Source organism: Aegilops tauschii, chromosome 1 (assembly GCF_002575655.3).
Source record: "Aegilops tauschii subsp. strangulata cultivar AL8/78 chromosome 1, Aet v6.0, whole genome shotgun sequence".
Taxonomy (NCBI): domain Eukaryota; kingdom Viridiplantae; phylum Streptophyta; class Magnoliopsida; order Poales; family Poaceae; genus Aegilops; species Aegilops tauschii.
Window position 1 is genome coordinate 145684833 of NC_053035.3, and position 72089 is coordinate 145756921.

Sequence of the window (72089 nt, forward strand, 5' to 3'; positions counted from 1 at the left end):
AGCTGGGTCCTTGGCGGGATCGCGCGTCCTTGCCGTGGCTGGAAAGAAGAGAGGGCAAGAGCATGGAACCTCGGTGGCCCACTAACATTTATTGGAATGAAAAAGCAGTACAGTACCCTGGACAGGCATGCATATACGTATACACATAAACATGGAAATCGACAAGAAACTATACATACTAAGGGATTCCTTTCCCTGACTGCGCACAGGGTCTGCGCCTGGCTCTGTACATAGGGTTACATGCCTTGTCGGCAAGGCTAGTACAAAATGGGGGTTGCCGGGGCTCCCGGCAACCGTGCCTTAGGGGTAAAACTTGCGAAGATGTTCGATATTCCAGGAATTGCTCACCGGAATGCCATCTTCGGTCTCCAGGCGGACTGCGTCGGGCCTGGTGACTTGTATTACCCAATAAGGGCCCTCCCACTTTGGTGTCAACTTGTTTGATTCTTGGCGGATTGAATCCGCCGAAGAACAAGGTCGCCTTCCTTAAGGCTTCTGGCGGCTTGATAGCGACGCAAGGCCTGCTGGTAGTGAGCGGCTCGCACAGCAGCCCGAAGATGATCTTCCCCAAGGAGCGTCGCATCCTCTTGGCGCAACTGCTCTTGCTCAGGCTCATCATAAGTGAGCACTCGAGGCGGCCCGTATATGAGTTCCATGGGGGAGAACTGCTTCTGCCCAATAAACCAGGGCAAAGGGTGTCTGGCCAGTAGCTCGATTTGGTGTCGTTCTGATCGACCAAAGAATTATTGGCAACTCATCAACCCAGCGCCTTCCGCATTTGTGCATCTTGTCAAAAGTCCTAGTCTTGAGGCCTCGCAGCACTTGTGCATTCGCCCTCCCGGCCTGGCCGTTACTTCTGGGATGAGCAACAGAAGCAAAACAGACCTTGCTGCCGAGGTCTTGAATGTACTGCATGAAGGTGCGACTCGTGAACTGCGTGCCATTGTCGGTGATGACTCTATTGGGCACACCAAAACGGCAGACTAGCCCCTTGAAGAACTTGATGGCTGATTGTGCTGTCACCTTTCTCACTGGTTCCACTTCCGTACACTTTGTGAACTTGTCGATCGCGACGTACAAGTACTCAAAGCCCCCGACAGCGCGGGGAAAGGGGCCCAGTATGTCGAGCCCCCAGACCGAAAATGGCCAGGAAAGAGGGATTGTCTAAAGCGCTTGGGCTGGTTGATGAAGCTTCTTTGAATGGAACTGGCATGCTTCACACTTGGTTACTAGGGCAGTTGCATCCTGGAGAGCGGTGGGCTAGGAGAAACCTTGCCGGAATGCTTTGCCGGTAAGTACTCTCGACCCTACGTGGGAGCCACACATGCCTCCGTGTATCTCTGCCAACAGCCTCAGTATGTCTTCCCGAGGAATGCACTTCAACTTCACGCCATTCGGTCTCCTTCTGTATAGGGCATCATCCACAAACTGGTACATGCTGGACCGACGGGCTACTTTCTCTGCTTCTTCTTGTTCCTCAGGGAGCTCCCCTGTTTGGAGGAAACGGACGATGTGTTGTGCCCATGCCGAAGCCTGAGGCTCGACGGCAAGGATTAAAGGCACATCTTCGGTCGTAAGGGCATCTGCCTCTACGGTCAGAGCTTGAGGCTCTGCCGGGGGTTGCAGCTCTCCGGCAGGCTCGGGGCACCCGGCAACGTCCTTGTTGGAGGCTCCTTGGAGCTCAGCGGGAAAGTACTTGCCAGGGCCTATCTTCCTTCGCATGTTCTGTCCTGCTGATGGCTCGATGGAGGGTTGAGTTAATTGAAGCACAAAGGTACCTGGTTCCACAGGCAACTTCAGGGCAGCGCGCTTCGACGGGTTGTCAGCAATGTCGTTCTCCGCTTGGGGAACATGCTTTGCTTGCAATCCGTCAAAACGCTCTTCCAACTTCCTCACTTCATCCACATAGGCCTCCATCAACGGGCTCTGGTAATCCTTGTTGACTTGCTTAACGAAGAGCTGCGAATCACCTATGATGATGAGCTTCCTGATTCCGAGGTCTGCCGCGATCCTGAGACCGGCAAGCAATCCCTCGTACTCCACCATGTTGCAGGCGTAGTGTGACGCCGCCATGAACTTGGCCAGCGCTGGGCAGCCAAGGATCCCGTTGTACAGAAAGGGGATCTCGGCGACATCAAAAACGATCTTCTCTGTCCTATAGTTCAGCTCGTCCCCAAACATAACAGGCAGTGTGATTTTACTTTTCGGCTGACTCCTTCCCGGGTTGCCCCCTTGAAACGTGCCCGTCTCCTCGAGATCTCCATCAGGAATCTGCAGCTTCTTGATCACAGCGGGCGAGATCAAATTTAGACCGGCCCCACCGTCAACCAACACTTTTGTCACCTTAAGGTTGCGTATTGTTCGTGAAACCAACAACGGCAAACATCCGACCGCAGTTGTGCGATCAGGGTGATCCTTGGTGTAAAAAATGATGGGCGTGTGGGACCACTTCAGTGGCTTCTAGGCATCGAACGATGGCTCTGCCGTAGTGACCTCACGTGACCACTGCTTCAGTTGGTGGTGAGAGGTGTGCTGCGATGTGCCACTGTCGATGCACATGGCCTCTGTAGCTTTCTAGAATTCGTGCTTGCCGGACTCGTCGTCCTCGTCATGATCATCATCGTCCTCCTTCTTGTCGCGGCCCCGAGCGGGCCTCTCTTGTTGATTATCTTTGCCGACCTCCTTGGCCGCCATGCTTCTTGCCGGACCCCTCAGCACCATCCTGACCCTTCTCCTTGTCCCGACTTTCATATTTAGCTTTTTGCTTTTCTACAAGCAGCTCAACCTGTCGGCAGTTATGGAGGTCCTGCCCTTGGTGTGGTGGATCTTGTAGTACTGCTTGTCGGAGCCTCCTGGCTTGTCGGCGGCCGCCAAGGCCCAGCAGGCGGCGCACCCGGCAACCTCCTTGCCGGGGTCGTCAACCTTGGCCTTCTTGGCGGAGCCGGGGTCGCCAGATCCCTGAATGGCAAGCACAGTCTTGTTTACTAGGGCTGTTGCATCCTTGAGAGCGGTGGGCTAGGAGAAACCTTGCCGGAATGCTTTGCCGGTAAGTACTCTCGACCCTATGTGGGAGCCCCACATGCCTCCGCGTATCTCTGCCAACAGCCTCAGTCCGTCTTCCCGAGGAATGCACTTCAACTTCACGCCATTCGGTCTCCTTCTGTATAGGGCATCATCCACAAACTGGTACATGCTGGACCGACGGTCTAATTTCTTTGCTTCTTCTTGTTCCTCAGGGAGCTCCCCTGTTTGGAGGAAACGGACGATGTGCTGTGCCCATGCCGGAGCCTGAGGCTCGACGGCAAGTATTAAAGGCACATCTTTGGCCGTAAGGGCATCTGCCTCTACGGTCAGAGCTTGAGGCTCTGCCGGGGGTTGTAGCTCTCCGGCAGGCTCGGGGCACCCGGCAACGTCCTTGTCGGAGGCTCCTTGGAGCTCAGCGGGAAAGTACTTGCCAGGGCCTATCTTCCTTCGCATGTTCTGTCCTGCTGATGGCTCGATGGAGGGTTGAGTTAATTGAAGCACAAAGGTACCTGGTTCCACAGGCAACTTCAGGGCAGCGCGCTTCGATGGGTTGTCAGCAATGCCGTTCTCCGCTTGGGGAACATGCTTTGCTTGCAATCCGTCAAAACGCTCTTCCAACTTCCTCACTTCATCCACGTAGGCCTCCATCAACGGGCTCTGGTAATCCTTGTTGACTTGCTTAACAAAGAGCTGCGAATCACCTCTGATGATGAGCTTCCTGATTCCGAGGTCTGCCGCGATCCTGAGACCGGCAAGCAATCCCTCGTACTCCAGCATGTTGCAGGCGTAGTGTGACGCCGCCATGAACTTGGCCAGCGCTGGGCAGCCAAGGATCCCGTTGTACAGAAAGGGGATCTCGGCGACATCAAAAACGATCTTCTCTGTCCTATAGTTCAGCTCGCCCCCAAACATAACAGGCAGCGTGATTTTACTTTTCGGCTGACTCCTTCCCGGGTTGCCCCCTTGAAACGTGCCCGTCTCCTCGAGATCTCCATCAGGAATCTGCAGCTTCTTGATCATAGCGGGCGAGATCAAATTTAGACCGGCCCCACCGTCAACCAACACTTTTGTCACCTTAAGGTTGCGTATTGTTCGTGAAACCAACAACGGCAAACATCCGACCGCAGTTGTGCGATCAGGGTGATCCTTGGTGTAAAAAATGATGGGCGTGTGGGACCACTTCAGTGGCTTCTAGGCATCGAACGATGGCTCTGCCGTAGTGACCTCACGTGCCCACTGCTTCAGTTGGTGGTGAGAGGTGTGCTGCGATGTGCCACCGTCGATGCACATGGCCTCTGTAGCTTTCTAGAATTCGTGCTTGCCGGACTCGTCGTCCTCGTCATGATCATCATCGTCCTCCTTCTTGTCGCGGCCCCGAGCGGGCCTCTCTTGTTGATTATCTTTGCCGACCTCCTTGGCCGCCATGCTTCTTGCCGGACCCCTCAGCACCATCCTGACCCTTCTCCTTGTCCCGACTTTCATATTTAGCTTTTTGCTTTTCTACAAGCAGCTCAACCTGTCGGCAGTTCTGGAGGTCATGCCCTTGGTGCGGTGGATCTTGTAGTACTGCTTGTCGGAGCCTCCTGGCTTGTCGGCGGCCGCCAAGGCCCGGCAGGCGGCGCACCCGGCAACCTCCTTGCCGGGGTCGTCAACCATGGCCTTCTGTGCGGAGCCGGGGTCGCCAGATCCCTGAATGGCAAGCACAGTCTTGCCCTTACGCTTCCTGCTGCGGCGCCGACCCTTCTTCGTCAGGGCGGCGGCGTCTTCGTCTGTGGAGTCGGTTTCCGCGCCGGCATCCTCGCTGGGTTACTTCCTTCCTTCCTCAGCCTGAGCACATCTATCAGCCAGAACATAAAGTTCGGCTACATCCTTGACCTTGTTCATCGCCAGATCTTCACGCGTCTTACTTTTGCGTACATTCTGATGGAACGCACTCATGATAGCGGCGGGATGAACATTTGGGATGGTGTACTGCACACGGCTGAATCTTTGGATGTACTTGCGCAGGTTCTCGCCATCCTTCTGGGCGATGCCATGCAAATCACTTGCCTGGCCAGGAGCTTGGTGGCCTCCGGTAAAGGCGCCAATAAACTCGTGGCACAGATCCGACCAGGAAGAGATGGAATCCACTGGCAGGTGCATCAACCACGACATGACGTTGGGCTTAAGCGCCAACGGAAAGTAGTTGGCGAGCACCTTGTCGTCGCGAGCCCTGGCGGCTTGCATCGCGATGGTGTAGATGCTGAGGAACTCCGACGGGTGAGTCTTGTTGTTGTACTTTTCCCCAACATCAGGCTTGAACGTGCGGTGGGAGGACCACTGGAACTGCCGCAGCTCTCGGGTAAAGGCCGGACAACCCACCTGGTAAGGCAGGTCGCCAGAGCCCCCCGGTGCTGGGTGGTCCATAGCAGGCCCCGCACACCTATCCGACTGATGGCGCGCCTCCCGCCGTCGCTCGATGGTAGTTCGAGCGTCTTCCTGAGCTCGCTCTCGAAGAACTCAATGTTGGTTGCAGCGGGTTCGCGGGACGGACGACGCTGTGGAAACGTTGTCATAGGCATCGGCCCGACGAGCCGGTGGCTGCTGTCGCGGCCGTGGGGGGGAGAGTGCACCGTGGTCACATCGTCTTCGGTCCTCCCACCGCCGGCATGCACCGGCTCGACAGAATGCCGGCATGAGGGTCCCGCTGGGAGCGGCTCGTCTTTGTTAGCGAAGCTGATGAGGCTTCGGATGGCGGCCCTCCACTCGTCGAGCTTCTCCGCATCAGGGGGAAGTCGAGGAGCAGTTGCACGTGTGCCAGCGCTTCTGCTGGCGTGGACGGCGACGAAAGCTGCATGGACCATGACGCGCTCCGACTTCTAACTAAGTTAGAACGAGCTCTGTCACGGTCTCGCGGTCGCACGCCGCTTCCGCCAGCGCCCGAGTGCGCATGCCGGCCTGGTGCGTCCTGAGAGTGGCGCACAGGGCTCTTCCCGTGGTGGTGCCCGGGAGCTCCGGCGTCGCCGTGTCGCTCATCACGCGTGGCCTGGGAAGGCTGCGGTGCTGGTGCCAGCTGGGGCGCTGTAGAGGTTGTCGTGCCGCCAGTGGGCAGCAAGGACCCTCCCCTGGACCCAGCGGCATGCGGCTCGTCGTCTTCGACTCGAACGACGCCGCTCGCCTGGCTCCGATTGCCAGAGTGTCGTGGATGCTTGCGGGCCACGTCTCTGGCATGATCCGAGGCCACCCGGTCGCCTGCTCGCGCTGGCGCGGATGGGCCGGCTCCGGACGACGCGGTCGCTGTGATCCCCTTTTTCTTGGGGGCCATGGTGATGATGAAGTTGATGCACTAACTTCCAAACCGGATTTTCATAGCTTGCCCCCCCTACCTGGCGCGCCAAAGATGTCAGTGGAAACGACACCTATGGGATCACAGGGAATCCCTTCTACGGTTGGCGGGCGTGGGGCTACGGAAAGAGCGGGTTTAGAAGATCAACACGGGGGAATTTATCCAGGTTCGGGCCACAAGTGATGCATAATACCCTCCTCCTGGTTTGTGTTTATCTGGTGTTCTTGGACTAGCTACAAAGCGTGCAGGGTCCAAAAAGTCCGAATCCTCCTCCAGTATGCATCGGGCCTCCTTTTATAGTTAAAGGGGTTGCTACAGTGGCACACAGGATGTGGAAAGTTTGTACTATATACAAGTCTACCCCCTGGCACCGTAGGACAAACAAACTTAATGCACTGCTGACGTGCCCTCTCACTTTATTGGGCACGGCAAGGAAGCTCGTCTCGCTCTAACGCACGTCCCAGCTGACTAGGCGTGCAGCGCCACGCTGGCTGCCTGGCTGCTGAGTTGGTGCGGTGGTAGAGTCTTCACAAAGATTTGCATGCCACCACGCAGGTGCTTGCTGAGTTGGCCTGGAAGCTGCACGTCGCCATGTAGGTGCCTGCCTTGCTGGCGGGTTCACTACTATGTTGGAACGGTGGTGGAGCCTTGGCAGGTGGGGGCCTGGCTGCGGCCCCACAGATGTCCCCGACAAGGGTCTTGTCGGGGCCCCGGCAATGGCCTTGCCAGGGTCTCGCAGGTGTCCCAGGCAAGGGTCTTGTTGGGGGTCTTGTGAGCGTCCCCGGCAAGGATCTTGCCGGGGGTTTCCGTCTTCTGGTTCTCATCTAGTCTTGTATGTTCTTGGTCTTCACGGAGATCTGCATGCCACCATGCAGGCGCCTCCCGAGCCTTGGCTCCAATGTTGTCGATGGTGTCGGAACTCTTAGGCTCAAGGGTGGCGGGCTTGCTGGTGTTGGGCAAGTTGCCCTGGCAAGGCTCTTGCCGGGGCTACGTGAGCTGCCCCGGCAAGGCTCTTGACGGGGAGAGCCCACCTTGTCCCTTCGCTCCTCGCACCTCTGTCTTGGCGTTGCTCTGGTAGTCTTGTGTCTTTGCCTCCTCTTCTGTCCCACCAAGCGCGGCCGCAGGCGTGTGGCTGTGACTGCCCACCCACAAGTAAAGGGGTACAAAAAGGAGCCCTACTTTTGTACACCGACAATATAGGGATATAAAATTGCTATAAAATGATTGTAAAACATCCAAGAATGATAATATAATAGCATGGAACAATAAAAAATTATAGATACGTTGGAGACGTATCAGCATCCCCAAGCTTAATTCCTGCTTGTCCTTGAGTAGGTAGATGATAAAAACAGAATTTTTGATGTGGAATGCTGCCTAACATGTTCAACACATATTTGTTTCTTTGTAGCATGGACATTTCGAATTTGTATATAGCAATAGTCTAGTTTTGACTTGAAGATTTCAATACTCAAGCATATCAACAAGGAACCATGTCTTTAAAAATATCAACACCAAAGAAAGTTATCCCTATCCCATTATGCTCAATCATTGATCCATTCATGAAACACACTCGCATATTTGCTACACCCATTGCTCAAGTACGATCATAGTGCCCCTTAGTTGGTGCTTTATATGAGAAGATGGAGACTCAAGTAAAAAAATTGCATAAAGTAAATAGAAAGGCCCTTCGCGGAGGGAAGTAGGGATTTGTAGAGGTGCCAGAGCTCAAAGCGAAAAAGATAGAGATAAAACATTTTTGGTGGCATGCTTTTCCTGTCAACGAAAACGATCGAGTAGTTCCCAATACTTTCCATGCTAGATATATTATAGGCGGTTCCCAAAAAGAAAATAAAGTTTATTCCTTTTCCCACCATACTTTCACTTTCCATAGCTAGCCGTATCCACGGGTGCCTTCCATACCAACACTTTCCAAGGAATTTATCATTTGACAACATAAAGTAAATTCATTTTTCATTTCGGGACTGGGCATCCCTAATACCTTTGTTGTACTCTTGTGCAATGACAAGTGAATAAACACTCATCTTGAGAATAACACATCTAGCATGGAAATATATCAGCCACCCCCTACCGTTTCATGAGCGGTACGAGCACACAAAAGAGAAATTTATTTTGAAAATTAGAGATGGCACATACAAATTTGATTAGAATGACAAAATAATACCGCATATAGGTAGGTATAGTGGACTCATGTGGGAAAAACAGGTTCAAAGGATTTTGTATGCACAAGTAATGATCATACTTAGTGCAAATGAAGGCTAGCAAAAGATTGAGAAGCATCCAACCAAGAAACAAAAAATCTCATAAGCGAGCATTAAGCATAACTAACACCGAATAATGCACCACAAGTAGGATGTAATCTCATTGCATAACTATTGACTTTCGTGCTTGCATAGGGAATCACAAACCTTAACACCAATATTCCTACTAAAGCATAATTAGTCATCAACATGACTCACATATCACTATCATCATATCTCAAAACTATTACAAGGAATCAAGTTTATTTTGTCCAATGATCTTCATGAAAGTTTTTGTTATATCCTCCTTGGATATCTATCACTTTGGAACTTGTTTCATATGTTGCTTTTAATAAGCTCAAACAAATATAAGTGAAGAACATGGGCATCATATTTCTTTCTCTCAAAATAATCTAAGTGAATCATGAGAGAATTTCTTCAAAGATAACAAAGCACACCGTGCTCAAAAAGGTATAAGTGAAGCACTAGAGCAATTCCAAGGCTCTAAAAATTTAAGTGAAGCATAGGAGCAAGCATAGCATAAAATGGCACTCCAACATAGGTGTGTATAGAAAGGATGCTTATTAAAAATTGAAAAGAAAAACAAACAAAAGACTCATATCATACAAGACGCTCCAAGCAAAACTCATAATATGTGACGAATAAAAATATAGTTCCAAGTAAAATACCGATGGTTGTTAGAAGAAAGAGGGGATGCCACTAGGGGGCATCCACAAGCTTAGTTGCTTGATACTTCTTGAATATTATCTTGGGGTGCCTCGGGCATCCCCAAGCTTAGCCTTTTGCTAATCCTTATTCCTTCATCCATCGCGATCTCACCCAAAACTTGAAAACTTCAATCACACAAAACTCAACAAAACCTCGTGAGATCCGTTAGTATAAGAAAGCAAATCACTACTATCAGTATTGTTGCAAACCCATTCATATTTTGTTATTGTATTATATCTACTGTATTTTAACTTTTCCATGGCAAAAACTCTTCAAAGTAAACCATAGAATCATCAAAACAAGCACATAACAAAACGAAAACAGAATCCATCAAGAACAGAAAGAAAAAGACAAAAATAAATTTTATTCATTGGGTTGCCTCCCAACAAGCGCTATCGTTTTACGCCCCTAGCTAGGCATAATGCAAGGATTCAAGTATTGTCATCTTTATTTCTAGATCCATAAGATGCCCTAATTATTGATTCATATGGTGGCTTAATTCTAGTTCTAGGGAAGTGTTCCATACCCCTTCTTAGTGGAAACTGAAATTTAATATTGCCTTTTTTCATATCAATCACGGCACCTATAGTCCGTAAAAAGGTCTACCAAGAATAATTGGACAAGACAGATTGCAATCAATATCAAGAACAATAAATCTATGGGCACATAATTCCTATTTGCAAGAATAAGAACATCATTAATTCTTCCCATAGATTTTTAATAGTAGAATCCGCCAAGTGCAAATTTAGAGAACACTCTTCAATATCGATAAGACCAAGAACATCACATAAATATTTTGGAATTCTAGAAACACTAGCACCCAAGTCACATAAAGCAAAACACTCATAATTTTTTATCTTGACTTTGATAGTAGGTTCCCATTCATCATGTAATTTTCTAGGAATTGAAACCTCTAATTCCAACTTTTCTTCTAAAGCTTTCACTATAGCATCAACAATATGTCTAGTAAAAGCTTTATTTTGTTCATAAACATGGGGTGAATTTATCATGGATTGCAACAAAGAAATACAATCAATCAAGGAGCAACTATCATAATTACAGTCTTTGTAATCCAAAAGAGTGGGCACATCACTAGTTAAAGTTTTGACCTCTTGAAACCAACTTTTATCAATTTTCTCAACAAGATTTTCACCCTCCGAATTATCGGGGTGCCTTCTAACTAAATTTGACTCTTCTTCAGTCCCTTTATTATCAATCTTAATTTTACTAAACAAAGAATCAATAGAATAAACACCAATCATTTTAAGATCTTCATCACTTTTATGAAAGCAATCACTAGAAAACGCTTTTCTAGCTCTAAGCATAGCGGTTCTTTTCTTACTTTCATCCATAGAAACATAAAGAGCCTTAACTGATTCGTCAACCTTAGGCACAAAAATTTTCATGAGATTTTCTACATCATGAGAAATTCTATCAATACTTCTAGACATGTCATCAATCTTATTCAGCTTTTCTTCTATTGTAGCATTGAAAACTTTTTGAGTATTGATAAATTATTTAATATTATTCTCAAGATCATAGGTGTTACTATTATTATTATAAGAAGGGTTACCGTAGGAATTACCATAATTATTAGAGAAATTACTAGGAAAAGACCTAGGATTAAAATTACCTCTATAAGCATTGTTATTGAAATTGTTTCGCGAGATAAAATTCAGATCTATGGCATCACTATTTTGCTCAATGAAAGTAGACAAAGGCACATCATTAAAATCAATAGGGGCACTTTTATTAGCAACCAATTTCATAATAGCATCAACTTTTCACTCAAAGAAGAAATTTCTTCAACCGAATTAACTTTTTTACTAGTAGGAGCTCTTTCGGTATGCCATTGTGAATAATTTGCCATAATATTATCAAGCAATTTGGTGGCTTCACCCAAAGTAATTTCCATAAAAGTACCACCCAAAGTGGAGTCCAAAAGATTTCGAGAAACAAAATTTAATCCCACATAAAAAAATTGTTTGATCATCCAAAGATTTAACCCATGAGTTGGGCAATTAGCATTAATTTCATCCTTTCCCAAGATTGTGCAAGATGCTCATGTTCAAGTTGCTTCAAATTCATGATTTTGGTTCTAAGGGAAATAATTTTTGCAGGCGGAAAATACTTAGTAATAAAGGCATCTTTGCACTTATCCCAAGAATCGATACTATTGCGAGGCAAATAAGAGAACCAAATTTTTGCACGATCTCGCAAAGAAAACGGGAATAATTTCAACTTCACAATATCATTGTCCACATCTTTTTTTCTTTTGCATATCGCATCATTCCATGAATGTGTTAAGATGGGGCGCGGCATCCTCATTAGGAGTACCAGAAAATTGATCTTTAGTAACGAGATTCAACAAAGCGGCATTAGTATCACAAGACTCCACACTAGTGGCAGGAGGAGCAAACAGAGTGCTAATAAAATCATTGTTGTTGGTATTGGAGAAATCACACAACTTGGTGTTCTCTTGAGTCATTGTGACTACGCAACAAGATTGCACTCAAAACAGATCTGACGAGAAAAACGACGAACGAAAAAGAGGGCGAATAAAATGGCAAATTTTTGTGAAGTGAGGGAGAGGAAAATGAGAGCCAAATGGCAAATAATCTAAATTGCAAGGAGATGAGATTTGTGATTAGGGACCTGGTAGATGTTGGTGATGTCTCCCCAGCAACGGCACCAAAAAGTTCCTTTGATGTCACTTGAGATGCATTGGTGTTTCCCCAAGGAATAAGGGAGGATGCAGCACAGCAACGGCAAGGTACTTCCCTCAGTGATGAGACCAGGGTTATCGAACCAGTAGGAGAACCACGCAACACTACGTAAATGGTACCTTCACACAAATAACAAATACTTGCAACCCGACGCGTTAAAGGGGTTGTCAATCCCTTTCGGGTAGCGGTGCCAAAAAGTGACGTAAGAATAGGATAAAATTGTAGTATATTGATAGATGCAAATAAAAGTAAATAAAATGCAGCAAGGTATTTTTGGGTTTTTGATAATATAGATCTGAAAATAAAAGAAGCAAATAAAATAAAAGGCAATTGGCAATATGGATCTGAAAGTATATGGTAGGGAAATAGACCCGGGGGCCGTAGATTTCACTAGTGGCTTCTCTCAAGAAAATAACAACGGTGGGTAGACAAAATACTGTTGGGCAATTGATAGAAAAGCAAATAATTATGACGATATCCAAGACAATGATCATGTATATAGGCATCACATCCAAGATTAGTAGACCGACTCCTACCTCCATCTACTACTATTACTCCACACATCGACCGCTATGCAGCATGCATCTAGTGTATTAAGTTCATGGAAAAACGGAGTAATGCAATAAAAACGATGACATGATGTAGACAAGATCTATTCATGTAGGAATAGACCCCATCTTTTTATCCTTAATAGCAACGATACATGTGTGCCTTGCTGCCCCTTCTGTCACTGGCAAAGGACACCGCAAGATCGAACCCATTACAAAGCACCTCTTCACATTGCAAGATAAATAGATAGGGTTGGCCAAACAAAACCCAAATATCGGAGAAGAAATACGAGGCTATAACAATCAAGATTGGATATTAAGTCAAGGAAAATCTGATCATAAACTGACAATTCATCGGACCCCAACAAACACACCGTAAAGAGTCATTACATCAAATAGATCTCCAAGAGACCGTTGTACTGAGATACAAAGAGAGAAAAGGCCATCTAGCTACTACCTACGGACCCGTAGGTCTGAGTTGAACTACTCACGCATCATCGGAGAGGCACCAATGAGGATGATGAACCCCTTCATGATTGTGTTCCCCTCAGGCGGAGTGCCGGAATAGGGCTCTAGATTAGATCTCGTGGTTCTGGAACTTGCGGTGGCTAGAATAAAGTTTCGTCGACTCCCTTAGGGTTTCTGGAGCAAGGAGCTATTTATAGAGTGAAGAGGCGGTGCGGGAGGCCACCGAGGTGGGCACAACCCACCCAGGCTCGCCTGGGGGCCCAGGCACGCCCTGGTGGGTTGTGCCCCCTCGGGGCACCCCCAGGTGCTTCTCTGGCCCATCTGGTGTCTTCTGGTCCAAAAAAACCATAAAAAGTTTGCCACATTTGGACTCTATTGATTTTCCGCGATGTAAAAAACAAGCAGAACACAACAACTGGCACTTGGCACTCTGTCAATAGGTTAGTCCCAAAAAATGATATAAAATGATTATAAAACATCCAAGAATGATAATATAACAACATGGAACAATGAAAAATTATAAATACGTTGGAGACGTATCATGGGGCCATGAGCCCCTTTGTGGTTCGACGGGGGGATGGGCACGTTGCACAAACATCAGAGAAGCGTAACACAGCATGACAGAGATCACACGGGTAGTTTTACCCAGGTTTGGGCCACCCTAAGGCATAAAACCCTACTCCTGCTTTGGTGGATTGATGGTGGAAAATGCAGTGCTCTTTCCCGGCAGGGTTGCCTCAGGGCGAGAGCAGCTACGCGCCTAAGAATGTGCGAGGGGCCGAGTCCTCTCTACGGTTGTCATGGGCCTCCTTTTATAAGTCAAGGGGTCACCACAGTGGCAAATTAGTCTTTGTGTACTGATTAGATAGCAAACAATGCTAGCATAGCTAACTCTGCAGGCGGACAGAGCGCATTAAATGCGCCGCTTAGTTTCACATCACAGCGTGCCCGACAAGCCTTGCCGGGTGGTTTTGCCAGCTTCACGCCTGCGTGCTTGACACGTCTCAGGATGGGTGTCATTTGGAGGTGTTTTCCATAGGAAGTGGCTACCATGTGGCAGGAAGCAGCCACTTAGTCACTTAGGGGCTTGACACTGCACCGATAGATGACTTGTGTCGCTGTGAGGTGGTGCGGTGAAGCTTTGGCGGGTCAGTCCGCCCTTGCTGCACCCAGCAAGCCTGTTAGGGGGGTCTGGTGGCTTATCTTTGGGGAAATCCTTGTCCTCGCCAAGCTCGCCTACCCGGCAAGGGAGGTTTTTCCCTTAATAATATCTTGCTTCTCTGGCTTGACTTGGTCTTTTTGATCTGCACTTCGATCCTTAGGATACCTGATCATTAATGCTTGGACTGGTTTTGGGTGTTGTAATCTTGATCTTTAGGCCTATGCACAGTCTGGCAACAGACCCGGGGTTTGTTGCATAGACAACTCAATTCATCACAACAAGATAGAGAGGCAAGTCAACTATTATGACAAAGCCCGCGATACATCAAGATCGTGACATCTCAAGAACACGAGAGAGAGAGAGATTAAACACATAGCTACTGGTACAAACCCTCAGCCCCGAGGGTGGACTACTCCCTCCTCATCATGGTGGTCGCTGGGATGATGAAGATGGCCACTGGTGGTGATTTCCCCCTCCGGCGGAGTGCCAGAACAGGGTCTAGATTGGTTTTTCGTGGCTACAGAGGCTTGCGGCAGCGGAACTTCTGATCTAGGGTTATCTTCGGGGGGTTTTGGAATATTTGAGAACTTATAGAGTGAAGAGGTGGTGCGGGAGGCCACCGAGGTGGGCACAACCTACCAGGGTGCGCCTGGCCCCCCAGGCCCGCCCAGGTGGGTTATGCCCCCCTCAGGGCACCCCTGTGGTACTTCTTTGGCCCACTCGATGTCTTGTGCGTCCAAAAAAATCTCCAAAGGTTTCACTCCGTTTGGACTCCGTTTGATATAGATTTTTTGCGAAGTAAAAAAACAAGCAAAAGACAGGAACTGGCACTGGGCACTATGTCAATAGGTTAGTCCCAAAAAATGATATAAAGTTGCTATAAAATGATTGTAAAACATCCAAGAATGATAATATAACAGCATGGAACAATAAAAAATTATAGATATGTCGGAGACGTATCAGCATCCCCAAGCTTAATTCCTGCTCGTCCTCGAGTAGGTAAATGATAAAAACGGAATTTTTTATGTGGAATGCTGCCTAACATGTTCATCACATTTTCCTTTCTTTTGTAGCATGGACATTTGGACTTTTATATGGTCAAAGCAATAGACTCGTTTTGACATGAAGATATCAATACCCAAGCATATCAACAAGCAACCATGTCTTTGGAAATATCAACACTAAAGAAAGCTATCCCTAGCTCATCATGCTCAATCATTGATCCATTCATGAAACACACTTGCATATTAGCTACATCCAATGCTCAAGTACGATCATAGTGCCCCTTAGTTGGCGCTTTATAAGGGAAGAGGGAGACTCAAATAAAAATAAAAATTGCATAAAGTAAATAGAAAGACCCTTCGCAAAGGGAAGTAGGAATTTGTAGAGGTGCCAGATCTCAAAGCAGAATAATAAAGACAAAACATTTTGGGTGGCATGCTTTTCCTGTCAACGAAAACGATCAAGTAGTTCCCAATACTTTCCATGCTAGATATAGCATAGGAGGTTCCCAAGCAGAAAATAAAGTCCATTCCTTTTTTCATCATTCTTTCACATTCCACGGCTAGCCGTATCCACGGGTACCATCCATACCAACACTTTCCAAGGAATTTATTATTGGACAACATAAAGTAAATTTATTTTTCATTTCGTGACTGGGTATCCCTATTACCTTTGCCTTAATCTCGTGCAATGACAAGTGAATAAACACTCATCTTGAGAATAACACATCTAGCATGGAAAATATCTACCACCCCTACCGTTTCATGAGCAGTACGAGCAAACAAAAAGAAAATTATTTTGAAAATTAGACATGCACATACAAATTTGCTTAGAACGGCACGAGAATACCGTATATAGGTAGGTATGATGGACTCATATGGAAAAGCTGGGTTTAAGGATTTTGGATGCACAAGTAGTATTCCTACTTAGTACAAGTGGAGGCTAGCAAAAAGATTGAGAAGCAACCAACCAATAAAGGAACAATCACAGAAGCGAGCATTGAGCATAACTAACACTGAATAATGCACCACGAGTATGATGTAATTTCATTGCATAACTATTGACTTACGTGCTTGCATAGGGAATCACAAACCTTAACACCAATATTCTTACTAAAGCACACTTACTCATCAACATGGCTCACATATCACTATCATCATATCTCAAAACTATTACAAAGAATCAAGTTTATTTTGTCCAATGATCTTCATCAAAGTTTTTATTATATCCCTCTTGAATTTCTATCACTTTGGGACTAGTTTCATATGTTGTGATTGATTTTGACAAGCTCAAACAAATTTAAGTGAAGAACAAGCAAGTAGTTAAGTGAAGAGGTAGCTATGTGAGGACTGTCTTTTATTAAAACTTCCAGATCTTAGTATTTTGTTAAAACAGCAAGAAAACAAAAAAATGACATTCCAAGAATAGCACGCATCATGTAAAGAAGCAAAAACCTAGGCGCAACTGACACTAACCGATAATTGTTGATGAAGAAAGGTGGGATGCCTACCGGGGCATCTCCAAGCTTAGATGCTTGAGACTTCTTGGAATATATCTTGGGATGCCTTGGGCATCCCCAAGCTTGAGATCTTGTGTGTTCTTCATTCCTCTCATATCACGGTTTCCCTAATTATTAAAAACTTCATCAACACAAAACTCAACAAGAACTCGTGAGATAAGTTAGTATAAATCAATGCAACACCTTATCATTCTCTACTGTAGAAAAACACTAAAATTATAATTCAACATTGCATACTAAATGCCTCTGCATATTTAATACTCCTATCCTCAAATAGCACCATTAAACAAGCAAACATATGCAAACAATGCAAACATAACAGCAATCCGCCAAAACAGGACAGTCTGTAATGGATGAAGAAGTATCCATACTTATTTAACTCAAAAAATTCTGAACATTTACCACACTGTAGAAAATTTATCATAGCTTATTGTGCAAAAAAGTCAACTTTTTATCACATTCTTACTTTTCTCGGGAATTTTTGCAACAGTGACAAACTTTCTGTTTTGAAACAGCAACTCATATACTTGCAAAATAAGCATGGTAAAGGCTATCCTTGCCACTTTTATTAAATAAAATATACAAAACATTATTCTAAATAACAGCAAGCAAATCCTAGCAAAATAAAATGACGCTCCAAGCAAAAAACATATCATGTGACGAATGAAAATATAGCTTCATGTGAGGTTACCGATAATGTTGAAGAAGAAAGAGGGGATGCCTTCCGGGGCATCCCCAAGCTTAGTTGCTTGGATATTCCTTGAATATTACCTTGAGGGTGCCTTGGGAATCCCCAAGACTATGTTCTTTTCATTCCTTACTCTCCTCATATCGATATCTCACCCAAAACTTGAAAACTTCAATCACACAAAACTTAACGGAACTTCGTGAGATAGGTTAGTGTGATAAAGAGCAAACCATTCACTTTGGTACTGTCAAAAACAAGGTTCATAATTGTTCTCACACAATTCCTACTGTACCTTATCATTTCCACAATTTATATTGAGCAATATAAGCCATAGGAACTACGAAACAAGCAAACTATGCATTGAAAACAGAATCTGTCAAAACCAGAGCAATCTGTAGTAATCTGTACTCCAACCATACTTCTGCTACTCCAAAAATTCTAAAAAATTCGGAAAACATAGGGAATTTGTATATTTATAACCTGAAAAAAATTCAGATCAAAATCACATTCTAGTGAATTTTAGAAATTCCTGGACTGGGCGCAAAAGTTTCTATTTTTGCACAGAATCAAGTCAACTATCATCCACACTATCCAAAAGGCTTTACTTGGCACTTTATTGAAAAAAGCTATAAAACATGAATACTATAGTATCCTAATCATGTGAACACACAAAAACTGTAGGGGTAATGTTGGGTTGTCTCCCAACAAGCGTTTTTCTTTAATGCCTTTTAAGCTAGGCATGATGATTTCAATGATGCTCGCATAAAAGATAAGAATTGAAACATAAATAGAGCATCATGAATCACAAGGCAGGCACATTTAAGCCTAACCCAGTTCCTATGCATAGCGATTTTGTGAGCAAATAATTTCAGGGAGCAAGAATCAACTAGCATAGGAAGGCAAAACAAGTATATAACTTCAAAACTTTCAACACGTTGAGAGGAAACTTGGTATTATTGCAATACCTACAAGCATATGTTCCTCTCTCATAATAATTTTCAATAGCATCATGAATGAATTCAAGAATATAATTATCAAATAAAGCATTCTTTTCATGATCCACAAGCATAGAAATTTTATTGCTCTCCACATAAGCAAATATCTTCTCATCCATAGTGGTGGGAGCAAATTCAACAAAATAACTATCATGGGATTGAAAATTAAAATCATGATGACAAGTTTCCTGGTTATCATTATTCTTTATAGCATACATGTCATGACCATAATCATCATAGATGGGAACTTTGTTGTCATAATCAATTGAAACCCCTTCCAAGATAGTGGAATCATCATTAAATAAAGTCACGACCTCTCCAAAGCCACTTTCATTAATATAATCATCATTAATAGGCACTGGTATGCGTCAGTGCTATACAAATGGTTTTTAACCCCTTTCCGCGACGGCATTTGGAACCGTCGCCAAGTGAGTGTGGGCGATAGGGGGGTCCTTCCCACACGACCCAGAAACCGTTGGGATAGGCCCTCCTGGGATACCAAATGAGCTCGTGTGCGATCGGGTGAGGCATCGAAACCCAATCATTTCCGTAGGTATGTACATCCCACACGGTGAATCCCAGAAAATCATTTCCGTAGGTATGTACATCCCACACGGTGAATCCCAGAAAATCATTTCCGTAGGTCTGTACATCCCACACGGTGAATCCTAGAAAAACATTTCCGTAGGTATGTATATCACACACGGTTCTTTGTGTGGAAACGTTTGTGCAAGGTGGCCTAACGCAAACAGTTCACTGCCGGAAGCCGTGTGTGATTGTTAGTTGATTGAACACGCCTACTTTCTAGAAACCGTACGAGTTGTTTGAGTTCATCGCCCACGGTGTTGTCTAAGTAACCGTCTGCAATAGAAAACCCCAGTAAGCAGGGTAGTTAGCCTATTATTGATGATCCATGTACTAATCAAACTGATATTTCTTATAAAACACGCCAGATATTTCATATCCGTATAAAAGCAACCAAGATTTCATAATCAAATTACATCAGATAGCTTCGGCACTCAGTTACGCCATTACACTACAGCACCAAGTTTCACATGCAGCATCAAAAACCTTTGGAAAGTAGCATCATACACGGTAAATAGACAGATGAATCTCATCTGGGAAACTGCAGAAGCGGAAGGCAAATATTGAGCCTTTAGTGATGTTGAATGTCCTTGCAACTTTAGGCCAGTGGCTATGGATAATTGCCCGCCCAACCTTCATCGTCTTCAGCAAGACTTCAATATTGTACCGTGGGTGTTGAATGAATACCTTCCTCACCTCTTAACCATGCAAGTGGTTTGAGAGGTAATCGTCGGTGAACTGCTTTGAAAAGTACTGAAAACAAAGCTATGCAGAAATCGCTGTTGTAAATTTTGAAATTGCGCAAGGGGTAAAAACAAGGTAAAAGAGTTGGTACCATCCTATAGTTGACTGATGTCTTCTTCATTGTGCAAACAAAGATCTTGCTGTTATTCGTCGCAAGTTTCTTCATCCTAAAAATCTTTCTGAGTTTCTTGACTTGACTGATATTCATGGACATCTCATTTCCCCATATGCAAAATGGGTCGAACAGTGGGTCTAAGCCGCTGACAGCAAGACCTACATGTGCAAGACCAAATTGTAAGAAACCTAAATAATAGAATGATTCCTGCAACTCCACAATAATGTGCTATTAGCCAAAGGACCCTGCTTGAACAAACCTCGATGGTAAACCGCAGTGTCTCCGATTGTTTCCCTGCAACACACATAAGGAAGATCTTGATCAGGTTAACTGAGAGTTGCCATACTCTCAGTAGAATATGTATTGAGTACAGCCAAATTCAATTGGTGTCACATGCATAACAATACAAAATTGTACCCACAGCAAATGAAAATCAAATTATAGAACTGAACCAAACAGTTAAATGGACAGCAGACCAAATGAACCAAAATAGTCAACTGAGCACGACATTGCAGAATAGAAACATGTACTAGAAGATAAGATAGTTAACAAAACAAAGAATGCTTGAGAACAGTACTACGAAATGTAGCAATTGTTGGACCAAAGTGTTAACTGAACATTACATTTCATAGGACCAAACTGTTAACTGAACATCAGATTGCATATTAAAATTACAGAGGACAAATCACTAGAAGGCACTGGCGGTGGCCTCGAGAAAACAACACGAACTGTATTTTAAAGTAGACAACCACGTGGCGGTGTCGACGGTGGCCTCGAAGACGAGGTGCTCCTCCAAGATCTGGCAGTCGACACGCATGGCAGCCATAGCGACCTCGTGCGTGCGTGCGGCCGCATGCTACTGAGCTCCATGTTACTGTGTGCAAAATGGCTGTGGGCGGCGCTTAATTGGAGGAGGGGGGCAGTGATTTCGTGGAAGGTGTTGCGCCGTCGGTCGGAGCATGTGGGACGGGAAAGGAGGAGGATGGTGTGGGTGGGGTGTGGATTACATGACCATATCGACGAGGCCGCGCAGCAAGAAGAAGGGTCGGCGGTGAGGAGGCCGCACAGCAAGAAGAAGGGTCGTCGGCGGGGAGGCGGCGCTGCAAGAAGAAGGGTCGTCGGCAAGGAGGCAGCGTTGCAAGAAGAAGGGTAGGCGGCAAGGAGGCGGCGCTGCAAGAAGAAGGGTCGCCGGTGAGGAGGCTGAGCTGCCAGTAAGCAGTGAAGGTTTGAACTTGGAAAGCAAGGAGGAACAATGGAAATGTGGCTTTTGGTAGGAGGGAGGGGCGGGGAGATAGATATTTCCGCGGTGGCAATTTTTTTTCGCTCGGTGCCGCGAGAAACTGGCGTGCAAGTGTGGTTCAAGCGGGGGCGGTGGACTGTAGACGACGAAGCTTCCTGCGTAAACCAGACAAGACAGTGCGCCAAGATATTTTATATCGCATCCCACACGATTCTTTCAAGTAAACTGTTTGTGGTATACCGGATTTTTTCATTATGTTATTAAAGACAAAATGGTGTTACGGAGGGAAAGGATGGTGTCTAAATTGCTAGAACATTTACGTACAATGAAGATGCAACTAGTACATGAGTGTCGTGTTTAAATTTGGAATTATTCCAGGTTCGTTTGGCATTTTTATGAATTAATTGAGTTTCTGAGCATTTAATGTGCATAATTCAAATTTGAACTACAAGCACATGCTCCAATGCACCAAAGTTTGTTGAAAAATCACATGTGTGTCCTTGGGTGAATTTATAGGTCCCATGCAAGAAATGGGAATGAAATTCAAACATTTGGGCGTCGTGGCTCGTCTACAAAGATTGAGAAACTTGTTTTTTTTATTTCCTGTAAATCCAAAACATGCCTGAAAATCATGAAACTTGGATGGTGTCATGACATGGCACCAACATGCCGCGGTAATTTTTTTGGCCGAATTGGGACAAGCTTCGGTGTAAGCTTCTTGCAAACTAGAGCTTCCCTCAAGAAGGCTCGTGGTTCCGAGAGGGGACGTATCACCTCCGTGTGCGAAACGAGATACGTACACTACCTTCTCCCGCCTTAATTTTTTTACAAAGGCAGATTAGAAAAAATATAAGTATCATGCTAAATTTTGGAATTATTCCGGGTTCGTTTGGCCTTTTTTATACATTAATTGAGTTTCTGGGCACTTAATGGCACTTAATGTGCATAATTCAAATTTGAACTACAAGCACATGTTCCAGTGCACCAAAGTTGGTTGAAAAATCACATGTGTGTCATTGGGTGAATTTATAGGTCCCATGCAAGAAATACGAAGGAAATTCAAACATCTCGGCGTCGTGGCTCGGCCGGAAAGATTGAGAAACTTGGTTTTTAAATTCCTGTAAATCCAAAACACGCCTGAAAATCATGAAACTTGGCATGGTTCATGACATGGCACCAACATGCGGCGGTAATTTTTTGGCCGAATTGGGACAAGCTTTGGTGTAAGCTTCTCGCAAACCGGAGCTTCCCTCAAGAAGGCTCGTGGTTCCGAGAGGGAACATGTCACCTCCGTGTGCGAAACGACATACGTACACTACCTTCTCCCGCCTTAATTTTTGTACACTGGCAGATTATACCAAATAGAAGTATTGTGCTAAATTTTGGAATTATTCCAGGTTCGTTTGGCCTTTTTTATACATTAATTGAGTTTCTGGGCATTTAATGTGCATAATTCAAATTTGAACTACAAGCACATGCTCAAGTGCACCAAAGTTGGTTGAATAATCACATGTGTGCCCTTGGGTGAATTTATAGGTCCCATGCATGAAATGGGAATGAAATTCAAACATCTGGGCGTCGTGGCTCGGCCGGAAAGATTGAGAAACTTGGTTTTTTAATTCCTCTAAATCCAAAACACGTCTGAAAATCATGAAACTTGGCAAGGTGTCATGACAAGGCACCAACATGCTGCGGTAATTTTTTGGCCGAATTAAGACAAGCTTTGGTGTAAGCTTCTTGCAAACCGGAGCTTCCCTCAAGAAGGCTCGTGGTTCCAAGAGCGAACGTGTCACCTCCGTGTGCGAAACGAGATACGTACACAGCCTTCTCCCGCCTTAATTTTTTTACACAGGCAGATGAGACCAAATAGAAGTATCTTTCTAAATTATGGAATTATTCCAGGTTCATTTGGCCTGTTTTATACATTAATTGAGTTTCTGGTCATTTAATGTGCATAATTCAAATTTGAACTACAAGGAAATGCTCCACTGCCCCAAAGTTGGTTAAAAAATCACATGTGTGTCTTTGGGTGAATTTATAGGTCCCATGCAAGAATGTGGAATGAAATTCAAACATCTGGGCTTCATGGCCCAGCTAGAAAGATTGAGAAACTTGGTTTTTTTAATTCCTGTAAATCCAAAAGACGCCTAAAAATCATAAAACTTGGCATGGTGTCATGACATGGCACCAACTTGCTGCAGTAATTTTTTTGGCCGAATTGGGACAAGCTTTGGTGTAAGCTTCTTGCAAACCGGAGCTTCCCTCAAGAAGGCTCATGGTTCCGAGAGGGAACGTGTCACCTCCGTGTGCAAAATGAGATACGTACACTGCCTTCTCCCACCTTATTTTTAACACAGGTAGATTAGACCAAATAGAAGTATCATGCTAAATTTTGGATGTATTCCGGGTTCATTTGGCCTTTTATACATTAATTGAGTTTCTGCGCATTTAATGTGCATAATTCAAATTTGAACTACAAACACATGCTCCAGTGCATCAAAGTTGGTTGAAAAATCACATGTGTGTCCTTGGGTGAATTTATAGGTCCCATGCAAGAAATGGGAATGAAATTCAAACATCTGGGCGTCGTGGCTCGGCCGGAAAGATTGAGAAACTTGGGTTTTTAATTCCTGTAAATCCAAAACACGCCCGAAAATCATGAAACTTGGCATGGTGTCATGACATGGCTCCAACATGCTGCGGTAATTTTATTGGCCGAATTGGGACAAGCTTTGGTGTAAGCTTCTTGCAAACCGGAGCTTCCCTCAAGAAGCCTCTTGGTTCCGAGAGGGAACGTGTCACCTTCGTATGCGAAACGAGATACGTACACTGCCTTCTGCCGCCTTAATTTTTTTTCACAGGCAATTTAGACCAAATAGAAGTATCGTGCTAAATTTTGGAATTATGGTGGGTTCGTTTGGCCTTTTTATACATTAATTGAGTTTCTATGCATTTCATGTGCATAATTTAAATTTGAAGTACAAGCAGAAGCTCCAGTGCACCAAAGTTGGTCGAAAAATCACATGTGTGTCCTTCGGTGAATTTTAGGTCCCATGCAAGAAATGGGAATGAAATTCAAACATCTGGGCGTCGTGCCTCTGCCAAAAAGATTGAGAAACTTGGTTTTTTAATTTCTGTAAATCCAAAACACGCCAGAAATCATGAAACTTAGCATGGTGTCATGACATGGTACCAACATGCTGCGGTAATTTTTTTGGCCGAATTGGGACAAGCATTGGTGTAAGCTTCTTGCAAACCGGAGCTTCCCTCAAGAAGGCTCATGGTTCCGAGAGGGAACGTGTCAGCTACGTGTGGGAAAGGAGATACGTACACTGCCTTCTCACGCCTTAATTTTTTTACATAGGACGATTAGACCAAATAGAAGTACCGTGCTAAATTTTGGAATTATTCCGGGTTCGTTTGGCCTTTTTTATACATTAATTGAGTTTCCCCGTAATTAATGTGCATAATTCAAAATTGAACTACAAGCACATAGTCCTGTGCACCAAAGTTGGTTGATAAATCACATGTGTGTCCTTCGGTTAATTTATAGGTCCCAAGCAAGAAATGGGAATGAAATTCAAACATCTGGGTATTGTGGCTCGGCCGGAAAGATTGAGAAACTTGGTTTTTTAATTCCTGTAAATCCAAAACACAACTGAAAATCATGAAACTTGGCATGGTTTCATGACATGGCACCAACATGCTGCGGTAAATTTTTTGGCCGAATTGGGACAACCTTTGGTGTAAGCTTCTTGCAAACCGGAGCTTCCCTCAAGAAGGCTCATGGTTCCGAGAGGGAACGTGTCACCTCCGTGTGCGAAACAAGATACGTACACTGCCTTCTCCCGCCTTAAATTTTTTTCACTGGCAGATTAGACCAAATAGAAGTATCGTGCTAAATTTTGGAATTATTCCGGGTTCGTTTGGCCTTTTTTATACATTAATTGAGTTTGTAGGCATTTCATGTGCATAATTCAAATTTGAACTACAAGCACATGCTCCAGTGCACCAAAGTTGGCTGAAAAGTCACATGTGTGTCCTTGGGTGAATTTATAGGTCCCATGCAAGAAATGGGAATGAAATTCAAACATCTGGGCGTCGTGCCTCGGCCGAAAAGATTGAGAAACTTGGTTTTTTAATTCCTGTAAATCCAAAACACGCCTGAAAATCATGAAACTTGGCATGGTGTCATGACATGGCACCAACATGTTGCGGTAATTTTTTGGCCGAATTGGGACAAGCTTTGGTGTAAGCTTCTTACAAACCGGAGGTTCCCTCAAGAAGGCTCATTGTTCCGAGAGGGAACGTGTCACCTCCGTGTGCGAAACAAGATACGTACACTACCTTCTCCCGCCTTAATTTTTTTACATAGGCAGATTAGACCAAATAGAAGTATCGTACATAATTTTGGAATTATTCCAGGTTCGTTTGGCCTTTTGATACATTAATTGAGTTTCTGCGCATTTAATGTGCATAATTCAAATTTGAACTACAAGCACATGCTCCAGTGCAAAAAAGTTGGTTGAAAAATCACATGTCTGTCCTTGGGTGAATTTATAGGTCCCATGCAAGAAATGGGAATGAAATTCAAACATCTGGGCATCGTGCCTCGGCTAAAAAGATTGAGAAACTTGGTTTTTAAATTCCTGTAAATGCAAAACACGCCTGAAAATCATGAAACTTGGCATGGTGTAATGACAAGGCACCAACATGCTGCGGTAATTTTTTTGGCCGAATTGGGACAAGCTTCGGTGTAAGCTTCTTGCAAACCGGAGCTTCCCTCAAGAAGGCTCATGGTTCCGAGAAGGAACGTGTCACCTACGTGTGTGAAACGATATACGTACACTGCCTTCTCCCACCTTAATCATTTTACACAGGCAGATTAGACCCAATAGAAGTATCGTGCTAAATTTAGGAATTATTCCGGGTTCGTTTGGCCTTTTTTATACATTAATTGAGTTTCTGCGCATTTAATGTGCATAATTCAAATTTGAACTACAAGCACATGCTCCAGTGCACCAAAGTTGGTTGAAAAATCACATGTGTCTCCTTCGGTGAATTTATAGGTCCCATGCAAGAAATGGGAATGAAATTCAAACATTTGTGCGTCGTGGCTCGGCCGGAAAGATTGAGAAACTTGGTTTTTTAATTCCTGTAAATCCAAAACACGCCTGAAAATCATGAAACTTGGCATGGTGTCATGACATGGCACCAACATGCTGCGGTATTTTTTTTGGCTGAATTGGGACAAGCTTTGGAGTGAGCTTCTTGCAAACCGGAGCTTCCCTCAAGAAGGCTCATGGTCTCGAGAGGGAACATGTCACCTCCGTGTGCGAAACGAGATAAGTACACTGCCTTCTCCCACGTTAAATTTTTTTCAATGGCAGATTAGACCAAGTAGAATTATCGTGCTAAATTTTGGAATTATTCTGGGTTCGTTTGGCCTTTTTTATACATTAATTGAGTTTCTAGGCATTTCATGTGCATAATTCAAATTTGAACTACAAGCACACGCTCCAGTGCACCAAAGTTGGCTGAAAAATCACATGTGTGTCCTTGGGTGAATTTATAGGTCCCATGAAAGAAATGGGAATGAAATTCAAACATCTGGGCGTCGTGCCTCGGCCGAAAAGATTGAGAAACTTGGTGTTTTAATTCCTGTAAATCCAAAACACGCCTGAAAATCATGAAACTTGGCATGGTGTCATGACATGGCACCAACATGCTGCAGTAATTTTTTGGCCGAATTGGGACAAGCTTTGGTGTAAGCTTATAGCAAACCGGAGGTTCCCTCAAGAAGGCTCATTGTTCCGAGAGGGAACGTGTCACCTCCGTGTGTGAAACAAGATACGTACACTGCCTTCTCCCGCCTTAACTTTTTTACACAGGCAGATTAGACCAGATAGAAGTATCGTACTAAATGTTGGAGTTATTCCGGGTTCGTTTGGCCTTTTATATATTAATTGAGTTCCTGCGCATTTGGTGTGCGAAATACAAATTTGAACTACAAGCACATGCTCCGGTGCACAAAAGTTGGTTGAAAAATCGCATGTATGTCCTTGGGTGAATTTATAGGTCCCATGCAAGAAATGGGAATGATATTCAAACATCTGGGCATCGTGCCTCGGCCGAAAAGATTGAGAAACTTGGTTGTTAAATTCCTGTAAATCCAAAACACGCCTGAAAAACATGAAAATTGGCATGGTGTCATGACATGGCACCAACATGCTGCGGTAATTTTTTTGGCCGAATTGGGACAAGCTTCGGTGTAAGCTTCTTGCTAACCGGAGCTTCCCTCAAGAAGGCTCATGGTTCCGAGAGGGAACGTGTCACCTCCATGTGTGGAACGACATACGTACACTGCCTTCTCCCACCTTATTTTTTTACACAGGCAGATTAGACCAAATAGAAGTATCGTGATAAATTTTGGAATTTTTGCGGGTTCGTTTGGCCTTTTTTCTACATTAATTGAGTTTCTGCGCATTTAATGTGCATAATAAAAAGTTGAACTACAAGCACATGCTCTAGTGCACAAAAGTTGGTTGAAAAATCATATTTGTGTCCTTAGGTGAATTTATAGGTCCCATGCAAGAAATGGGAATGAAATTCAAACATCTGGGCATCGTGCCTCGGTCGAAAAGATTGAGAAATATGGTTTTTAAATTCCTGTAAATCCAAAACACGCCTGAAAAACATGAAACTTCGCATGGTGTCATGACATGGCACCAACATGCTGTGGTAATTTTTTTGGCCGAATTGGGACAAGCTTTGGTGTAAGCTTATTGCAAACCGGAGGTTCCCTCAAGAAGGCTCATGGTTCCGAGAGGGAACGTGTCACCTCCGTGTGTGAAACGAGATACGTACACTGCCTTCTCCGACCTTAATTTTTTTACACAGGCAGATTAGACCAAATAGAAGTATCGTGCTAAATTTGGAATTATTCCTGGTTCGTTTGGCCTTTTTTATACATTAATTCAGTTTCTGCGCATTTAATGTGCATTATTCAAATTTGAACTACAAGCACATGCTCCAGTGCATCAAAATTGGTTGAAAAATCGCATGTGTGTCCTTGGGTGAATTTATAGGTCCGATGGAAGAAATGGGAATGAAATTCAAACATCTGGGCGTCGTGGCTCGGCCGGAAAGATTGAGAAACTTGGTTTTTTAATTCCTGTAAATCCAAAACACGCCTGAAAATCATGAAACTCTGCATGGTGTCATGACATGGCACCAACATGCTACGGAATGTTTTTGGGGCGAATTGGGACAAGCTTTGGTGTAAGCTTCTTGAAAACCGGAGCTTCCCTCAAGAAGGCTCATGGTTCCGAGAAGGAACATGTCACCTTCGTGTGCAAAGCGAGATACGTACACTGCCTTCTGAAGCCTTAATTTTTTTTCACAGGCAGTTTAGACCAAATAGAAGTATCGTGCTAAAATTTGGAATTATTGCGGGTACGTTTGGCCTTTTTATACATTAATTGAGTTTCTAGGCATTTCATGTGCATAATTCAAATTTGAACTACAAGAACATGCTCAAGTGCACCAAAGTTAGTTGAAAAATCACATGTGTGTCCTTGGGTGAATTTATAGGTCCCATGTAAGAAATGGGAATGAAATTCAAACATCTGGGCGTCATGCCTCTGCCGAAAAGATTGAGAAACTTGGTTTTACAATTCCTGTAAATCCAAAACACGCCTGAAAATCATGAAACTTGGCATGGTGTCATGACATGGTACTAACATGCTGGGTAATTTTTTTGGCCGAATTGGGAGAAACATTGGTGTAACCTTCTGGCAAACCGGAGCTTCCCTCAAAAAGGCTCATAGTTCCGGGAGGGAACGTGTCACCTCCGTGTGCGAAACAGATATGTACACTGCCTTCTCCCGCCTTAATTTTTTTACACAGGCAGATTAGACCAAATAGAAGTATCGTGCTAAATTTTGGAATTATTCCGGGTTCGTTTGGCCATTTTATTCATTAATTGACTTTCTGGGCATTTAATGTGCATAATAAAAATTTGAACTACAAGCACATACTCCAGTGCACGAAAGTTGGTTGAAAAATCACACGTGTGTCCTTGGGTGAATTTATGGCTCCCATGCAAGAAATGGGAGTGAAATTCAAACATATGGGCATCGTGCTTCGGCCGAAAAGATTGAGAAACTTGGTTTTTAAATTCCTGTAAATCCAAAACATGCTTGAAAAACATGAAACTTGGCATGGTGTCATGACATGGCACCAACATGTTGCGGTAATTTTTTTAGCCGAATTGGGACAAGCTTCGGTGTAAGCTTCTTGCAAACCAGAGCTTCCCTCAAGAAGGCTCATGGTTCCGAGAGGGAACGTGTCACATCTGTGTGTGAAACGAGATACGTACACTGCCTTCTCCCCCCTTAATTTTTTTATACAGGCAGATTAGACCAAATAGAAATATCGTGCTAAATTTTGGAATTCTTCCGGGTTCGTTTGGCCTTTTTATACATTAATTGTGTTTCTGCGCATTTAATGTGCATAATACAAATTTGAACTACAAGCACATGCTCCAGTGCACAAAAGTTGGTTGAAAAATCACATGTGTGTCCTTGGGTGAATTTATGGGTCCCATGCAAGAAATGGGAGTGAAATTCAAACATATGGGCATCGTGCTTCGGCCGAAAAGATTGAGAAACTTTGTTTTCAAATTCCTGTAAATCCAAAACATGCCTGAAAAACATGAAACTTGGCATGGTGTCATGACATGGCACCAACATGCTGCGGTAATTTTTTTGGCCGAATTGGGACAAGCTTCGGTGTAAGCTTCTTGCAAACTGGAGCTTCCCTCAAGAAGGGAAATGGTTCCGAGAGAGAACGTGTCACCTCTATGTGTGAAACAAGATACGTACAGTGCCTTCTCCCACCTTAATTTTTTTACACAGCCAGATTAGACCAAATAGAAGTATCATGCTAAATATTGGAATTATTCCGGGTTCGTTTGCCTTTTTTATACATTAATTGAGTTTCTGCGCATTTAATGTGCATAATTCAAATTTGAACTACAAGCACATGCTCCAGTGCATCAAAGTTGGTTGCAAAATCGCATGTGTGTCCTTGGGTGAATTTATAGGTCCCATGCAAGAAATGGGAATGAAATTCAAACATCTGGGCGTCGTGGCTCGGCCAGAAAGATTGAGAAACTTGGTTTTTTAATTCCTGTAAATTTAAAACACACCTGAAAATAATGAAACATGGCATGGTGTCATGACATGGCACCAACATGCTACGGATTTTTTTTGGCCGAATTGGGACAAGCTTTGGTGTAAGCTTCTTGCAAACCGGAGCTTCCCTCAAGAAGGCTCATGGTTCCGAGAGGGAACGTGTCACCTTCGTGTGCGAAACGAGATAGGTACACTGCCTTCTACTGCCCTAATTTTTTTCACAGGCAGTTTAGACCAAATAGAAGTATCGTGCTAAATTTTGGAATTATTGCGGGTTCGTTTGGCCTTTTTATACATTAATTGAGTTTCTAGGCATTTCATGTGCATAATTCAAATTCGAACTACAAGCACATGCTCCAGTGCATCAAATTGGTTGAAAAATCGCATGTGTGTCCTTGGGTGAATTTATAGGTTCCATGCAAGAAATGGGAATGAAATTCAAACATCTGGGCGTCGTGGCGCGGCCGGTAAGATTGAGAAACTTGGTTTTTTAATCCCTATAAATCCAAAACACGCCTGAAAATCATGTAACTCTGCATGGTGTCATGACATGGCACCAACATGCTATGGAATGTTTTTTGGACGAATTGGGACAAGCTTTGGTGTAAGCTTCTTGCAAACCGGAGCTTCCCTCAAGAAGGCTTATGGTTCGGAGAAGGAACGTGTCACCTTCGTGTGCGAAACGAGATACGTACACTGCCTTCTGCCGCCTTAATTTTTTTTCATAGGCAGTTTTGACCAAATAGAAGTATCGTGCTAAAATTTGGAATTATTGCGGGTTCATTTGGCCTTTTTATACATTAATTGAGTTTCTAGGCATTTCATGTGCATAATTCAAATTTGAACTACAAGAACATGCTCAGGTGCACCAAAGTTTGTTGAAAAATCACATGTGTGTCCTTGGGTGAATTTATAGGTCCCATGCAAGAAATGGGAATGAAATTCAAACATCTGGGTGTCGTGCCTCTGCCGAAAAGATTGAGAAACTTGGTTTTTTAATTCTCGTAAATCCAAAACACGCCTGAAAATCATGAAACTTGGCATGGTGTCATGACATGGTACCAACATGCTGGGTAATTTTTTTGGCCGAATTGGGACAAACATTGGTGTAAGCTTCTTGCAAACCGGAGCTTCCCTCAAGAAGGCTCATGGTTCCGAGAGGGAACGTGTCACCTCCGTGTGCGAAACAAGATACGTATACTGCCTTCTCCCGCCTTAATTTTTTTACACAGCCAGATTTGACCAAATAGAAGTATCGTGCTAAATTTTGGAATTATTCCGGCTTCGTTTGGCCTTTTTATACATTAATTGTGTTTCTGCGCATTTAATGTGCATAATACAAATTTGAACTACAACCACATGCTCAAGTGCACAAAAGTTGGTTGAAAAATCACATGTGTGTACTTGGGTGAATTTATGGGTCCCATGCAAGAAATGGGAGTGAAATTCAAACATATGGGCATCGTGCTTCAGCTGAAAAGATTGAGAAACTTGGTTTTTAAATTCCTGTATATCCAAAACATGCCTGAAAAACATGAAACTTGGCATGGTGTCATGACATGGCACCAACATGCTGTGGTAATTTTTTTGGCCGAATTGGGACAAGCTTCGGTATAAGCTTCTTGCAAACCGGAGCTTCCCTCAAGAAGGCTCATGGTTCCGAGAGGGAACGTGTCACCTCCGTGTGTGAAACAAGATACGTACACTGCCTTCTCCCACCTTAATTTTTTTACACACGCAGATTAGACAAAATAGAAGTATCGTGCTAAATTTTGGAATTGTTCCGCGTTTGTTTGGCCTTTTTTATACATTAATTGAGTTTCTGCACATTTAATGTGCATAATTCAAATTTGAACTACAAGCACATGCTCCAGTGGATCAAAGTTGGTTGAAAAATCGCAAGTGTGTCCTTGGGTGAATTTATAGGTCCCATGCACGAAATGGGAATGAAATTCAAACATCTGGGCGTCGTGGCTCGGCCGGAAATATTGAGAAACTTGGGACAAGCTTTGGTGTAAGATTCTTGCAAACCGAAACTTCCCTCAAGAAGGCTCATGGTTCCGAGAGGGAACGTGTCACCTACCTGTGCGAAACGAGATACGTACACTGCCTTCTGCCGCCTTAATTTTTTTTCACAGGCAGTTTAGACCAAATAGAAGTATCATGCTAAATTTCGGAATTATTGCGGGTTCGTTTGGCCTTCTTATACATTTGAGTTTCTAGGCATTTCATGTGCATAATTCAGATTTGAACTACAAGCACATGCTCCAGTGCATCAAAGTTGGTTGAAAAATCGCATGTGTGTCCTTGGGTGAATTTATAGGTCGAATGCAAGAAATGGGAATGAAATTCAAACATCTGGGCTTCGTGCCTCTGCCGAAAAGATTGAGAAACTTGGTTTTTTAATTCCTGTAAATCCAAAACACGCCTGAAAATCATGAAACTTGGCATGGTGTCATGACATGGTACCAACGTGCTGCGGTAATTTTTTTTGGCCGAATTGGGACAAGCATTGGTATAAACTTCTTGCAAACCGGAGCTTCCCTCAAGAAGGCTCGTGGTTCCGAGAGGGAACGTGTCACCTCCGTGTGCGAAACGAGATACGTACACTGCCTTCTCCCACCTTAATTTTTTTACACAGGCAGAATAGACCAAATAGAATTATCGTGCTAAATTTTGGAATTATTCCGTGTTCGTTTGGACTTTTTATACATTAATTGAGTTTCCCCGCATTTAATGTGCATAATTCAAACTTGAACTACAAGCACATACTCCAGTGCACCAAAGTTGGTTGAAAAATCACTTGTGTGTCCTTGGGTGAATTTATAGGTCCCAAGCAAGAAATGGGAATGAAATTCAAACATCTGGGCACCGTGGCTCGATCGGAAAGATTGAGAAACTTGGTTTTTTTAATTCCTGTAAATCCAAAACACGCCTGAAAATCGTGAAACTTGGCATGGTGTCATGACATGGCACCAACATGCTACGGAATGTTTTTGGGCCGAATTGGGACAAGCTTTGGTGTAAGCTTCTTGCAAACCGGAGCTTCCCTCAAGAAGGCTCATGGTTCCGAGAGGGAACATGTCACCTCCGTGTGCGAAACGAGATACGTACACTGCCTTCTCCCGCATTAAATTTTTTTCACTGGCAGATTAGACCAAATAGAAGTATCGTGCTAAATTTGGAATTATTCCAGGTTCGTTTGGCCTTTTTTATACATTAATTGAGTTTCTAGGCATTTCATGTGCATAGTTCAAATTTGAAATACAAGCACATGCTCTAGTGCACCGAAGTTGGCTGAAAAATCACATGTGTGTCCTTGGGTGAATTTATAGGTCCAATGCAAGAAATGGGAATGAAATTCAAACATCTGGGAGTCGTGCCTCGGCGGAAAAGATTGAGAAACTTGGTTTTTTAATTCCTGTAAATCCAAAACACGCCTGAAAATCATGAAACTTGGCATGGTGTCATGACATGGTACCAACATGCTGCGGTAAATTTTTTGGCCGAATTGGGACAACCTTTGGTGTAAGATTCTTGCAAACCGGAGCTTCCCTCAAGAAGACTCATGGTTCCGAGAGGGAACGTGTCACCTTCCTGTGCGAAACGAGATACGTACACTGCCTTCTGCCGCCTTAATTTTTTTTCACAGGTAGTTTAGACCAAATAGAAGTATCGTGCTAAATTTTGGAATTATTGCGGGTTCGTTTGGCCTTCTTATACATTTGAGTTTCTACGCATTTCATGTGCATAATTCAAATTTGAACTACAAGCACATGCTCCAGTGCATCAAAGTTGGTTGAAAAATCGCATGTGTGTCCTTGGGTGAATTTATAGGTCGAATGCAAGAAATGGTAATGGAATTCAAACATCTGGGCTTCGTGCCTCTGCCGAAAAGATTGAGAAACTTGGTTTTTTAATTCCTGTAAATCAAAAACATGCCTGAAAATCATGAAACTTGGCATGGTGTCATGACATGGTACCAACATGCTGCGGTAATTTTTTTGGCCGAATTGGGACAAGCATTGGTATAAGCTTCTTGGAAACCGGAGCTTCCCTCAAGAAGGCTCGTGGTTCCGAGAGGGAACGTGTCACCTCCGTGTGCGAAACAAGATACGTACACTGCCTTCTCCCACCTAAATTTTTTTACACAGGCAGAATAGACCAAATAGAATTATCGTGCTAAATTTTGGAATTATTCCGTGTTCGTTTGGACTTTTTATACATTAATTGAGTTTCCCCGCATTTAATGTGCATAATTCAAACTTGAACTACAAGCACATACTCCAGTGCACCAAAGTTGGTTGAAAAATCACCTGTGTGTCCTTGCGTGAATTTATAGGTCCCAAGCAAGAAATGGGAATGAAATTCAAACATCTGGGCATCGTGGCTCGGCCGGAAAGATTGAGAAACTTGGTTTTTTTAATTCCTGTAAATCCAAAACACGCCTGAAAATCGTGAAACTTGGCATGGTGTCATGACATGGCACCAACATGCTGCAGTATTTTTTTGGCCGAATTGGGACAAGCTTTGGTGTAAGCTTCTTGCAAACCGGAGCTTCCCTCAAGAAGGCTCATGGTTCCGAGAGGGAACATGTCACCTCCGTGTGCGAAACGAGATACGTACACTGCCTTCTCCCGCATTAAATTTTTTTCACTGGCAGATTAGACCAAATAGAAGTATCGTGCTAAATTGGGAATTATTCCGGGTTCGTTTGGCCTTTTTTATACATTAATTGAGTTTCTAAGCATTTCATGTCTATAGTTCAAATTTGAACTACAAGCACATGCTCCAGTGCACCGAAGTTGGCTGAAAAATCACATGTGTGTCCTTGGGTGAATTTATAGGTCCAATGCAAGAAATGGGAATGAAATTCAAACATCTGGGAGTCGTGCCTCGGCGGAAAAGATTGAGAAACTTGGTTTTTTAATTCCTGTAAATCCAAAACACGCCTGAAAATCATGAAACTTGGCATGGTGTCATGACATGGTACCAACATGCTGCGGTAAATTTTTTGGCCGAATTGGGACAAGCTTTGGTGTAAGATTCTTGCAAACCGGAGCTTCCCTCAAGAAGGCTCATGGTTCCGAGAGGGAACGTGTCACCTTCCTGTGCGAAACGAGATACGTGCACTGCCTTCTGCCGCCTTAATTTTTTTCACAGGCAGTTTAGACCAAATAGAAGTATCGTGCTAAATTTTGGAATTATTCCGGGTTCGTTTGGCCTTTTTTATACATTAATTGAGTTTCTAGGCATTTCATGTGCACAATTCAAATTTGAACTACAAGCACATGCTCCAGTGCATCAAAGTTGGTTGAAAAATCGCATGTGTGTCCTTGGGTGAATTTATAGGTCGAATGCAAGAAATGAGAATGAAATTCAAACATCTGGGCTTCGTGCCTCTGCCGAAAAGATTGAGAAACTTGGTTTTTTAATTCCTGTAAATCCAAAACACGCCTGAAAATCATGAAACTTGGCATGGTGTCATGACATGGTACCAACATGCTGCGGCAATTTTTTTGGCCGAATTGGGACAAGCATTGGTATAAGTTTCTTGCAAACCGGAGCTTCCCTCAAGAAGGCTCGTGGTTCCGAGAGGGAACGTGTCACCTCTGTGTGCGAAACGAGATACGTACACTGCCTTCTCCCACCTTAATTTTTTTACACAGGCAGAATAGACCAAATAGAATTATCGTGCTAAATTTTGGAATTATTCCGTGTTCTTTTGGACTTTTTATACATTAATTGAGTTTCCCCGCAATTAATGTGCATAATTCAAACTTGAACTACAAGCACATACTCCAGCGCACCAAAGTTGGTTGAAAAATCACCTGTGTGTCCTTGGGTGAATTTATAGGTCCCAAGCAAGAAATGGGAATGAAATTCAAACATCTGGGCACCGTGGCTCGACCGGAAAGATTGAGAAACTTGGTTTTTTTAATTCCTGTAAATCCCAAACACGCCTGGAAATCATGAAACTTGGCATGGTGTCATGACATGGCACCAACATGCTGCGGTATTTTTTTTGGCCGAATTGGGACAAGCTTTGGTGTAAGCTTCTTGCAAACCGGAGCTTCCCTCAAGAAGGCTCATGGTTACGAGAGGGAACATGTCACCTCCGTGTGCGAAACGAGATACGTACACTGCCTTCTCCCGCATTAAATTTTTTTCACTGGCAGATTAGACCAAATAGAAGTATCGTGCTAAATTTGGAATTATTCGGGGTTCGTTTGGCCTTTTTTATACATTAATTGAGTTTCTAGGCATTTCATGTGCATAGTTCAAATTTGAAATACAAGCACATGCTCCAGTGCACCGAAGTTGGCTGAAAAATCACATGTGTGTCCTTGGGTGAATTTATAGGTCCAATGCAAGAAATGGGAATGAAATTCAAACATCTGGGAGTCGTGCCTCGGCGGAAAAGATTGAGAAACTTGGTTTTTTAATTCCTGTAAATCCAAAACACGCCTGAAAATCATGAAACTTGGCATGGTGTCATGACATGGTACCAACATGCTGCGGTAAATTTTTTGGCCGAATTGGGACAAGCTTTGGTGTAAGATTCTTGCAAACCGGAGCTTCCCTCAAGAAGGCTCATGGTTCCGAGAGGGAACGTGTCACCTCCTGTGCGAAACGAGATACGTGCACTGCCTTCTGCCGCCTTAATTTTTTTTCACAGGCAGTTTAGACCAAATAGAAGTATCGTGCTAAATTTTGGAATTATTCCGGGTTCGTTTGGCCTTTTTTAAACATTAATTGAGTTTCTAGGCATTTCATGTGCACAATTCAAATTTGAACTACAAGCACATGCTCCAGTGCATCAAAGTTGGTTGAAAAATCGCATGTGTGTCCTTGGGTGAATTTATAGGTCGAATGCAAGAAATGAGAATGAAATTCAAACATCTGGGCTTCGTGCCTCTGCCGAAAAGATTGAGAAACTTGGTTTTTTAATTCCTGTAAATCCAAAACACGCCTGAAAATCATGAAACTTGGCATGGTGTCATGACATGGTACCAACATGCTGCGGCAATTTTTTTGGCCGAATTGGGACAAGCATTGGTATAAGCTTCTTGCAAACCGGAGCTTCCCTCAAGAAGGCTCGTGGTTCCGAGAGGGAACGTGTCACCTCCGTGTGCGAAACGAGATACGTACACTGCCTTCTCCCACCTTAATTTTTTTACACAGGCAGAATAGACCAAATAGAATTATCGTGCTAAATTTTGGAATTATTCCGTGTTCTTTTGGACTTTTTATACATTAATTGAGTTTCCCCGCATTTAATGTGCATAATTCAAACTTGAACTACAAGCACATACTCCAGCGCACCAAAGTTGGTTGAAAAATCACCTGTGTGTCCTTCGGTGAATTTATAGGTCCCAAGCAAGAAATGGGAATTAAATTCAAACATCTAGGCACCGTGGCTCGACCGGAAAGATTGAGAAACTTGGTTTTTTTAATTCCTGTAAATCCAAAACACGCCTGGAAATGATGAAACTTGGCATGGTGTCATGACATGGCACCGACATGCTGCGGTATTTTTTTTGGCCGAATTGGGACAAGCTTTGGTGTAAGCTTCTTGCAAACCGCAGCTTCCCTCAAGAAGGCTCATGGTTACGAGAGGGAACATGTCACCTCCGTGTGCGAAACGAGATACGTACACTGCCTTCTCCCGCATTAAATTTTTTTCACTGGCAGATTAGACCAAATAGAAGTATCGTGCTAAATTTGGAATTATTCCGGGTTCGTTTGGCCTTTTTTATACATTAATTGAGTTTCTAGGCATTTCATGTGCATAGTTCAAATTTGAAATACAAGCACATGCTCCAGTGCACCGAAGTTGGCTGAAAAATCACATGTGTGTCCTTGGGTGAATTTATAGGTCCAATGCAAGAAATGGGAATGAAATTCAAACATCTGGGAGTCGTGCCTCGGCGGAAAAGATTGAGAAACTTGGTTTTTTAATTCCTGTAAATCCAAAACACGCCTGAAAATCATGAAACTTGGCATGGTGTCATGACATGGCACCAACATGCTACAGAATTTTTTTGGCCGAATTGGGACAAGCTTTGGTGTAAGATTCTTGCAAACCGGAGCTTCCCTCAAGAAGGCTCATGGTTCCGAGAGGGAACGTGTCACCTTCGTTTGCGAAACGAGATACGTACACTGCCTTCTGCCGCCTTAATTTTTTTTCACAGGCAGTTTAGACCAAATAGAAGTATCGTGCTAAATTTTGGAATTATTGCGGGTTCCTTTGGCCTTTTTATACATTAATTGAGTTTCTAGGCATTTCATGTGCACAATTCAAATTTGAACTACAAGCACATGCTCCAGTGCATCAAAGTTGGTTGAAAATCGCATGTGTGTCCTTGGGTGAATTTATAGGTCGAATGCAAGAAATGGGAATGAAATTCACACATCTGGGCTTCGTGCCTCTGCCGAAAAGATTGAGAAACTTGGTTTTTTAATTCCTGTAAATCCAAAACACGCCTGAAAATCATGAAACATGGCATGGTGTCATGACATGGTACCAACATGCTGCGGTAATTTTTTTGGCCGAATTGGGACAAGCATTGGTATAAGCTTCTTGCAAACCGGAGCTTCCCTCAAGAAGGCTCGTGGTTCCGAGAGGGAAAGTGTCACCTCCGTGTGCGAAACGAGATACGTACACTGCCTTCTCCCACCTTAATTTTTTTACACAGGCAGAATAGACCAAATAGAATTATCATGCTAAATTTTGGAATTATTCCGTGTTCTTTTGGACTTTTTATACATTAATTGAGTTTCCCCGCATTTAATGTGCATAATTCGAACTTGAACTACAAGCACATACTCCAGCGCACCAAAGTTGGTTGAAAAATCACCTGTGTGTCCTTGGGTGAATTTATAGGTCCCAAGCAAGAAATGGGAATGAAATTCAAACATCTGGGCACCGTGGCTCGACCGGAAAGATTGAGAAACTTGGTTTTTTTAATTCCTGTAAATCCAAAACACGCCTGAAAATCATGAAACTTGGCATGGTGTCATGACATGGCACCAACATGCTGCGGTATTTTTTTTGGCCGAATTGGGACAAGCTTTGGTGTAAGCTTCTTGCAAACCGGAGCATCCCTCAAAAAGGCTCATGGTTCCGAGAGGGAACATGTCACCTCCGTGTGCGAAACGAGATACGTACACTGCCTTCTCCCGCATTAATTTTTTTTCACTGGCAGATTAGACTAAATAGAAGTATCGTGCTAAATTTGGAATTATTCCGGGTTCGTTTGGCCTTTTTTATACATTAATTGAGTTTCTAGGCATTTCATGTGCATAGTTCAAATTTGAAATACAAGCACATGCTCCAGTGCACCGAAGTTGGCTGAAAAATCACATGTGTGTCCTTGGGTGAATTTATAGGTCCAATGCAAGAAATGGGAATGAAATTCAAACATCTGGGAGTCGTGCCTCGGCGGAAAAGATTGAGAAACTTGGTTTTTAAATTCCTGTAAATCCAAAACACGCCTGAAAATCATGAAACTTGGCATGGTGTCATGACATGGCACCAACATGCTACGGAATTTTTTGGCCGAATTGTGACAAGCTTTGGTGTTAGATTCTTGCAAACCGGAGCTTCCCTCAAGAAGGCTCATGGTTCCGAGAGGGAACGTGTCACCTTCGTTTGCGAAACGAGATACGTACACTGCCTTCTGCCGCCTTAATTTTTTTCACAGGCAGTTTAGACCAAATAGAAGTATCGTGCTAAATTTTGGAATTATTGCGGGTTCCTTTGGCCTTTTTATACATTAATTGAGTTTCTAGGCATTTCATGTGCACAATTCAAATTTGAACTACAAGCACATGCTCCAGTGCATCAAAGTTGGTTGAAAAATCGCATGTGTGTCCTTGGGTGAATTTATAGGTCGAATGCAAGAAATGGGAATGAAATTCACACATCTGGGCTTCGTGCCTCTGCCGAAAAGATTGAGAAACTTGGTTTTTTAATTCCTGTAAATCCAAAACACGCCTGAAAATCATGAAACTTGGCATGGTGTCATGACATGGTACCAACATGCTGCGGTAATTTTTTTGGCCGAATTGGGACAAGCATTGGTATAAGCTTCTTGCAAACCGGAGCTTCCCTCAAGAAGGCTCGTGGTTCCGAGAGGGAACGTGTCACCTCCGTGTGCGAAACGAGATACGTACAGTGCCTTCTCCCACCTTAATTTTTTTACACAGGCAGAATAGACAAAATAGAATTATCGTGCTAAATTTTGGAATTATTCCGTGTTCTTTTGGACTTTTTATACATTAATTGAGTTTCCTCGCATTTAATGTGCATAATTCAAACTTGAACTACAAGCACATACTCCAGCGCACCAAAGTTGGTTGAAAAATCACCTGTGTGTCCTTGGGTGAATTTATAGGTCCCAAGCAAGAAATGGGAATTAAATTCAAACATCTGGGCACCGTGGCTCGACCGGAAAGATTGAGAAACTTGGTTTTTTTAATTCCTGTAAATCCAAAACACGCCTGGAAATCATGAAACTTGGCATGGTGTCATGACATGGCACCGACATGCTGCGGTATTTTTTTTGGCCGAATTGGGACAAGCTTTGGTGTAAGCTTCTTGCAAACCGCAGCTTCCCTCAAGAGGGCTCATGGTTACGAGAGGGAACATGTCACCTCCGTGTGCGAAACGAGATACGTACACTGCCTTCTCCCGCATTAAATTTTTTTCACTGGCAGATTAGACCAAATAGAAGTATCGTGCTAAATTTGGAATTATTCCGGGTTCGTTTGGCCTTTTTTATACTTTAATTGAGTTTCTAGGCATTTCATGTGCATAGTTCAAATTTGAAATACAAGCACATGCTCCAGTGCACCGAAGTTGGCTGAAAAATCACATGTGTGTCCTTGGGTGAATTTATAGGTCCAATGCAAGAAATGGGAATGAAATTCAAACATCTGGGAGTCGTGCCTCGGCGGAAAAGATTGAGAAACTTGGTTTTTTAATTCCTGTAAATCCAAAACACGCCTGAAAATCATGAAACTTGGCACGGTGTCATGACATGGCACCAACATGCTACGGAATTTTTTTGGCCGAATTGGGACAAGCTTTGGTGTAAGATTCTTGCAAACCGGAGCTTCCCTCAAGAAGGCTCATGGTTCCGAGAGGGAACGTGTCACCTTCGTTTGCGAAACGAGATACGTACACTGCCTTCTACCGCCTTAATTTTTTTTCACAGGCAGTTTAGACCAAATAGAAGTATCGTGCTAAATTTTGGAATTATTGCGGGTTCCTTTGGCCTTTTTATACATTAATTGAGTTTCTAGGCATTTCATGTGCACAATTCAAATTTGAACTACAAGCACATGCTCCAGTGCATCAAAGTTGGTTGAAAAATCGCATGTGTGTCCTTGGGTGAATTTATAGGTCGAATGCAAGAAATGGGAATGAAATTCACACATCTGGGCTTCGTGCCTCTGCCGAAAAGATTGAGAAACTTGGTTTTTTAATTCCTGTAAATCCAAAACACGCCTGAAAATCATGAAACATGGCATGGTGTCATGACATGGTACCAACATGCTGCGGTAATTTTTTTGGCCGAATTGGGACAAGCATTGGTATAAGCTTCTTGCAAACCGGAGCTTCCCTCAAGAAGGCTCGTGGTTCCGAGAGGGAAAGTGTCACCTCCGTGTGCGAAACGAGATACGTACACTGCCTTCTCCCACCTTAATTTTTTTACACAGGCAGAATAGACCAAATAGAATTATCATGCTAAATTTTGGAATTATTCCGTGTTCTTTTGGACTTTTTATACATTAATTGAGTTTCCCCGCATTTAATGTGCGTAATTCGAACTTGAACTACAAGCACATACTCCAGCGCACCAAAGTTGGTTGAAAAATCACCTGTGTGTCCTTGGGTGAATTTATAGGTCCCAAGCAAGAAATGGGAATGAAATTCAAACATCTGGGCACCGTGGCTCGACCGGAAAGATTGAGAAACTTGGTTTTTTTAATTCCTGTAAATCCAAAACACGCCTGAAAATCATGAAACTTGGCATGGTGTCATGACATGGCACCAACATGCCGCGGTATTTTTTTTTGGCCGAATTGGGACAAGCTTTGGTGTAAGCTTCTTGCAAACCGGAGCATCCCTCAAAAAGGCTCATGGTTCCGAGAGGGAACATGTCACCTCCGTGTGCGAAACGAGATACGTACACTGCCTTCTCCCGCATTAAATTTTTTTCACTGGCAGATTAGACCAAATAGAAGTATCGTGCTAAATTTGGAATTATTCCGGGTTCGTTTGGCCTTTTTTATACATTAATTGAGTTTCTAGGCATTTCATGTGCATAGTTCAAATTTGAAATACAAGCACATGCTCCAGTGCACCGAAGTTGGCTGAAAAATCACATGTGTGTCCTTGGGTGAATTTATAGGTCCAATGCAAGAAATGGGAATGAAATTCAAACATCTCGGAGTCGTACCTCGGCGGAAAAGATTGAGAAACTTGGTTTTTTAATTCCTGTAAATCCAAAACACGCCTGAAAATCATGAAACTTGGCATGGTGTCATGACATGGCACCAACATGCTACGGAATTTTTTTGGCCGAATTGTGACATGCTTTGGTGTTAGATTCTTGCAAACCGGAGCTTCCCTCAAGAAGGCTCATGGTTCCGAGAGGGAACGTGTCACCTTCGTTTGCGAAACGAGATACGTACACTGCCTTTTGCCGCCTTAATTTTTTTCACAGGCAGTTTAGACCAAATAGAAGTATCGTGCTAAATTTTGGAATTATTGCGGGTTCCTTTGGCCTTTTTATACATTAATTGAGTTTCTAGGCATTTCATGTGCACAATTCAAATTTGAACTACAAGCACATGCTCCAGTGCATCAAAGTTGGTTGAAAAATCGCATGTGTGTCCTTGGGTGAATTTATAGGTCGAATGCAAGAAATGGGAATGAAATTCACACATCTGGGCTTCGTGCCTCTGCCGAAAAGATTGAGAAACTTGGTTTTTTAATTCCTGTAAATCCAAAACACGCCTGAAAATCATGAAACATGGCATGGTGTCATGACATGGTACCAACATGCTGCGGTAATTTTTTTGGCCGAATTGGGACAAGCATTGGTATAAGCTTCTTGCAAACCGGAGCTTCCCTCAAGAAGGCTCGTGGTTCCGAGAGGGAAAGTGTCACCTCCGTGTGCGAAACGAGATACGTACACTGCCTTCTCCCACCTTAATTTTTTTACACAGGCAGAATAGACCAAATAGAATTATCATGCTAAATTTTGGAATTATTCCGTGTTCTTTTGGACTTTTTATACATTAATTGAGTTTCCCCGCATTTAATGTGCGTAATTCGAACTTGAACTACAAGCACATACTCCAGCGCACCAAAGTTGGTTGAAAAATCACCTGTGTGTCCTTGGGTGAATTTATAGGTCCCAAGCAAGAAATGGGAATGAAATTCAAACATCTGGGCACCGTGGCTCGACCGGAAAGATTGAGAAACTTGGTTTTTTTAATTCCTGTAAATCCAAAACACGCCTGAAAATCATGAAACTTGGCATGGTGTCATGACATGGCACCAACATGCCGCGGTATTTTTTTTTGGCCGAATTGGGACAAGCTTTGGTGTAAGCTTCTTGCAAACCGGAGCATCCCTCAAAAAGGCTCATGGTTCCGAGAGGGAACATGTCACCTCCGTGTGCGAAACGAGATACGTACACTGCCTTCTCCCGCATTAAATTTTTTTCACTGGCAGATTAGACCAAATAGAAGTATCGTGCTAAATTTGGAATTATTCCGGGTTCGTTTGGCCTTTTTTATACATTAATTGAGTTTCTAGGCATTTCATGTGCATAGTTCAAATTTGAAATACAAGCACATGCTCCAGTGCACCGAAGTTGGCTGAAAAATCACATGTGTGTCCTTGGGTGAATTTATAGGTCCAATGCAAGAAATGGGAATGAAATTCAAACATCTCGGAGTCGTACCTCGGCGGAAAAGATTGAGAAACTTGGTTTTTTAATTCCTGTAAATCCAAAACACGCCTGAAAATCATGAAACTTGGCATGGTGTCATGACATGGCACCAACATGCTACGGAATTTTTTTGGCCGAATTGTGACATGCTTTGGTGTTAGATTCTTGCAAACCGGAGCTTCCCTCAAGAAGGCTCATGGTTCCGAGAGGGAACGTGTCACCTTCGTTTGCGAAACGAGATACGTACACTGCCTTTTGCCGCCTTAATTTTTTTCACAGGCAGTTTAGACCAAATAGAAGTATCGTGCTAAATTTTGGAATTATTGCGGGTTCCTTTGGCCTTTTTATACATTAATTGAGTTTCTAGGCATTTCATGTGCACAATTCAAATTTGAACTACAAGCACATGCTCCAGTGCATCAAAGTTGGTTGAAAAATCGCATGTGTGTCCTTGGGTGAATTTATAGGTCGAATGCAAGAAATGGGAATGAAATTCACACATCTGGGCTTCGTGCCTCTGCCGAAAAGATTGAGAAACTTGGTTTTTTAATTCCTGTAAATCCAAAACACGCCTGAAAATCATGAAACTTGGCATGGTGTCATGACATGGTACCAACATGCTGCGGTAATTTTTTTGGCCGAATTGGGACAAGCATTGGTATAAGCTTCTTGCAAACCGGAGCTTCCCTCAAGAAGGCTCGTGGTTCCGAGAGGGAACGTGTCACCTCCGTGTGCGAAACGAGATACGTACAGTGCCTTCTCCCACCTTAATTTTTTTACACAGGCAGAATAGACCAAATAGAATTATCGTGCTAAATTTTGGAATTATTCCGTGTTCTTTTGGACTTTTTATATATTAATTGAGTTTCCCCGCATTTAATGTGCATAATTCGAACTTGAACTACAAGCACATACTCCAGCGCACCAAAGTTGGTTGAAAAATCACCTGTGTGTCCTTGGGTGAATTTATAGGTCCCAAGCAAGAAATGGGAATGAAATTCAAACATCTGGGCACCGTGGCTCGACCGGAAAGATTGAGAAACTTGGTTTTTTTAATTCCTGTAAATCCAAAACACGCCTGAAAATCATGAAACTTGGCATGGTGTCATGACATGGCACCAACATGCTGCGGTATTTTTTTTGGCCGAATTGGGACAAGCTTTGGTGTAAGCTTCTTGCAAACCGGAGCATCCCTCAAAAAGGCTCATGGTTCCGAGAGGGAACATGTCACCTCCGTGTGCGAAACGAGATACGTACACTGCCTTCTCCCGCATTAAATTTTTTTCACTGGCAGATTAGACCAAATAGAAGTATCGTGCTAAATTTGGAATTATTCCGGGTTCGTTTGGCCTTTTTTATACATTAATTGAGTTTCTAGGCATTTCATGTGCATAGTTCAAATTTGAAATACAAGCACATGCTCCAGTGCACCGAAGTTGGCTGAAAAATCACATGTGTGTCCTTGGGTGAATTTATAGGTCCAATGCAAGAAATGGGAATGAAATTCAAACATCTGGGAGTCGTGCCTCGGCGGAAAAGATTGAGAAACTTGGTTTTTTAATTCCTGTAAATCCAAAACACGCCTGAAAATCATGAAACTTGGCATGGTGTCATGACATGGCACCAACATGCTACGGAATTTTTTTGGCCGAATTGTGACAAGCTTTGGTGTTAGATTCTTGCAAACCGGAGCTTCCCTCAAGAAGGCTCATGGTTCCGAGAGGGAACGTGTCACCTTCGTTTGCGAAACGAAATACGTACACTGCCTTCTGCCGCCTTAATTTTTTTCACAGGCAGTTTAGACCAAATAGAAGTATCGTGCTAAATTTTGGAATTATAGCGGGTTCCTTTGGCCTTTTTATACATTAATTGAGTTTCTAGGCATTTCATGTGCACAATTCAAATTTGAACTACAAGCACATGCTCCAGTGCATCAAAGTTGGTTGAAAAATCGCATGTGTGTCCTTGGGTGAATTTATAGGTCGAATGCAAGAAATGGGAATGAAATTCACACATCTGGGCTTCGTGCCTCTGCCGAAAAGATTGAGAAACTTGGTTTTTTAATTCCTGTAAATCCAAAACACGCCTGAAAATCATGAAACTTGGCATGGTGTCATGACATGGTACCAACATGCTGCGGTAATATTTTTGGCCGAATTGGGACAAGCATTGGTATAAGCTTCTTGCAAACCGGAGCTTCCCTCAAGAAGGCTCGTGGTTCCGAGAGGGAACGTGTCACCTCCGTGTGCGAAACGAGATACGTACACTGCCTTCTCCCACCTTAATTTTTTTACACAGGCAGAATAGACCAAATAGAATTATCGTGCTAAATTTTGGAATTATTCCGTGTTCTTTTGGACTTTTTATACATTAATTTAGTTTCCCCGCATTTAATGTGCATAATTCAAACTTGAACTACATGCACATACTCCAGCGCACCAAAGTTGGTTGAAAAATCACCTGTGTGTCCTTGGGTGAATTTATAGGTCCCAAGCAAGAAATGGGAATGAAATTCAAACATCTGGGCACCGTGGCTCGGCCGGAAAGATTGAGAAACTTGGTTTTTTTAATTCCTGTAAATCCAAAACACGCCTGAAAATCATGAAACTTGGCATGGTGTCATGACATGGCACCAACATGCTGCGGTATTTTTTTTGGCCGAATTGGGACAAGCTTTGGTGTAAGCTTCTTGCAAACCGGAGCTTCCCTCAAGAAGGCTCATGGTTCCGAGAGGGAACATGTCACCTCCGTGTGCGAAACGAGATACGTACACTGCCTTCTCCCGCATTAAATTTTTTTCACTGGCAGATTAGACCAAATAGAAGTATCGTGCTAAATTTGGAATTATTCCGGGTTCGTTTGGCCTTTTTTATACATTAATTGAGTTTCTAGGCATTTCATGTGCATAGTTCAAATTTGAAATACAAGCACATGCTCCAGTGCACCGAAGTTGGCTGAAAAATCACATGTGTGTCCTTGGGTGAATTTATAGGTCCAATGCAAGAAATGGGAATGAAATTCAAACATTTGGGAGTCGTGCCTCGGCGGAAAAGATTGAGAAACTTGGTTTTTTAATTCCTGTAAATCCAAAACACGCCTGAAAGTCATGAAACTTGGCATGGTGTCATGACATGGCACCAACATGGTGCAGTAATTTTTTGGCCGAATTGGGACAAGCTTTGGTGTAAGCTTATTGCAAACCGGAGGTTCCCTCAAGAAGGCTCATTGTTCCGAGAGGGGACATTTCACCTCCGTGTGCGAAACGAGATAAGTACACTGCCTTCTCCCGCCTTAAATTTTTTACACAGGCAGATTAGACCAAATAGAAGTATCGTGCTAAATTTTGGAAGTATTCCGGGTTCGTTTGGCCTTTTTATACATTAATTGTGTTTCTGCGCATTTAATGTGCATAATACAAATTTGAACTACAAGCACATGCTCCAGTGCACAAAAGTTGGTTGAAAATTCACATGTGTGTCCTTGGGTGAATTTATGGGTCCCATGCAAGAAATGGGAGTGAAATTCAAACATATGGGCATCGTGCTTCGGCCGAAAAGATTGAGAAACTTGGTTTTTAAATTCCTGTAAATCCAAAACATGCCTGAAAAACATGAAACTTGGCATGGTGTCATGACATGGCACGAACATGCTGTGGTAATTTTTTTGGCCGAATTGGGACAAGCTTCGGTGTAAGCTTCTTGCAAACCAGAGCTTCCCTCAAGAAGGCTCATGGTTCCGAGAGGGAACGTGTCACCTCCGTGTGTGAAACGAGATACGTACACTGCCTACTCCCACCTTAATTTTTTACACACGCAGATTAGACCAAATAGAAGTATCGTGCTAAATTTTGGAATTATTCCGGGTTCGTTTGGCCTTTTTTATACATTAATTGAGTATCTGCGCATTTAATGTGCATAATTCAAATTTGACTTACAAGCACATGCTCCAGTGCATCAAAGTTGGTTGAAAAATCGCATGTGTGTCCTTGGGTGAATTTATAGGTCCCATACAAGAAATGGGATGAAATTCAAACATCTAGGCGTCGTGGCTCGGCCGGAAATATTGAGAAACTTGGTTTTTTAATTCCAGTAAATCCAAAACACGCCTGAAAATCATGAAACTTGGCATGGTGTCATGACATGGCACCAACATGCTACGGAATTTTTTTGGCCGAATTGGGACAAGCTTTGGTGTAAGATTCTTGCAAACCGGAGCTTCCCTCAAGAAGGCTCATGGTTCCGAGAGGGAACGTGTCACCTTCCTGTGCGAAACGAGATACGTACACTGCCTTCTGCCGCCTTAATTTTTTTTTCACAGGCAGTTTACACCAAATAGAAGTATCGTGCTAAATTTTGGAATTATTGCGGGTTCGTTTGGCCTTCTTATACATTTGAGTTTCTAGGCATTTCCTGTGCATAATTCAAATTTGAACTACAAGCACATGCTCCAGTGCATCAAAGTTGGTTGAAAAATCGCATGTGTGTCCTTGGGTGAATTTATAGTTCGAATGCAAGAAATGGGAATGAAATTCAAACATCTGGGCTTCGTGCCTCTGCCAAAAAGATTGAGAAACTTGGTTTTTTAATTCCTGTAAATCTAAAACACGCCTGAAAATCATGAAACTTGGCATGGTGTCATGACATGGTACCAACATGCTGCGGTAATTTTTTTGGCCGAATTGGGACAAGCATTGGTATAAGCTTATTGCAAACCGGAGCTTCCCTCAAGAAGGCTCGTGGTTCCGAGAGGGAACGTGTCACCTCCATGTGCGAAACGAGATACGTACACTGCCTTCTCCCACCTTAATTTTTTTACACAGGCAGAATAGACCAAATAGAATTATCATGCTAAATTTTGGAATTATTCCGTGTTCGTTTGGACTTTTTATACATTAATTGAGTTTCCCCGCATTTAATGTGCATAATTCAAACTTGAACTACAAGCACATACTCCAGTGCACCAAAGTTGGTTGAAAAATCACCTGTGTGTCCTTGGGTGAATTTATAGGTCCCAAGCAAGAAATGGGAATGAAATTCAAACATCTTGGCATCGTGGCTCGGCCGGAAAGATTGAGAAACTTGGTTTTTTTAATTCCTGTAAATCCAAAACACGCCTGAAAATCGTGAAAGTTGGCATGGTGTCATGACATGGCACCAACATGCTGCGGTATTTTTTTGGCCGAATTGGGACAAGCTTTGGTGTAAGCTTCTTGCAAACCGGAGCTACCCTCAAGAAGGCTCATGGTTCCGAGAGGGAACATGTCACCTCCGTGTGCGAAACGAGATACGTACACTGCCTTCTCCCGCATTAAATTTTTTTCACTGGCAGATTAGACCAAATAGAAGTATCATCCTAAATTTGGAATTATTCCGGGTTCGTTTGGCCTTTTTTATACATTAATTGAGTTTCTAGGCATTTCATGTGCATAGTTCAAATCTGAACTACAAGCACATGCTCCAGTCCACCGAAGTTGGCTGAAAAATCACATGTGTGTCCTTGGGTGAATTTATAGGTCCAATGCAAGAAATGGGAATGAAATTCAAACATCAGGGAGTCGTGCCTCGGCGGAAAAGATTGAGAAACTTGGTTTTTTAATTCCTGTAAATCCAAAACACGCCTGAAAATCATGAAACTTGGCATGGTGTCATGACATGGTACCAACATGCTGCGGTAAATTTTTTGGCCGAATTGGGACAACCTTTGGTGTAAGATTCTTGCAAACCGGAGCTTCCCTCAAGAAGACTCATGGTTCCGAGAGGGAACGTGTCACCTTCCTGTGCGAAACGAGATACGTACACTGCCTTCTACCGCCTTAATTTTTTTTCACAGGTAGTTTAGACCAAATAGAAGTATCGTGCTAAATTTTGGAATTATTGCGGGTTCGTTTGGCCTTCTTATACATTTGAGTTTCTAGGCATTTCATGTGCATAATTCAAATTTGAACTACAAGCACATGCTCCAGTGCATCAAAGTTGGTTGAAAAATCGCATGTGTGTACTTGGGTGAATTTATAGGTCGAATGCAAGAAATGGGAATGGAATTCAAACATCTGGGCTTCGTGCCTCTGCCGAAAAGATTGAGAAACTTGGTTTTTTAATTCCTGTAAATCTAAAACACGCCTGAAAATCATGAAACTTGGCATGGTGTCATGACATGGTACCAACATGCTGCGGTAATTTTTTTGGCCGAATTGGGACAAGCATTGGTATAAGCTTCTTGGAAACCGGAGCTTCCCTCAAGAAGGCTCGTGGTTCCGAGAGGGAACGTGTCACCTCCGTGTGCGAAACAAGATACGTACACTGCCTTCTCCCACCTAAATTTTTTTACACAGGCAGAATAGACCAAATAGAATTATCATGCTAAATTTTGGAATTATTCCGTGTTCGTTTGGACTTTTTATACATTAATTTAGTTTCCCCGCATTTAATGTGCATAATTCAAACTTGAACTACAAGCACATACTCCAGTGCACCAAAGTTGGTTGAAAAATCACCTGTGTCCTTGGGTGAATTTATAGGTCCCAAGCAAGAAATGGGAATGAAATTCAAACATCTGGGCATCGTGGCTCGGCCGGAAAGATTGAGAAACTTGGTTTTTTTAATTCCTGTAAATCCAAAACACGCCTGAAAATCGTGAAACTTGGCATGGTGTCATGACATGGCACCAACATGCTGCGGTATTTTTTTGGCCGAATTGGGACAAGCTTTGGTGTAAGCTTCTTGCAAACCGGAGCTTCCCTCAAGAAGGCTCATGGTTCCGAGAGGGAACATGTCACCTCCGTGTGCGAAACGAGATACGTACACTGCCTTCTCCCGCATTAAATTTTTTTCACTGGCAGATTAGACCAAATAGAAGTATCGTGCTAAATTGGGAATTATTCCGGGTTCGTTTGGCCTTTTTTATACATTAATTGAGTTTCTAAGCATTTCATGTCTACAGTTCAAATTTGAACTACAAGCACATGCTCCAGTGCACCGAAGTTGGCTGAAAAATCACATGTGTGTCCTTGGGTGAATTTATAGGTCCAATGCAAGAAATGGGAATGGAATTCAAACATCTGGGAGTCGTGCCTCGGCGGAAAAGATTGAGAAACTTTGTTTTTTATTTCCTGTAAATCCAAAACACGCCTGAAAATCATGAAACTTGGCATGGTGTCATGACATGGTACCAACATGCTGCGGTAATTTTTTTGGCCGAATTGGGACAACCTTTGGTGTAAGATTCTTGCAAACCAGAGCTTCCCTCAAGAAGGCTCATGGTTCCGAGAGGGAACGTGTCACCTTCCTGTGCGAAACGAGATACGTGCAATGCCTTCTGCCGCCTTAATTTTTTTTCACAGGTAGTTTAGACCAAATAGAAGTATCGTGCTAAATTTTGGAATTATTGCGGGTTCGTTTGGCCTTCTTATACATTTGAGTTTCTAGGCATTTCATGTGCATATTTCAAATTTGAACTACAAGCACATGCTCTAGTGCATGAAAGTTGGTTGAAAAATCGCATGTGTGTCCTTGGGTGAATTTATAGGTCCAATGCAAGAAATGGGAATGAAATTCAAACATCTGGGCACCGTGGCTCGGCCGGAAAGATTGAGAAACTTGGTTTTTTTAATTCCTGTAAATCCAAAACACGCCTGAAAATCGTGAAACTTGGCATGGTGTCATGACATGGCACCAACATGCTGCGGTATTTTTTTTGGCCGAATTGGGACATGCTTTAGTGTAAGCTGCTTGCAAACCGGAGCTTCCCTCAAGAAGGCTCATGGTTCCGAGAGGGAACATGTCACCTCCGTGTGCGAAACGAGATACGTACACTGCCTTCTCCCGCATTAAATTTTTTTCACTGGCAGATTAGACCAAATAGAAGTATCGTGCTAAATTTGGAATTATTCCGGATTCGTTTGGCCTTTTTTATACATTAATTGAGTTTCTAGGCATTTCATGTGCATAGTTCAAATCTGAACTACAAGCACATGCTCCAGTCCACCGAAGTTGGCTGAAAAATCACATGTGTGTCCTTGGGTGAATTTATAGGTCCAATGCAAGAAATGGGAATGAAATTCAAACATCAGGGAGTCGTGCCTCGGCGGAAAAGATTGAGAAACTTGGTTTTTTAATTCCTGTAAATCCAAAACACGCCTGAAAATCATGAAACTTGGCATGGTGTCATGACATGGTACCAACATGCTGCGGTAAATTTTTTGGCCGAATTGGGACAACCTTTGGTGTAAGATTCTTGCAAACCGGAGCTTCCCTCAAGAAGACTCATGGTTCCGAGAGGGAACGTGTCACCTTCCTGTGCGAAACGAGATACGTACACTGCCTTCTACCGCCTTAATTTTTTTTCACAGGTAGTTTAGACCAAATAGAAGTATCGTGCTAAATTTTGGAATTATTGCGGGTTCGTTTGGCCTTCTTATACATTTGAGTTTCTAGGCATTTCATGTGCATAATTCAAATTTGAACTACAAGCACATGCTCCAGTGCATCAAAGTTGGTTGAAAAATCGCATGTGTGTACTTGGGTGAATTTATAGGTCGAATGCAAGAAATGGGAATGGAATTCAAACATCTGGGCTTCGTGCCTCTGCCGAAAAGATTGAGAAACTTGGTTTTTTAATTCCTGTAAATCTAAAACACGCCTGAAAATCATGAAACTTGGCATGGTGTCATGACATGGTACCAACATGCTGCGGTAATTTTTTTGGCCGAATTGGGACAAGCATTGGTATAAGCTTCTTGGAAACCGGAGCTTCCCTCAAGAAGGCTCGTGGTTCCGAGAGGGAACGTGTCACCTCCGTGTGCGAAACAAGATACGTACACTGCCTTCTCCCACCTAAATTTTTTTACACAGGCAGAATAGACCAAATAGAATTATCATGCTAAATTTTGGAATTATTCCGTGTTCGTTTGGACTTTTTATACATTAATTTAGTTTCCCCGCATTTAATGTGCATAATTCAAACTTGAACTACAAGCACATACTCCAGTGCACCAAAGTTGGTTGAAAAATCACCTGTGTCCTTGGGTGAATTTATAGGTCCCAAGCAAGAAATGGGAATGAAATTCAAACATCTGGGCATCGTGGCTCGGCCGGAAAGATTGAGAAACTTGGTTTTTTTAATTCCTGTAAATCCAAAACACGCCTGAAAATCGTGAAACTTGGCATGGTGTCATGACATGGCACCAACATGCTGCGGTATTTTTTTGGCCGAATTGGGACAAGCTTTGGTGTAAGCTTCTTGCAAACCGGAGCTTCCCTCAAGAAGGCTCATGGTTCCGAGAGGGAACATGTCACCTCCGTGTGCGAAACGAGATACGTACACTGCCTTCTCCCGCATTAAATTTTTTTCACTGGCAGATTAGACCAAATAGAAGTATCGTGCTAAATTGGGAATTATTCCGGGTTCGTTTGGCCTTTTTTATACATTAATTGAGTTTCTAAGCATTTCATGTCTACAGTTCAAATTTGAACTACAAGCACATGCTCCAGTGCACCGAAGTTGGCTGAAAAATCACATGTGTGTCCTTGGGTGAATTTATAGGTCCAATGCAAGAAATGGGAATGGAATTCAAACATCTGGGAGTCGTGCCTCGGCGGAAAAGATTGAGAAACTTTGTTTTTTATTTCCTGTAAATCCAAAACACGCCTGAAAATCATGAAACTTGGCATGGTGTCATGACATGGTACCAACATGCTGCGGTAATTTTTTTGGCCGAATTGGGACAACCTTTGGTGTAAGATTCTTGCAAACCAGAGCTTCCCTCAAGAAGGCTCATGGTTCCGAGAGGGAACGTGTCACCTTCCTGTGCGAAACGAGATACGTGCAATGCCTTCTGCCGCCTTAATTTTTTTTCACAGGTAGTTTAGACCAAATAGAAGTATCGTGCTAAATTTTGGAATTATTGCGGGTTCGTTTGGCCTTCTTATACATTTGAGTTTCTAGGCATTTCATGTGCATATTTCAAATTTGAACTACAAGCACATGCTCTAGTGCATGAAAGTTGGTTGAAAAATCGCATGTGTGTCCTTGGGTGAATTTATAGGTCCAATGCAAGAAATGGGAATGAAATTCAAACATCTGGGCACCGTGGCTCGGCCGGAAAGATTGAGAAACTTGGTTTTTTTAATTCCTGTAAATCCAAAACACGCCTGAAAATCGTGAAACTTGGCATGGTGTCATGACATGGCACCAACATGCTGCGGTATTTTTTTTGGCCGAATTGGGACATGCTTTGGTGTAAGCTGCTTGCAAACCGGAGCTTCCCTCAAGAAGGCTCATGGTTCCGAGAGGGAACATGTCACCTCCGTGTGCGAAACGAGATACGTACACTGCCTTCTCCCGCATTAAATTTTTTTCACTGGCAGATTAGACCAAATAGAAGTATCGTGCTAAATTTGGAATTATTCCGGATTCGTTTGGCCTTTTTTATACATTAATTGAGTTTCTAGGCATTTCATGTGCATAGTTCAAATTTGAAATACAAGCACATGCTCCAGTGCACCGAAGTTGGCTGAAAAATCACATGTGTGTCCTTGGGCGAATTTATAGGTCCAATGCAAGAAATGGGAATGAAATTCAAACATCTGGGAATGGTGCCTCGGCGGAAAAGATTGAGAAACTTGGTTTTTTAATTCCTGTAAATCCAAAACACGCCTGAAAATCATGAAACTTGGCATGGTGTCATGACATGGCACCAACATGGTGCGGTAATTTTTTGGCCGAACTGGGACAAGCTTTGGTGTATGCTTATTGCAAACCGGAGGTTCCATCAAGAAAGCTCATTGCTCCGAGAGGGGACGTTTCACCTCCGTGTGCGAAACGAGATAAGTAAACTGCCTTCTCCCGCCTTAAATTTTTTACACAGGCAGATTAGACCAAATAGAAGTATCGTGCTAAATTTTGGAATTATTCCGGGTTCGTTTGGCCTTTTTATACATTAATTGTGTTTCTGCGCATTTAATGTGCATGATACAAATTTGAACTACAAGCACATGCTCCAGTGCACAATAGTTGGTTGAAAAATCACATGTGTGTCCTTGGGTGAATTTATGGGTCCCATGCAAGAAATGGGAGTGAAATTCAAACATATGGGCATCGTGCTTCGGCCGAAAAGATTGAGAAACTTGGTTTTTAAATTCCTGTAAATCCAAAACATGCCTGAAAAACATGAAACTTGGCATGGTGTCATGACATGGCACGAACATGCTGTGGTAATTTTTTTGGCCGAATCTGGATAAGCTTCGGTGTAAGCTTCTTGCAAACCAGAGCTTCCCTCAAGAAGGCTCATGGTTCCGAGAGGGAACGTGCCACCTCCGTGTGTGAAACGAGATACGTACACTGCCTTCTCCCACCTTAATTTTTTACACAGGTAGATTAGACCAAATAGAAGTATCATGCTAAATTTTGGAATTATTCCGGGTTCGTTTGGCCTTTTGTATACATTAATTGAGTATCTGCGCATTTAATGTGCATAATTCAAACTTGACTTACAAGCACATGCTCCAGTGCATCAAAGTTGGTTGAAAAATCGCATGTGTGTCCTTGGGTGAATTTATAGGTCCCATACAAGAAATGGGAATGAAATTAAAACATCTGGGCGTCGTGGCTCGGCCGGAAATATTGAGAAACTTGGTTTTTTAATTCCTGTAAATCCAAAACACGCCTGAAAATCATGAAACTTGGCATGGTGTCATGACATGGCACCAACATGCTACGGAATTTTTTTGGCCGAATTGGGACAAGCTTTGGTGTAAGATTCTGGCAAACCGGAGCTTCCCTCAAGAAGGCTCATGGTTCCGAGAGGGAACATGTCACCTTCGTGTGCGAAACGAGATACGTACACTGCCTTCTGCCGCCTTAAATTTTTCACAGGCAGTTTAGACCAAATAGAAGTATCGTGCTAAATTTTGGAATTATTGCGGGTTCCTTTGGCCTTTTTATACATTAATTGAGTTTCTAGGCATTTCATGTGCACAATTCAAATTTGAACTACAAGCACATGCTCCAGTGCATCAAAGTTGGTTGAAAAATCGCATGTGTGTCCTTGGGTGAATTTATAGGTCGAATGCAAGAAATGGGAATGAAATTCAAACATCTGGGCTTCGTGCCTCTGCCAAAAAGATTGAGAAACTTGGTTTTTTAATTCCTGTAAATCCAAAACACGCCTGAAAATCATGAAACTTGGCATGGTGACATGACATGGTACCAACATGCTGCGGTAATTTTTTTGGCCGAATTGGGACAAGCATTGGTATAAGCTTCTTGCAAACTGGAGCTTCCCTCAAGAAGGCTCGTGGTTCCGAGAGGGAACGTGTCACCTCCGTGTGCGAAACGAGATACGTACACTGCCTTCTCCCACCTTAATTTTATTACACAGGCAGAATAGACCAAATAGAATTATCGTGCTAAATTTTGGAATTATTCCGTGTTCTTTTGGACTTTTTATACATTAATTGAGTTTCCCCGCATTTAATGTGCATAATTCAAACTTGAACTACAAGCACATACTCCAGCGCACCAAAGTTGGTTGAAAAATCACCTGTGTGACCTTGGGTGAATTTATAGGTCCCAAGCAAGAAATGGGAATGAAATTCAAACATCTGGGCACCGTGGCTCGGCCGGAAAGATTGAGAAACTTGGTTTTTTTAATTCCTGTAAATCCAAAACACGCCTGAAAATCATGAAACTTGGCATGGTGTCATGACATGGCACCAACATGCTGCGGTATTTTTTTTGGCCGAATTGGGACAAGCTTTGGTGTAAGCTTCTTGCAAACCGGAGCTTCCCTCAAGAAGGCTCATGGTTCCGAGAGGGAACATGTCATCTCCGTGTGCGAAACGAGATACGTACACTGCCTTCTCCCGCATGAAATTTTTTTCACTGGCAGATTAGACCAAATAGAAGTATCGTGCTAAATTTGGAATTATTCCGGGTTCGTTTGGCCTTTTTTATACATTAATTGAGTTTCTAGGCATTTCATGTGCATAGTTCAAATTTGAAATACAAGCACATGCTCTAGTGCACCGAAGTTGGCTGAAAAATCACATGTGTGTCCTTGGGTGAATTTATAGGTCCAATGCAAGAAATGGGAATGAAATTCAAACATCTGGGAGTCGTGCCTCGGCGGAAAAGATTGAGAAACTTGGTTTTTTAATTCCTGTAAATCCAAAACACGCCTGAAAATCATGAAACTTGGCATGGTGTCATGACATGGCACCAACATTCTACGGAATGTTTTTGGCCGAATTGGGACAAGCATTGGTATAAGCTTCTTGCAAACTGGAGCTTCCCTCAAGAAGGCTCGTGGTTCCGAGAGGGAACGTGTCACCTCCGTGTGCGAAACGAGATACGTACACTGCCTTCTCCCACCTTAATTTTTTTACACAGGCAGAATAGACGAAATAGAATTATCGTGCTAAATTGGAATTATTCCGTGTTCTTTTGGACTTTTTATACATTAATTGAGTTTCCCCGCATTTAATGTGCATAATTCAAACTTGAACTACAAGCACATACTCCAGCGCACCAAAGTTGGTTGAAAAGTCACCTGTGTGTCCTTGGGTGAATTTATAGGTCCCAAGCAAGAAATGGGAATGAAATTCAAACATCTGGGAACCGTGGCTCGACCGGAAAGATTGAGAAACTTGGTTTTTTTAATTCCTGTAAATCCAAAACACGCCTGAAAATCATGAAACTTGGCATGGTGTCATGACATGGCACCAACATGCTGCGGTATTTTTTTGGCCGAATTGGGACAAGCTTTGGTGTAAGCTTCTTGCAAACCGGAGCTTCCCTCAAGAAGGCTCATGGTTCCGAGAGGGAACATGTCACCTCCGTGTGCGAAACGAGATAAGTACACTGCCTTCTCCCACATTAAATTTTTTTCACTGGCAGATTAGACCAAATAGAAGTATCGTGCTAAATTTGGAATTATTCCGGGTTCGTTTGGCCTTTTTTATACATTAATTGAGTTTCTAGGCATTTCATGTGCATAGTTCAAATTTGAAATACAAGCACATGCTCCAGTGCACCGAAGTTGGCTGAAAAATCACATGTGTGTCCTTGGGTGAATTTATAGGTCCAATGCAAGAAATGGGAATGAAATTCAAACATCTGGGAGTCGTGCCTCGGCGGAAAAGATTGAGAAACTTGGTTTTTTAATTCCTGTAAATCCAAAACACGCCTGAAAATCATGAAACTTGGCATGGTGTCATGACATGGCACCAACATGCTACATAATGTTTTTGGCCGAATTGGGACAAGCATTGGTATAAGCTTCTTGCAAACTGGAGCTTCCCTCAAGAAGGCTCGTGGTTCCGAGAGGGAACGTGTCACCTCCGTGTGCGAAACGAGATACGTACACTGCCTTCTCCCACCTTAATTTTTTTACACAGGCAGAATAGACCAAATAGAATTATCGTGCTAAATTGGAATTATTCCGTGTTCTTTTGGACTTTTTATACATTAGTTGAGTTTCCCCGCATTTAATGTGCATAATTCAAACTTGAACTACAAGCACATACTCCAGCGCACCAAAGTTGGTTGAAAAATCACCTGTGTGTCCTTGGGTGAATTTATAGGTCCCAACCAAGAAATGGGAATGAAATTCAAACATCTGGGAACCGTGGCTCGACCGGAAAGATTGAGAAACTTGGTTTTTTTAATTCCTGTAAATCCAAAACACGCCTGAAAATCATGAAACTTGGCATGGTGTCATGACATGGCACCAACATGCTGCGGTATTTTTTTTGGCCGAATTGGGACAAGCTTTGGTGTAAGCTTCTTGCAAACCGGAGCTTCCCTCAAGAAGGCTCATGGTTCCGAGAGGGAACATGTCACCTCCGTGTGCGAAACGAGATACGTACACTGCCTTCTCCCGCATTAAATTTTTTTCACTGGCAGATTAGACCAAATAGAAGTATCGTGCTAAATTTGGAATTATTCCGGGTTCGTTTGGCCTTTTTAATACATTAATTGAGTTTCTAGGCATTTCATGTGCATAGTTCAACTTTGAAATACAAGCACATGCTCCAGTGCACCGAAGTTGGCTGAAAAATCACATGTGTGTCCTTGGGTGAATTTATAGGTCCAATGCAAGAAATGGGAATGAAATTCAAACATCTGGGAGTCGTGCCTCGGTGGAAAAGATTGAGAAACTTGGTTTTTTAATTCCTGTAAATCCAAAACACGCCTGAAAATCATGAAACTTGGCATGGTGTCATGACATGGCACCAACATGCTACGAATTTTTTTTGGCCGAATTGGGACAAGCTTTGGTGTAAGATTCTTGCAAACCGGAGCTTCCCTCAAGAAGGCTCATGGTTCCGAGAGGGAACGTGTCACCTTCGTTTGCGAAACGAGATACGTACACTGCCTTCTGCAGCCTTAATTTTTTTTCACAGGCAGTTTAGACCAAATAGAAGTATCGTGCTAAATTTTGGAATTATTGCGGGTTCCTTTGGCCTTTTTATACATTAATTGAGTTTCTAGGCATTTCATGTGCACAATTCAAATTTGAACTACAAGCACATGCTCCAGTGCATCAAAGTTGGTTGAAAAATCGCATGTGTGTCCTTGGGTGAATTTATAGGTCGAATGCAAGAAATGGGAATGAAATTCACACATCTGGGCTTCGTGCCTCTACCGAAAAGATTGAGAAACTTGGTTTTTTAATTCCTGTAAATCCAAAACACGCCTGAAAATCATGAAACTTGGCATGGTGTCATGACATGGTACCAACATGCTGCGGTAATTTTTTTGGCCGAATTGGGAGAAGCATTGGTATAAGCTTCTTGCAAACCAGAGCTTCCCTCAAGAAGGCTCGTGGTTCCGAGAGGGAACGTGTCACCTCCGTGTGCGAAACGAGATACGTACACTGCCTTCTCCCACCTTAATTTTTTTACACAGGCAGAATAGACCAAATAGAATTATTGTGCTAAATTTTGGAATTATTCCGTGTTCTTTTGGACTTTTTATACATTAATTTAGTTTCCCCGCATTTAATGTAAATAATTCAAACTTGAACTACATGCACATACTCCAGCGCACCAAAGTTGGTTGAAAAATCACCTGTGTGTCCTTGGGTGAATTTATACGTCCCAAGCAAGAAATGGGAATGAAATTCAAACATCTGGGCACCGTGGCTCGGCCGGAAAGATTGAGAAACTTGGTTTTTTTAATTCCTGTAAATCCAAAACACACCTGAAAATCATGAAACTTGGCATGGTGTCATGACATGACACCAACATGCTGCGGTATTTTTTTTGGCCGAATTGGGACAAGCTTTGGTGTAAGCTTCTTGCAAACCGGAGCTTCCCTCAAGAAGGCTCATGGTTCCGAGAGGGAACATGTCACCTCCGTGTGCGAAACGAGATACGTACACTGCCTTCTCCCGCATTAAATTTTTTCACTGGCAGATTAGACCAAATAGAAGTATCGTGCTAAATTTGGAATTATTCCGGGTTCGTTTGGCCTTTTTTATACATTAATTGAGTTTCTAGGCATTTCATGTGCATAGTTCAAATTTGAAATACAAGCACATGCTCCAGTGCACCGAAGTTGGCTGAAAAATCACATGTGTGTCCTTGGGTGAATTTATAGGTCCAATGCAAGAAATGGGAATGAAATTCAAACATCTGGGAGTCGTGCCTCGGCGGAAAAGATTGAGAAACTTGGTTTTTTAATTCCTGTAAATCCAAAACACGCCTGAAAATCATGAAACTTGGCATGGTGTCATGACATGGCACCAACATGGTGCAGTAATTTTTTGGCCGAATTGGGACAAGCTTTGGTGTAAGCTTATTGCAATCCGGAGGTTCCCTCAAGAAGGCTCATTGTTCTGAGAGGGGACGTTTCACCTCCGTGTGCGAAACGAGATAAGTACACTGCCTTCTCCCGCCTTAAATTTTTTACACAGGCAGATTAGACCAAATAGAAGTATCGTGCTAAATTTTGGAAGTATTCCGGGTTCGTTTGGCCTTTTTATACATTAATTGTGTTTCTGCGCATTTAATGTGCATAATACAAATTTGAACTACAAGCACATGATCCAGTGCACAAAAGTTGGTTGAAAATTCACATGTGTGTCCTTGGGTGAATTTATGGGTCCCATGCAAGAAATGGGAGTGAAATTCAAACATATGGGCATCGTGCTTCGGCCGAAAAGATTGAGAAACTTGGTTTTTAAATTCCTGTAAATCCAAAACATGCCTGAAAAACATGAAACTTGGCATGGTGTCATGACATGGCACGAACATGCTGTGGTAATTTTTTTGGCCGAATTGGGACAAGCTTCGGTGTAAGCTTCTTGCAAACCAGAGCTTCCCTCAAGAAGGCTCATGGTTCCGAGAGGGAACGTGTCACCTCCGTGTGTGAAACGAGATACGTACACTGCCTTCTCCCACCTTAATTTTTTACACAGGCAGATTAGACCAGATAGAAGTATCGTGCTAAATTTTGGAATTATTCCGGGTTCGTTTGGCCTTTTTTATACATTAATTGAGTATCTGCGCATTTAATGTGCATAATTCAAATTTGACTTACAAGCACATGCTCCAGTGCATCAAAGTTGGTTGAAAAATCGCATGTGTCTCCTTGGGTTAATTTATAGGTCCCATACAAGAAATGGGAATGAAATTCAAACATCTAGGCGTCGTGGCTCGGCCGGAAATATTGAGAAACTTGGTTTTTTAATTCCAGTAAATCCAAAACACGCCTGAAAATCATGAAACTTGGCATGGTGTCATGACATGGCACCAACATGCTACGGAATGTTTTTGGCCGAATTGGGACAAGCTTTGGTGTAAGATTCTTGCAAACCGGAGCTTCCCTCAAGAAGGCTCATGGTTCCGAGAGGGAACGTGTCACCTTCGTGTGTGAAACGAGATACGTACACTGCCTTGTGCCGCCTTAATTTTTTCCACAGGCAGTTTAGACCAAATAGAAGTATCGTGCAAAATTTTGGAATTATTGCGGGTTTCTTTGGCCTTTTTATACATTAATTGAGTTTCTAGGCATTTCATGTGCATAATTCAAATTTGAACTACAAGCACATGCTCCAGTGCATCAAAGTTGGTTGAAAAATCGCATGTGTGTCCTTGGGTGAATTTATAGGTCGAATGCAAGAAATGGGAATGAAATTCAAACATCTGGGCTTCGTGCCTCTGCCGAAAAGATTGAGAAACTTGTTTTTTTAATTCCGGTAAATCCAAAACACGCCTGAAAATCACGAAACTTGGCATGGTGTCATGACATGGTACCAACATGCGGCGGTAATTTTTTTGGCCGAATTGGGACAAGCATTGGTATAAGCTTCTTGCAAACCGGAGCTTCCCTCAAGAAGGCTCATGGTTCCGATTGGGAACGTGTCACCTGTGTGTGCGAAACGAGATACGTACACTGCCTTCTCCCGCCTTAATTTTTTTACACAGGCAGAATAGACCAAATAGAATTATCGTGCTAAATTTTGGAATTTTTCCGTGTTCGTTTGGCCTTTTGATACATTAGTTGAGTTTCCCCGCATTTAATGTGCATAATTCAAACTTGAACTACAAGCACATACTCCAATGCACCAAAGCTGGTTGAAAAATCACATGTGTGTCCGTGGGTGAATTTATAGGTCCCAAGGAGGAAATGGGAATGAAATTCAAACATCTGGGCACCGTGGCTCGGCCGGAAAGATTGAGAAACTTGCTTTTTTAATACCTGTAAATCCAAAACACGCCTGAAAATCGTGAAACTTGGCATGGTGTCATGACATGGCACCAACATGCTGCGGTATTTTTTTGGCCGAATTGGGACAAGCTTTGGTGTAAGCTTCTTGCAAACGGGAGCTTCCCTCAAGAAGGCTCATGGTTCCGAGAGGGAACATGTCACCTCCGTGTGCGAAACGAGATACGTACACTGCCTTCTCCCGCATTAAATTTTTTTCACTGGCAGATTAGACCAAATAGAAGTATCGTGCTAAATTTTGGAATTATTCCTGGTTCGTTTGGCCTTTTTTATACATTAATTGAGTTTCTATGCATTTCATGTGGATAATTCAAATTTGAACAACAAGCACATGCTCCAGTACACCGAAGTTGGCTGAAAAATCACATGTGTGTCCTTGGGTGAATTTATAGGTCCAATGCAAGAAATGGGAATGAAATTCAAACATCTGGGAGTCGTGCCTCGGCGAAAAGGAATGAGAAACTTGGTTTTTTAATTCCTGTAAATCCAAAACTCGCCTGAAAATCATGAAACTTGGAATGGTGTCATGACATGGCACCAACATGGTGCGGTATTTTTTTGGCCGAATTGGGACAAGCTTTGTGTAAGCTTATTGCAAACCGGAGGTTCCCTCAAGAAGGCTCATTGTTCCGAGAGGGAACGTTTCACCTCCGTGTGCGAAACGAGATAAGTACACTGCCTTCTCCCGCCTTAAATTTTTTACACAGGCAGATTAGACCAAATAGAAGTATCGTGGTAAATTTTGGAATTATTCTGGGTTCGTTTGGCCTTTTTATACATTAATTGTGTTTCTGCGCATTTAATGTGCATAATACAAATTTGAACTACAAGCACATGCTCCAGTGCACAAAAGTTGGTTGAAAAATCACATGTGTTTCCTTGGGTGAATTTATGGGTCCCATGCAAGAAATGGGAGTGAAATTCAAACATATGGGCATCGTGCTTCGGCCGAAAAGATTGAGAAACTTGGTTTTTAAATTCCTGTAAATCCAAAACATGCCTGAAAAACATGAAACTTGGCATGGTGTCATGACATGGCGCGAACATGCTGTGGTAATTTTTTTGGCCGAATTGGGACAAGCTTCGGTGTAAGCTTCTTGCAAACCAGAGCTTCCCTCAAGAAGGCACATGCTTCCGAGAGGGAACGTGTCACCCCCGTGTGTGAAACGAGATACGTACACTGCCTTCTCCCACCTTAATTTTTTTATACAGGCAGATTCGACCAAATAGAAGTATCGTGCTAAATTTTGGATTTTTCCGGGTTCGTTTGGCCTTTTTTATACATTAATTGAGTTTCTAGGCATTTTATGTGCATAATTCAAATTAGAACTACAAGCACATGCTCCAGTGCATCAAAGTTGGTTGAAAAATCGCATGTGTGTCCTTGGGTGAATTTATAGGTCGAATGCAAGAAATGGGAATGAAATTCAAACATCTGGGCTTCGTGCCTCTGCCGAAAAGATTGAGAAACTTGGTTTTTTAATTCCTGTAAATCCAAAACACGCCTGAAAATCATGAAACTTGGCATGGTGTCATGACATGGTACCAACATGCTGCGGTAATTTTTTTGGCCGAATTGGGACAAGTATTGGTATAAGCTTCTTGCAAACCGGAGCTTCCCTCAAGAAGGCTCATGGTTCCGAGAGGGAACGTGTCACCTCCGTGTGCGAAACGAGATACGTACACTGCCTTCTCCCGCCTTAATTTTTTTACACAGGCAGAATAGACCAAATAGAATTATCGTGCTAAATTTTGGAATTATTCCGTGTTCGTTTGGCCTTTTTATACATTAGTTGAGTTTCCCCGCATTTAATGTGCATAATTCAAACTTGAACTACAAGCACATACTACAGTGCACCAAAGTTGGTTGAAAAATCACATGTGTGTCCTTGGGTGAATTTATAGGTCCCAAGCAAGAAATGGGAATGAAATTCAAACATCTGGGCACCGTGGCTCGGCTGGAAAGATTGAGAAACTTGGTTTTTTAATTCCTGCAAATCCAAAACACGCCTGAAAATCGTGAAACTTGGCATGGTGTCATGACATGGCACCAACATGCTGTGGTATTTTTTTGGCCGAATTGGGACAAGCTTTGGTGTAAGCTTCTTGCAAACCGGAGCTTCCCTCAAGAAGGCTCATGGTTCCGAGAGGGAACGTGTCACCTCCGTGTGCGAAACGAGATACCTACACTGCCTTCTCCCGCCTTAATTTGTTTACACAGGCAGAATAGACCAAATAGAATTATCAAGCTAAATTTTGGAATTATTCCGTGTTCGTTTGGCCTTTTTATACATTAATTGAGTTTCCCCGCATTTAATGTGCATAATTCAGACTTGAACTACAAGCACATACTACAGTGCACCAAAGTTGGTTGAAAAATCACATGTGTGTCCTTGGGTGAATTTATAGGTCCCAAGCAAGAAATGGGAATGAAATTCAAACATCTGGGCACCGTGGCTCGGCCGGAAAGATTGAGAAACTTGGTTTTTTAATTCCTGCAAATCCAAAACACGCCTGAAAATCGTGAAACTTGGCATGGTGTCATGACATGGCACCAACATGCTGTGGTATTTTTTTGGCCGAATTGGGACAAGCTTTGGTGTAAGCTTCTTGCAAACCGGAGCTTCCCTCAAGAAGGCTCATGGTTCCGAGAGGGTACATGTCACCTCCGTGTGCGAAACGAGATACGTACACTGCCTTCTCCCGCATTCAATTTTTTTCACTGGCAGATTAGACCAAATAGAAGTATCGTGCTAAATTTTGGAATTATTCCAGGTTCGTTTGGCCTTTTTTATACATTAATTGAGTTTCTAGGCATTTCATGTGCATAATTCAAACTTGAACTACAAGCACATGCTCCAGTGCACCGAAGTTGGCTGAAAAATCACTTGTGTCTCCTTAGGTGAATTTATAGGTCCAATGCAAGAAATGGGAATGTAATTAAACATCTGGGAGTCGTGCCTCGGCAAAAAAGATTGAGAAACTTGGTTTTTTAATTCCTGTAAATCCAAAACACGCCTGAAAATCTTGAAACTTGGCATGGTGTCATGACATGGCACCAACGTGGTGCGGTAATTTTTTTGCCGAATTGGGACAAGCTTTGGTGTAAGCGTATTGCAAACCGGAGGTTCCCTCAAGAAGGTTCATTGTTCCGAGAGGGAACGTTTCACCTCCGTGTGGGAAACGAGATAAGTACACTGCCTTCTCCCGCCTTAAATTTTTTACACAGGCAGATTAGACCAAATAGAAGTATCGTGCTAAATTTTGGAATTATTTCGGGTTCGTTTGGCATTTTTATACATTAATTGTGTTTCTGCGCATTTAATGTGCATAATACAAATTTGAACTACAAGCACATGCTCCAGTGCACAAAAGTTGGTTGAAAAATCACATGTGTGTCCTTGGGTGAATTTATGGGTCCCATGCAAGAAATGGGAGTGAAATTCAAACATATGGGCATCGTGCTTCGACCGAAAAGATTGAGAAACTTGGTTTTTAAATTCCTGTAAATCCAAAACATGCCTGAAAAACATGAAACTTGGCATGGGTCATGACATGGCACCAACATGCTGTGGTAATTTTTTTGGCCGAATTGGGACAAGCTTCGGTGTAAGCTTCTTGCAAACCGGAGCTTCCCTCAAGAAGGCTCATGCTTCCGAGAGGGAACGTGTCACCTCCGTGTGTGAAACGAGATACGTACACTGCCTTCTCCCACCTTAATTTTTTTACACAGGCAGATTCGACCAAATAGAAGTATCGTGCTAAATTTTGGAATTATTTCGGGTTCGTTTGGCCTTTTTTATACATTAATTGAGTATCTGCGCATTTAATGTGCATAATTCAACTTTAACTTACAAGCACATGCTCCAGTGAATCAAAGTTGGTTGAAAAATCGCATGTGTGTCCTTGGGTGAATTTATAGGTCGAATGCAAGAAATGGGAATTAAATTCAAACATCTGGGCTTCGTGCCTCTGCCGAAAAGATTGAGAAACTTGGTTTTTTAATTCCTGCAAATCCAAAACACGCCTGAAAAACATGAAACTTGGCATGGTGTCATGACATGGCACCAACATGGTGCGGTAATTTTTTTGGCCGAATTGGGACAAGCATTGGTATAAGCTTCTTGCAAACCGGAGCTTCCCTCAAGTAGGCTCATGGTTCCGAGAGGGAACGTGTCACCTCCGTGTGCGAAACGAGATACGTACACTGCCCTTTCCTGCCTTAATTTTTTTGCACAGGCAGAATAGACCAAATAGAATTATCGTGCAAATTTTTTGAATTATTCCGTGTTCGTTTGGCCTTTTTATACATTAATTGAGTTTCCCCACATTTTATGTGCATAATTCAAACTTGAACTACAAGCACAAACTCCAGTGCACCAAAGTTGGTTCAAAAATCACATGTGTGTCCTTGGGTGAATTTATAGGTCCCAAGCAAGAAATGGGAATGAAATTCAAACATCTGGGCACCGTGGCTCGGCCGAAAAGATTGAGAAACTTGGTTTTTTAATTCCTGTAAATCCAAAACACGCCTGAAAATCGTGAAACTTGGCATGGTGTCATGACATGGCACCAACATGCTGCGGTATTTTTTTGGCCGAATTGCGACAAGCTTTGGTGTAAGCTTCTTGCAAACCGGAGCTTCCCTCAAGAAGGCTCATGGTTCCGAGAGGGAACATGTCACCTCCGTGTGCGAAACGAGATACGTACACTGCCTTCTCCCGCATTAAATTTTTTTCACTGGCAGGTTAAACCAAATAGAAGTATCGTGCTAAATTTTGGAATTATTCCGGGTTCGTTTGGCCTTTTTTATACATTAATTGAGTTTCTAGGCATTTCATGTGCATAATTCAAATTTGAACTACAAGCACATGCTCCAGTGCACCGAAGTTGGCTGAAAAATCACATGTGTGTCCTTGGGTGAATTTATAGGTCCAATGCAAGAAATGGGAATGAAATTCAAACATCTGGGAGTCGTGCCTCGGCGAAAAAGATTGAGAAACTTGGTTTTTTAATTCCTATAAATCCAAAACACGCCTGAAAATCATGAAACTTGGCATGGTGTCATGACATGGCACCAACATGGTGCGGTAATTTTTTGGTTGAATTGGGACAAGCTTTGGTGTAAGCTTATTGCAAACCGGAGGTTCCCTCAAGAAGGCTCATTGTTCCGAGAGGGAACGTTTCACCTCCGTGTGCGAAACGAGATAAGTACACTGCCTTCTCCCGCCTTAAATTTTTTACACAGGCAGATTAGACCAAATAGAAGTATCGTGCTAAATTTTGGAATTATTCTGGGTTCGTTTGGCCTTTTTATACATTAATTGTGTTTCTGCGCATTTAATGTGCATAATACAAATTTGAACTACAAGCACATGCTCCAGTGCACAAAAGTTGGTTGAAAAATCACATGTGTGTCCTTGGGTGAATTTATAGGTCCCATGCGAGAAATGGGAATGAAATTCAGTCATCTGGGCATAGTGCCTCGGCCGAAAAGATTGAGAAAGTTGGTTTTTAACTTCCTGTAAATCCAAAACATGCCTGAAAAACATGAAACATGGCATGGTGTCATGACATGGCACCAACATGTTGTGCTAATTTTTTTGGCCGAATTGGGACAAGTTTCCGTGTATGCTTCTTGCAAACCGGAGCTTCCCTCAAGAAGGCTCATGGTTCCGAGGGGGAACGTGTCACCTTCGTGTGTGACACGAGATACATACACTGCCTTCTCCCACCTTAATTTTTTTACACAGGCAGATTAGTCCAAATAGAAGTATCGTGCTAAATTTTGGAATTATTCCGGGTTCGTTTGGCATTTTTTATACATTAATTGAGTATCTGCGCATTTAATGTGCATAATTCAAATTTGACTTACAAGCACATGCTCCAGTGCATCAAAGTTGGTTGAAAAATCGCTTGTGTGTCCTTGGGTGAATTTATAGGTCCCATGCAAGAAATGGGAATGAAATTCAAACATCTGGGCACCGTGGCTCGGCCGGAAAGATTGAGAAACTTGGTTTTTTAATTCCTGCAAATCCAAAACACGCCTGAAAATCGTGAAACTTGGCATGGTGTCATGACATGGCACCAACATGCTGTGGTATTTTTTTGGCCGAATTGGGACAAGCTTTGGTGTAAGCTTCTTGCAAACCGGAGCTTCCCTCAAGAATGCTCATGGTTCCGAGAGGGAACGTGTCACCTCCGTGTGCGAAACGAGATACGTACACTGCCTTCTCCCGCCTTAATTTTTTTACACAGGCAGATTAGACCAAATAGAATTATCGTTATAAATTTTGGAATTATTCCGGGTTTGTTTGGCCTTTCTATACATTAATTGAGTTTCTGCGCATTGGTATAAGCTTCTTGCAAACCGGAGCTTCCCTCAAGAAGGCTCATGGTTCCGAGAGGGAACGTGTCACCTCCGTGTGCGAAACGAGATACGTACACTGCCTTCTCCCGCATTAATTTTTTTACACAGGCAGAATAGACCAAATAGAATTATCGTGCTAAATTTTGGAATTATTCCGTGTTCGTTTGGCCTTTTTTATACATTAATTGAGTTTCCTCGCATTTAATGTGCATAATTCAAACTTGAACTACAAGCACATACTCCAGTGCACCAAAGTTGGTTGAAAAATCATATGTGTGTCCTTGGGTGAATTTATAGGTCCCAAGCAAGAAATGGGAATGAAATTCAAACATCTGGGCACCGTGGCTCGGCCGGAAAGATTGAGAAACTTGTTTTTTAATTCCTGTAAATCAAAAACACGCCTGAAAATCATGAAACTTGGCATGGTTTCATGACATGGCACCAACATGCTACGGATTTTTTTAGCCGAATTGGGACAAGCTTTGGTTTAAGCTTCTTGCAAACCGGAGCTTCCCTCAAGAAGGCTCATGGTTCCGAGAGGGAACGTGTCACCTTCGTGTGCGAAACGAGATACGTACACTGCCTTCTCCCGCCTTAATTTTTTTCACAGGCAGTTTAGACCAAATAGAAGTATCATGCTAAATTTTGGAATTATTGCTGGTTCGTTTGGCCTTTTTATACATTAATTGAGTTTCTAGGCATTTCATGTGCATAATTCAAATTTCAACTACAAGCACATGCTCCAATGCATCAAAGTTGGTTGAAAAATCGCATGTGTATCCTTGGCTGAATTTATAGGTCCCTTGCAAGAAATGGGAATGAAATTCAAACATCTGGGCGTCGTTCCTCTGCCGAAAAGATTGAGAAACTTGGTTTTTTAATCCCTGTAAATCCAAAACACGCCTGAAAATCATGAAACTTGGCATGGTGTCATGACATGGTACAAACATGCTGCGGTAATTTTTTTGGCCGAATTGGGACAAGCATTGGTATAATCTTCTTGCAAAGCGGAGCCTCCCTCAAGAAGGCTCATGGTTCCGAGAGGGAACGTGTCACCTCCGTGTGCGAAACGAGATACGTACACTGCGTTCTCCCGCCTTAATTTTTTTTACACTGGCAGATTAGACCAAATAGAATTATCGTGCTAAATTTTGGAATTATTCCGGGTTTGTTTTGACTTTTTATACATTAATTGAGTTTCTACGCATTTAATGTGCATAGTACAAATTTTAACTACAAGCACATGCTCCAGTGCACAAAAGTTGGTTGAAAAATGACATGTGTGTCCTTGGGTGAATTTATAGGTCCCATGCGAGAAATGGGAATGAAATTCAGTCATCTGGGCATAGTGCCTCGGCCGAAAAGATTGAGAAACTTGGTTTTTAAATTCCCGTAAATCCAAAACACGCCTGGAAAACATGAAACTTGGCATGGTGTCATGACATAGCACCAACATGCTGCGGTAATTTTTTTGGCCGAATTGGACAAGCTTCGGTGTAAGCTTCTTGCAAACCGGAGCTACCCTCAAGAAGGCTCATGGTTCCGAGAGGGAACGTGTCACCTCCGTGTGTGAAACAAGATACATACACTGCCTTCTCCCACCTTATTTTTTTTACACAGGCAGATTAGACCAAATAGAAGTATCGTGCTGAATTTTGGAATTATTCCGGGTTCGTTTGACCTTTTTTATACATTACTTGAGTTTTTGCGCATTTAATGTGCATAATTCAAATTTGAACTACAAGCACATGCTCCAGTGCATCAAATTTGGTTGAAAAGTCGCTTGTGTGTCCTCGGGTGAATTAATAGGTCCCATGTAAGAAATGGGAATGAAATTCAAACATCTGGGCGTCGTGGCTCCGCCGAAAAGATTGAGAAACTTGGTTTTTTAATTCCTGTAAATCCAAAACACGCCTGAAAATCATGAAACTTGGCATGGTGTCATGACATGGCACCAACATGCTACGGAATTCTTTTTGGCCGAATTGGGACAAGTTTTGGTGTAAGCTTCTTGCAAACCGGAGCTTCCCTCAAGATGGCTCATGGTTTCGAGAGGGAACGTGTCACCTCCGTGTGCGAAATGAGATACGTACGCTGCCTTCTCCCGCCTTAGTTTTTTTACACAGGCGGATTAGACCAAATAGAATTATCGTGCTAAATTTTGGAATTATTCCGGGTTCCTTTGGCCTTTTTATACATTAATTGAGTTTCTATGCATTGAATGTGCATAATACAAATTTGAACTACAAGCACATGCTCCAGTGCACAAAAGTTGGTTGAAAAATCACATGTGTGTCCTTGGGTGAATTTATAGGCCCCATGCAAGAAATGGGAATGAAATTCAAACATCTGGGCATCGTGCCTCGGCCGAAAAGATTGAGAAACTTGGTTTTTAAATTCCTGTAAATCCAAAACACCCCTGAAAAACATGAAACTTTGCATGGTGTCATGACATGGCACCAACATGCTGCGGTAATTTTTTTGGCCGAATTGGGACAAGCTTCGGTGTAAGCTTCTTGCAAACCGGAGCTTCCCTTAAGAAAGCTCATGGTTCCGAGAGGGAACGTGTCAGCTCCGTGTGTGGAGATACGTACACTGCCTTCTCCCACCTTAATTTTTTTACACAGGCAGATTAGACCAAATAGAAGTATCATGCTAAATTTTGGAATTATTCTGGGTTCGTTTGGCCTTT